Here is a 72,089-nt window from a genome sequence, read left to right as displayed (position 1 = left end):
GTGAAAGGTGGAAATAGCACCAAGTTTGGAGAAAGCAGCGCAAGGAGTTAAATTTGGAGAACTGCGCAAGGAGTTTAGCATAGGAGAACGGCGCAAGGAGTTTAGCATAGGAGAACGGCGCAAGGAGTTTAGCATAGGAGGACGGCGCAAGGAGTTTAGTATAGGAGAATTGCGCAAGGAGTTGTAAACGTGTTTGGAGAACACCATTTTCGTGTAAGGATTTTATACGCAAGGAGTTATCAATGCAAGTGTACAAAGGACTTCGCTGATTGTCGCAGGACACGTGAATAGGGATATATTGCATCAGTCGTCCAGAACATTACAAGAACTTTATGATCACCAAGAAGAAGAATGCTGGCTAAGTACAAAATAGATAAAGAGTGATTATATTTGATTAATGTATATGTGCAGTTGTAGTCGTTATATTGTACCAAAGGAAACTTGCTTTCAATTAAAGACTTAGATTTTGTTAGCTTAAACGAACAGTGTATTTGTGTTGTGCATTCGTGTGAGTTCGGGTAAAAGGTGATTTTGGCCTTCAGTCAAGTACAACTCGTAACAAAATTGGGGGCTTGTCGTCCGGGAAATACACTGTAAAAAAGTTAACATTAATTTACTGAGTCTTGAAAGTGAAAGTACAGTATGGAGTTCAAAGCAGAAGAGTTTCTTGAAACTATAGATTGGGAGAAGTTTGATAAGTTGAAGAAACCTGATTTATTAGCATTTGCAAAATACTATGAATTGGATGTAAAGCAAGCCAACAGAAAACAAATAATCAAAAATGCCTTAATTGATGTTTTGGTTGATGAAGAGTATTTTGAAGAATCCATTTTGGAGAAGAGAAAAGAGGTCAAAACTGAAATCGGGGATGCAGTAAAGTTGAAAGAACTAGAAGTTCAGGTGGAAATGGAAAAAATGAAAATGCAATTGCAGTTGGACATGCAAAAGCTAGATATGCAAAATAAAGAAAAACAAGAAAGATTAGACATGGAAAACAAGAAATTAGAAATGGAAGAAAAAGCACGCCAAGAAAAGATGGCGCTTGAGCACCACAAATTAGAAACAGAAGAAAAGGAAAAGGTAGCAAAATTGGAACTTGAAAAACAAAAGTTGGAAATGGAAGAAAATTTGAAACAAAAAGAAATTGAAGAAAAGTACAAGTTTGAACAAGAGAAGTTGGCAAAGCTAGGTGACAAATACTCATCAAGTTTCTCCTCAAAGTTAGGGTTTGATGTTACAAAGTATGTAAAGCTGGTGCCTAAATTCAAAGAGAAAGATGTTGACGAGTATTTCCAACATTTTGAAAAGGTAGCTACAAATTTGAAATGGCCTCCAGAGCATTGGACCCTACTGTTACAAAGTAGTTGTGTGGGGAAGGCCAGGGAAACTTACTCAGCTCTACCAATAGAGAAGTGTAACAGTTATGAAGAAGTCAAACAGGCAGTCCTTAAGGCCTATGAGCTGGTGCCTGAAGCATACAGACAAAAGTTCAGAGATTCAAGAAAGCAAGCAGATCAAACCCATGTAGAATTTGCTAGAGTAAAAGAACACATGTTTGACAGGTGGCTTGGTTCAAAAGAAGTCAAAGATGATTTCGGCCAACTTAAGCAATTGGTTCTTATAGAAGAGTTCAAAAAATGTGTCCACGCTGACATTAAAACCCACTTGGATGAAAGCGCTAGCAAAATTAAAACGCTAAGTGACGCGGCGACAATGGCGGACGACTATGGCTTAACTCACAAATTGAATGCGAGTAGATTTAGTCATAACAGAAGTTATTCAAACAGGTTCAGCCATAACCAACCTAGAGCAAATCAGGGTGGTACACAAGAAGGGAGATCTCAGTCCAATCACAGATCCTGGTCTAATTCACAGCATAGTGCTGGTGGTAGAGGGACCCCATGGAGTTCAGGTACCAGACCAACAGGTGGGACTGAATTTAAATCCCAATTAGTTTGCAATTTCTGTAAGAAACCAGGACATACAGTGACCATGTGTCGGAGCTTAAAAGCCAAACAAGATGCACAAAAACAGCAGCAAACTGCTAGTAATACTGTAGGATGTGCAGTGTCACTTGAGTCGAAGAAACAAGTCAGTCAAATCAAAAAACAAGAATTCCCACAAAAGGGAGGTGAAACAGACAAGGTGTGTGAAGAATTTGAACCATTTGTGTTAGAGAGAGTAGTATCACTTGGTGATAATGGTAGTCCAAAGCCCATTAAGATTGTGCAAGATACGTGTTGTGCACGGTCTATGATTCTGGAAGGAACTTTGCCCTTTAATGAGGATAGTTCAGCTGGTAATGCTTTGATCCAGGGTATTGGGATGGAAATACTTAATGTACCTCTCCACAAAATTAACTTGACATCTGACTTGGTTTCTGGTCCTGTAACCATAGGAGTTAGACATGAATTGCCAGTCAAGGGAGTGTCCATGTTGCTAGGAAATGATTTGGCAGGGGGGGAGGTTTTTCCTGACCCAATAGTTACAGATAAGCCCTGTTTACAGGATGATAGTAGTGAGGAAAAGGAGATATTTCCTGCATGTGCAGTGACACGGGCAATGAGTAAGAGAGCCTCATTAGAAACAATTGAGGACAACCAAATTGATGACTTAGGCTACAATTTGGAAGACACATTTGTGTCAAAGTTGAATGAGAAAGAAGATAAACTTCCTTCTCCAGGGGATAAAAGACCCCTACAAATGACACAGCCTCTGAGCATGAACAAATTGGGGAAACATTGAGAGACCCATTAAGTCATGACAAGCTAATTCTGGAGCAACAAAATGACCCAGAACTCAAAGAGATCAATCAAAGGGCATTGACCCTAGAAGAAGCAGAACAAAATTCTGTCTGTTTTTACAAACAAGATGATGTGCTAATGAGAAAGTGGCGCCCGCCTGATGCACCTGCCGATGAAGAGTGGAAGGTAGTGCACCAAATTGTGGTACCAACAGTCTACCACACTGAAGTTATTAACATAGCACATGATAGTCCCATGACAGGGCATTTGGGTGTTAAGAAAACTCATGAAAGAATTCTGAGACATTTCTGGTGGCCCACTCTCAGAAAAGATGTTTCTGAATATTGCAAAACATGTCACATATGCCAAGTAGTAGGGAAGCCAAATCAGAAAATACCTCCTGCTCCATTAAAGCCAATTCCAGCCTTTGATGAACCATTTAGTAGGGTTATTATTGATTGTGTAGGCCCCCTACCAAAGACTAAGTCAGGTAATCAGTACCTCCTGACAATTATGTGCGCGTCAACACGCTTTCCTGAAGCCATACGCTTTGAGAAATATTAAAGCAGTGACTATAGTGAAAGCTTTAACCAAGTTCTTCACATTTGTGGGGCTCCCCAAGTCCATACAGTCAGACCAAGGATCAAACTTTACTTCTGGAGTATTTCAGCAGGTCATGTATCAATTAGGTATAGAACAGTATACCTCAAGTGCTTACCATCCAGAATCACAAGGTGCACTAGAAAGGTTTCACCAAACATTGAAAAACATGATCAGGACATACTGTTTGGAATTTCAGCGGGACTGGGATGAGGGAGTACACTTGTTGTTGTTTGCTGCAAGGGAAGCTGTTCAGGAAACTTTAAGATTTAGTCCTTTTGAGTTAGTGTTTGGACACACAGTGCGCGGGCCCTTAAAGTTGTTGAAAGAAAAGTGGCTCAATGAGAAATCAGATATCAATTTATTGGATTATGTCTCCAATTTTAAGCATAGGCTTAACAGAGCAACTGATATCGCCAAAGAAAACTTGAAACAGGGTCAGGCCAAAATGAAACAATGGTATGATCAACATGCCAGAGGAAGAGTGTTCAAACCAGGTGACAAAGTTCTAGTACTGTTTCCAATTCCAGGACACCCATTGCAAGCCAGATATCATGGCCCATGTGAGGTAGAGTCAAAAGTGGGTGAAGTAGATTATATTATCAAGACTCCTGGTAGACGCAAGAGCAGGCAGTTATGCCACATAAATATGCTCAAAGAGTATGTTGAAAGAAGTGACAGTGGCATTCCAAAACCTGTGTGTACAGTAAAACATGCTGATAATGTAGACAAACATGCCGATGTAGACAAAATTGCCAATGTAGACAAGAGTAAAGATGACAATCCTGATGTCACATTTGACCAGGATAAAGAGCTGGAGCACAAAGAGTATAATGTAAAATTGAACAATTCTGATGTGCTCACTAATTTGGACTCAAAGTTAGGTCATCTTTCTCAAGATCAACAAAGTCAAATTGCAAATTTGATTCACAAATTTGACAATATATTTCCTGATACGCCAAGTAGAACAAATGCTGCATTTCATGATGTAGATGTTGGTGATACAAAACCAATCAAGCAGCATCCTTACAGAGTCAATCCATTGAAAATGGAACATCTCAAAAATGAGATTAATTATATGCTAGACAATGATATCATAGAACCAAGTAGTAGTGAGTGGAGTTCACCATGTATTCTTGTTCCCAAGTCTGATGGTTCATACCGATTGGTCGCAGACATGAGAGCTGCAAATGTTCATTCAAAGACAGACTCGTACCCAATTCCAAGAATTGATGATTGCATAGACAAAATTGGGAATGCAAAATTTGTTAGCAAATTTGATCTATTGAAAGGGTACTGGCAGGTTCCACTCACAGACCGTGCCAAAGAGATTTCTGCTTTTTGTACACCATTTGGTCTTTACCAATACAAAGTTATGCCATTCGGGTTGAAAAACGCGCCAGCGACATTTCAGAGAATGGTGAACCAAATTGTGGCAGACATAGAGGGATGTGAAGCGTATGTAGATGATTTGATTGTTTACAGTCAAACTTGGGAACAACACATGGAACAACTCCATCAATTGTTTAAGAAGCTGTCTGAAGTACAGTTAACAGTCAATCTGGTAAAAAGTGAGTTTTGCCATGCCACAGTCACATACTTAGGATATGTTGTAGGTCAAGGTCAGGTGAAACCTATCAAAGCCAAAGTTGAAGCAATTGAGCAATACCCACACCTGTAAACAAGAAGGCACTCATGAGATTTCTAGGAATGGTTGGCTATTATAGAAAGTTCTGTCCAAACTTTTCAGAGATAGCAAGTCCTTTGACTGATTTGTTGAAGAAAGATGCAAAATTCATTTGGTCAGAACAGTGTGAAAATGCTTTTCACAAAGTCAAATCAATACTCATGAGTTCACCAGTACTTACTGCACCTGATTTTCAGAAGCAGTTCAAGTTGACTGTTGATGCCAGTGACATAGGCTGTGGAGGTGTTGTGATGCAAGAGGGTGAAGATCGAATTTCCATTTGGAAATTCAACAAGCACCAGAGAAATTACTCCACAATTGAGAAGGAGTGTCTAGCATTGCTATTAGCATTGCTACATTTTGATGTGTATTTGGGTACCACAGTATACCCTGTGCTTGTTTTCACAGATCACAATCCCCTCACCTTCATCAACAGAATGAAGAACAAAAATCAGAGACTGGTGAGGTGGAGTTTGACGTTGCAAGAGTACAATCTGGACATCAAACATATTAAGGGAAAAGACAATGTAATGGCTGATGCCTTGTCCAGAATTGCATAAAAACTGACAAACAAAAATTCCTTTTAAAAAGGAACTTGTGTGACAAGTAGTCACTGTGTATGTTGAGTTAAGCACTCGAAGTTAACATTAAGTTGAAGTTGATGTAAAAGAAGAAAACAATTAAGAAAGTTTTCATTACATTCAAACTTTCTTCTTTTAAGGGGAGGTGTGATGTGCCCTGAGTAATTTAATTTGATGATTTATCTTTGTTTACAAAGTTACATGAGTGATGACATTTTGGGGAATTCCCCTCTCAAATTGAGCAAAACAAGCTGAATCATATCTAATTTGGAATATTTGGAAACCCCCCGAAAATGATGTAATGGGATTTCCCCTCAGGAAGTGATGTAATGGGATTTCCCCTCAGGAAGTGATGTCATGTGAAAGGTTAATGTTATAATTAAGACTTTGGAATTCCCCAGATCTGCAGATTGAGCATAATGTGAAGGCAGTAGATGGCCCAGAATAGAATGGGGTTTTTCCCATGCTTGATATATAAAAAATGTAAACACAATTATTGTCACAGTTGATAGTGTTGATCTGGGCTATGCTTACAGTCCAATTCCTTGAAAGAAAGGAAATTACAAACCAGAAATATTTTATGTAGTCAAAGTACTACTATTTACCAGTGTTGTCGGAGAAGATCTAGAATACGTCGAAGAACGTTATTCTTCCAAGAAAGGAAATATATTCTTCTGTCGACTTGCTGAAGTCTGGTATTTTGATTCAACGCAACTGTCAAAATAAGTGGGGACACCTGCATCGCAGTCCTGCTTCCTGAAGATATTGTGTGAAAGGTGGAAATAGCACCAAGTTTGGAGAAAGCAGCGCAAGGAGTTAAATTTGGAGAACTGCGCAAGGAGTTTAGCATAGGAGAACGGCGCAAGGAGTTTAGCATAGGAGAACGGCGCAAGGAGTTTAGCATAGGAGGACGGCGCAAGGAGTTTAGTATAGGAGAATTGCGCAAGGAGTTGTAAACGTGTTTGGAGAACACCATTTTCGTGTAAGGATTTTATACGCAAGGAGTTATCAATGCAAGTGTACAAAGGACTTCGCTGATTGTCGCAGGACACGTGAATAGGGATATATTGCATCAGTCGTCCAGAACATTACAAGAACTTTATGATCACCAAGAAGAAGAATGCTGGCTAAGTACAAAATAGATAAAGAGTGATTATATTTGATTAATGTATATGTGCAGTTGTAGTCGTTATATTGTACCAAAGGAAACTTGCTTTCAATTAAAGACTTAGATTTTGTTAGCTTAAACGAACAGTGTATTTGTGTTGTGCATTCGTGTGAGTTCGGGTAAAAGGTGATTTTGGCCTTGAGTCAAGTACAACTCGTAACACTTGTCACTTACCACATTTATACGTGAGCACTTACCACGAATATAAAATAAATAAACCATAGCAAGTTTAATTAATACACAATGCATAAAATAAAACAATAAACACATCACAATCTATGGTATACTTTCACCAATGCATAAATAAAATCACATGACAATTTAAAGTATCTTTCTCCAAAGCAGAAATAAAATAATAGTGGCTTACATGACAATTAGAATATCTGGTATGGGTGTGACCGATAATAATAATCCTAAATTTATTGCTATTACATGTTTTAGAGAGCGTCAAATAATTTCTTTTGTTTAAACCATGACACAAATTGCAATATTTTAAAAGATTCACGATGCAGGACGTTAAAACATGACTGAAACCGTCTATTTATAATCTCAAAAGTTTACATAAATATCTGAGAAAAACCAGGGCAAGGCGACACGACATAAATAATTACAGCGCATATATTGCAATTAACAAGATAGCGAAAGGGAAGGATCACCTGAAGAAATTAATCTCAGCCATTAAATATCGATATAAACATAGGTATCATCACGCTCCAATAATATAGAAACATAAACATCCACAGGTTAATTAGACTGTACATGCACCACGTACACTCATGCACTCAGAGCGTTGTGATTTGAACTCAAAACATGGCGACTAATTTTACAATGATATAAAACTAGTCAGGAACATTTGCTGATCCGTAAGGTTTGACAATATTCCGTGCACGGGATGACTTTAAAGAGAGAAATGGAAGGCGAAATATTTAGATTTTTGAGAAAACCACGACCTCACACACAGGAACCATGTACGAACTGCACAGAGCAATTCTGACAAAATCTAAACAAAAGATATTCATCAAATTACACATTTTGCAACTAGACCACATCCAAAATAACTCATCTGAAGGATCTATAACATATTCCTGACAGTCTAATATCACTTAAATTCATCCAAAACGCGATTTACGTGAAATATCTGAATTTTTAACAGCGAATCTCAAAAACTTGCCTATGAATTCGAATCCGATGAGTAAAAGAAAGACTTCTACGAGGCGGTACGACAAGGCCCCGGCTAGCTCGAGATACTCTAGCTAAAATACAGGTTTACATTTACTATCTTACATTATCTTGCTGTATTTCAGCTAGAGCTCCAAACGACAAGCTTCCGGGTTTTTTTTGGAGAACAATATTTTAACGTAAGATGAAGAAGAAACCCGCCTCGGAGCCCGCCCTACTCATTATTTCATGGTACTTATTGCAATTTGCCTCTTCACATTACGTAATCAACACAAAGCTTTTGTGAGGATTAGTGAGTGGATAAGAAATTGACAGTGGAGGATACGAAGGACACGCCGATTGTTAGTTGTCAATCATGAATTGCCGCAACGTATTAATATTTTACTGCATGGCATTCCGCAAACACCAAGACAAATTATGCCGTATTTCCAAAGATCATCTTATATGAAGTAAGCTGAATGCGATCTTTACTTTTGTAACATTCCGATCGCTTTTGATCACCTATTATCGGCGAATTTGCTTGAAAACACGTGAGTTCATGTTGTGTAAACATAATTAGCATAGACACAAATGAAATTACGATGCAATACAATGCAATTTGAATGCGCAGCAGATCTATAGAAATAACGTTGCCCGGTTTTATGCAGAATTAGACCCTGTCTGGCCCCGGCCGTCTTGCGCTCTGATTGGCTGACGGTGATAATTAATTGACTATGATCGAATATGCGCAGAGTGACCATAAATGACGTAATGCAGAAATGAAATTTAAAGGAGTACTACGCGATTTGGGTAGAAAAATGACAAGGCGATTACCCAAATATAATAGTATGTGTTGGCTTGATTTACCAATACCGTTTCACAAGACCTACTAAGTATGTTACAGATAAATTTATTCGGCCCAGTTTGATTCCCCATTTGTCCAAATCGATGCAGAATTGATGACACAATGACTTTTTGAATGCAATCACCTCAATTATAAAAGATGCAGTAATTCCTATTGATTTGGTCCTGCTGCTCAATATTCATTTTGTTTCACTGAGGGCGTGCGCCGCAGATGTCTGGCAGTTACTGATGCAGCAGGAGGACATACCAGATATTGACTGTGAAGAGTGAAGGGTAAAACCAGATCAATAAGAATTACTGCAACTTAAGGCCTCGTATCCATAGGCTGTTCCCTTGTGGCGTGTGCCCTTGTTCCGTGTTTACTTTTCCCCATGTGACCTGCCACACAGACAACGAACCGTAGCGGCCACTAAGCAAAACAAAGGTTCGTTGTCTGTGTGGCAGGTCACATGGGAAAAAAGTAAACACGGAACAAGGGCACACGCCACAAGGGAACAGCCTATGGATACAGGGCCTTAAAATCCTGGGTAGGTGCATTCAAAAGGTCATTGTGTCATAAATTCTGCATCGATTTGGACAAATGAGGTATCAAAATGTATGAAATAAGTTTATCTGTAACATGCTTTTGGTAGGTCGTAATTTAAGATCCCATCTTTGACTTATGGACCAAAATCACACTGGATAATTTCTTTTTGAGATGGGTTTATTTTTTTATTCTCATGTGTGCACTCTTAGAAAATAAGGGTTCTTGGAACTCTCAAGAGAAAAGGGTTCTTGAAAATTTAAAGAATCCAAAATGGTTCTTTCTGGCCTGCCCAGAACCCTTTATAGGCCTATAATGGAACCTTTCAAGAACCCTTTTCTATTCTTTGTCGAACCATTTAAGGTTCCACATACAGGACAGCTCAAGAACCATTTTAGGTTCTACTTAGATCCGTTTCTTCTCAAAGTATGCAGTGGTCGTAAAGAATCAAGCACAGTCATTTCCTTGTATAAAGATTTTAACCCTGTTATTACCTGCACCCCTGTATTTAGTCAATTGAATATATGAATACAAAAGCCACCTAAGTCCATACTTAAACCAAATTGAGTTAAGCATGGGAAAGTGTTCCTTTACATAGGCCTGTCATATGTATGAAAGAACAACTCAAATTCATCCTCTGTGTCTATTGAACATGTGAAAAATAGCATGTATGAAAGAATCACCCAATTCCATGATTTGAGTCTTGTAACACATTGATTAAAATCCAGTATGTATAAAAGTCCACTTGTAACACATTCATTGCTAGAGAGTGACTTTTGAAAAAAAAAAATGGGTTTAATAAAGGAAAGTGTGTGGTTTATATTACATGGCAGAATGCTTATCAACATTATACATACCTGTGCGCTTTATTTTGTATTATCTTACTAGTGGTAATCTCATTCTAACATTGTTGTCTTTGTATATGATTCAAAAAACCACCTAAGTCCAAAATTTAAAATGAACCCCACGAAGTCCCTGAAATGCTAATCGTCATACCTAATACAGGTTAATCCACTCATTTGCACGTAAAACTTACCATATTGACCAGGTAAATCTAACTGAAGGAATTAAAATGATACACAGGTTTTTCTCTCAAAATCACTTCCCATGGACTTTTGTGGTGGCTTTTGTATTCATGTATTCAATTTATAATGTAAAGGATACTAAAATCTAAATTGTTCATATCTGACGTAATATACTCAATTTATAAATTTAAAGTGTATAATTATAGTCGATATCTGAATAATTTTGCGTTATAACTTCACTATATAAAAATACAGATTTCTGTCATAAGAAATTACAATAATGTTCATGATCAACAATTCTGAGACTTAGGTAATCAATATGTTCATGAAGATTGATCATGTCTCAAGCACAGCTTTAATAGTACAGGGCGCTATTGGCTGATTTTTGAGATATCTAGTTTTCCTACATTAGTGGAACCATCAATGTTGATTTTGCATCCTTACACCTCAAAGGATAAAACTAAAATTGGTTCCATTTTGTCTGTGCCCCTATACTTCCCACGAGGGGTCGAAGGTCATATATATAATAGCTTATAATGGGGCCAAAAGTTAATATTATGTTCTATCTGTGAGACCAAAACCCGTTGCTTTCTTTGTCACATAACAATACCTCAAACTTGTGAGGTAATTCAATCTTCAAGGTATGAATATCTGATGGATGGTGTTTCAGAGCTGTAAATCAGACGTCAAATAAACTAATCCTTGTAGAGGTATAAGGATATGCCAAAAAAATTTGATCCACTAATTTCCACGTCTCGGACTAGTGTAAGCATATCTCGAAATTAAGTTAATCACATCACAAATTAAAGGAAATTTGAACATAAAACGACATTAATGTAATTTATTATCATTAGATTGAGATGCCTGGCAAATTTACTTCCATTATAATACTCAATAGCATACAAGTACTAGTATCAGATTAAGTTTGACATAATGACGGTCACTACATTACGTGTAACGTAACTGCAGCATCCTCTTTTTAGGGTATGGTTCAAATATGGTCTCAGGCTCTGAAGTTTTCCTTTAAGTATTACATGCATAAAATGGAACACGTACATAAACATTGTAATGTCAAAATATACATTTCATGATAAAAGTCAGAAGTCAAGAGACAAGAGAAAAACTACACTTTCAAGAAATATTTTCCCTGTTATAAAGTAACAAGCCGGAACACGTCTCGCAGTAAACGAGCTCATGAATACAACGAGGAGAAGGAAAAAACATTGAATTTTCGGAGAGCAGAGGAAAATATATTGAGGGTCGCTAACATCTGATAAGTATTTGAACTGTCTGCAGGATTCTGGGACATGTGGTTGGAAGTATTGACGGTATTGTGATGTACCCTGTATAATCATGATAATCCTGTAACATGGAATAGGGGAATTTACCTTATTTTCATACAAGAGTTTGTGTATTATGACATCATGGGGAAAACCCAGATGAATGCAATAACAATGTCATTAATCAAGACTATTTATGTCAAGGGGAAATCCCCTGATATCAGTATGTTGTAATAATGAACAGTGATGGCAATGCCTATTATTAGAACATTGGGAAAATCCCAGATGGGATGCTGTGAAACATAATGTTCATAATAATTCTAGGCAGATCGGTATCGATGTGATTGTAACGTGATGTGTAGTTGATGTAGTTTACTCTCAAAAATGAGAACATAATAACTAAGCTGGATACTCTGGGAGTATTACCATTTAAATGGTCTATGGTATTACAAAGTGTGAGCGATGAATATGTAGATGGATCTCGTCAAGTGCGGATACCGTTGTTAGCCCACAGGGCTATTGTTTTGTCTTCAACGATATACTGAAATTATGGTTATTATTTCGGAGCTACGAAAATGGACCAAAGTAAGACATGAGTTTACTGCGGATTGATTTGGACTTTATGGACAATCAACTGGATACAGATCTGTCAGGCTGCAATAGCCTTTATTATTGACACAGTTGAATGTTGTACTGGGCTAGCTAATGTCCTTCAAAGAAAGGAAATCGCGAACCAGAAATATTTTATGTAGTCAATGTACTACTGCCTGCCAGTGTTATCGGAGAAGATCTAGTTTACGTCAAAGGGCGTACCTCTTCCAAGAAAGGAAATTATATTCTTCTGTCGACTTGCTGAAGTCTGGTTTATGAAACAACACATCTGTCAATATAAGTGGAAACAGGGGCACAACTGCAACGCAGTCCTATTTCCCAAAGAAATTGTGTGAATGGTGAAAGTAGCACCATTTTCGAGATAGAGAACGGCGCAAGGAGTTAAGTGTGGAGAAAGCAGCAACATTTTTGAGCGAGGATTTCATACGCAAAGGATTTTACGCAGAGGATTATAACTGCAAGTCTCAGTGGACTTCGCTGAACAGTGATCTTCGCAGGACAAGTGAATCAGGATATACATCAAGAACATTGAGAACAAACACCTTACAATCAACTACAAGATGAAGGCTGCCGGATAAGTAACTTTGCTAAATGAGTGTATCTGTATGATTGATTGTATGTGCATTTGTTGTCATATATTGTACCAATCATGTTTTACTTTCAATTAAAGACTTAGATATTGTTAATTTAATTAATCAGTGTGTTTTGTTGTGCATAATTTCTGAAGTGAATTTTGGAAAAAGGTGTTTGGCCTTGAGTCATATTTACGACCCGTAACAGTATTGTGTAGAAAGGGTAAAGGCTATATAGCTTATTTATAAATATGATATCTGTATTTTTAATAATTGGCATTGGGTAAGATCTTACTTACATTATTGTTTTTGAAAATGTGGTTTAAACAATGGATTTTTAATTCAAACTGGATTAGTCAGTAGACTCGATTCCAAGACCAACATCCAATCGATGATGCGGTCAATTACATTCTGCCAGAATGTGTTTTTTTAATGTTTAATGTTTGTGCCTCTGATTTCATTCACCTTTTTATGTTAATTTTTTTATTTGAATGAAATAATTTTTGTTCTGAATAGGAAGTTTTATACTATTTTGCAATTTTCAATTTATAATAATGAAAAAAACAAAAGGAAAAATAATTCTCAATTTTTAGTGTGCATCACATCCCCTCTGTGCTGAGAGCCGTTTGCTCAGTAGTCTTTCACACAATTTCAAATTTTAAACCTCGCTAACTCCTGGATCATGTATTTGATGCTAGACGTTGGAGTAGTCCATTTGTAATGTACGAGGGTCATTCAAAAAGTTCTACCAACATCATTACATCTCTGTAATCTTATGTGCTAGGATATTGAAATTACCCATGATTATACTTTTAAATCCTGGCTACAAAATAAAAGTTATTTGATTAAAATGTGATTTTTGGTTGTTAAGATGTGATGGTTAAAGTGAATACAGATTTGGTACGTCGGAAACGTTCTGAAGAGAAAGGTTAATTTTGATTTAAAAGGTTGCCAACATCTATGTGGAAATTCATTTCTGATTTATTTCTGAAAACAATGCACCCATTGCATAAAAATAGGACGTACTTACGAATTAGCCATAAACGTGGTCTTGTCGAAATCTGGCAATCGATGTTTTTTTCTCATATAAAACCTGTTTCATTTTGTTTTGAAGTCCCAAGGCATGTCAGGGAGCTCAAATAGGACAAAATATTTATCCTGTGTAAGTAGTGGGGCAGCAACATCTTGAAAATATTTTTATGGACATTATCCAAAGCTACAATATGATGCTTACTAAACTTTTGGCTTCAGTTTTTAAATGGAGTCTCCGTTAATCATAACATTATGCCTTATATGTTAGAAAAATAATTATCAAGCACGAATTACATGGTTTTATATAAAATAACTCATATTGACCATAAAAACGAATAAAAACAGTCGGCTCTCAACACGCGATATTCAAACGTCCCGCGCCGAAATTGTCTGAGTACAATGACGTAATGGTTATTTGTGCTCAATTGTCGTCAGCTGTCATTTTATTACTGGGACGTCATTGCACTCGACAATTTTGAATTTTGAATATCGCGTGTTGAGGTATTTTTATTCGTTTTATGGTCACTATGAGTTTGATTTAAATAAAACAACGTGGTTCGTGCTTGATAATTATTTTTCTTACATATAAGGCATAATGTTGTGATTGCCGGAGACTTCCTTTAACCGTTTCCGATGTACCAAATCTGTATTTGCTTTATCCAACATTTCTTAACAACCAAAAAAAAAATCACATTTTCATCAAATAATTTTTATTTTATAGCATAGATTTAAGAGTATAATCATGGGTAATTTCAATTACCTGGCACGTATTTTTGAATGACCCTCGTCTCGTAGGACGCATATCGCAGAGGAAACACCTTGAATAATATATTCCCGTCTAGCATCTTAAGAACCTGCTTATACAGTGTCTGTGTTCCTACCCGGGGTTCCTACGCACAGATTTGAACTTCGTCGGTCTTTATATGTTATTTTATGAGAGAGTAGCTTGTAATTTTGTACACAATGACAGAAAAGGGTGAGTTTGAATTTTAGGAAAGCATGCTTTACATAATAGCTATAAGCTGCTATACATGTTTTCTTGATGTCGGTGCAGCAGCATTCGAAGAGCGTGTACATTATGTATTGCTCACAATGCACAGAATAGCAGGTATACTTAAGACATCAGCTTGATGCATTATATGTTTTATACAATATTATTACTAAAAAATAGTGTCTTCTGTCAGTCTGTAACTATTATTTAGCCCGAGATTATTATTTATGATCTTAACATTTTAATACTTGTGTTACCATCTGCATCCTGGAGCAGGCTCTCACATTTCCAACCTATTACATTTAAATAGGAATCTATTTTTATGCAAATCACACATTATTGCTTTAATCTCACAGATGTTACTAGAAAAGGGTAGCTAATTTCTACTCTGCACCAATATTTAATAGTTGAAATGAAGGTAAAATTATGGGTGAAATTGTACTCAAAACCTCCTCAAAACATGTGCTTTTTCATTGGTTTTTCTTCAGGCCTCTTGACTGATCGCTACCGACAGTTTTATATGTGTTCATTGTGACTCCTAAGGAAACAACTGTGTATATAGTACTTACTTTGGGTCCACTTTACACTAATGAAAAATACTTGCTTTGGGTAAGTCATTGTTACGTGGTGGTGATGTCAGGGCCGGATTTACCATAGGGCCAGATGGGCCCGGGCCCAGGGCCCCCAAATTTTTTGGGCCCCCAAAATTGTCCTGTTCAGTGTGTATTTTCTATTTTAGCCGAAAACACTATGTTTTGGGCCAAAATAGGGTACAAAATTGTAAAATTTTGCGCTTCGCGCGCACTCACCTGTTATATACTAAATTTCAGCTTCAATTTGGGCTAAAATAGTCGCGCTGGGGCCTCCAAATTTTGGCCTGGCCCAGGGCCCCCCAAAAGGTAAATCCGGCCCTGGGTGATGTACAACTTAAAATACAAGTGCCCCACCTCGGAGTCTGTGTATGAAATTCGGTTTGAATTGAAATACCTACCCTCAATGCTGATTTGACAAAGAGCATGACAGGGTGGAGACCGTTGGGTATGTGGGCACTGGCCCTCATTCAGGGTGCACCAGCCATGTTGCCGCCCGTTTCGGACATACCACTGTAAGTTTTACTAATTCGATGAGGGCCTTCTCCCGCCCCTGTTACACTAAGCCCCTGATCAAGCTTTTAACAATTGTATTGCGGTGTACAATGCAGATTCAAACATATTTCCAGAAAGTATCAAATAATATTTGTTTCATGTGTTGTTTTATCATCTAGATCCTGGATACCCCCCACAAGACCACCCCAACCCACCACAGCAAGGCTACCCAGGTCCTCAGCAAGGGTACCTTCCACAAGAAGGATATCCTCCACAACAGGGGTACCCTCCACAACAAGGTGACCCTCCACAGCAAGATTACTCTCCACAAGAGGATTACCCTACTAAAGAGGGTTATTCTCCACAAGGATACCCTCCACAGCAAGGTTACTCCCCACCAGAGAATTACCCTACTAAAGAGGGTTCTCCACAGCAACAAGCTCCACCAGCATACACTGACAGTGGAGGAGGTACAGCTGTTCAGTATCAACCAGTAAGTACAGGATATCCCAAAATCGATGTAGATTTTTTAAAATTATAATACGCAGATTTAGGGTTTCTCTACCGGATGTCAATTTGTGCCGAAATTCCTTCCCACAGTGCAATATGCGTATTGCATAACAAAGAATATTGATTAACCTCCGAACTGTATCTATTGTTATCATGGTTATGCAAAACGCTTATTGCATCGTGGGAAGTAATTTCCGCACAAATTTCCGCACAAATAGAGAAACCCTAAATCCGCGTATTGCCCTTGTAATCACAACAATATTTCGCAGTCGCGCATTCTGGACTCACATTTTCACACCAATTTGCTTTAGCTGTCTGAGCCACTAGACTTTTTTGAGTGAAATAGCGATTTAAAAAAAAGGGTAATAATATTAAAAGTTTTATTTTCAAATTTTTTGTTTTAAGTTTCAAGTGTAGAAATACATCATAATATATCGTAACATCTTATATTGTATTGTGCTCTAAACTTTCATCATTCTTTTGTCTACGTGTAACGCGGGTGATGGAATGTCTCCCCTTACATGCCTTACCCTGTCCTAAACATTGCCCGCTAATGTATTGTTTGTTTTTGGACCCCACACATGTGTGGGGCTTATGTTATCATCCAGATGGTTGCCAGTTTCTTTGTTTGGCTGCCTGTTTGTTTGGCTGTCCCGGCGGAAGCAATTTCTTTAATCCACTGTGCAGCTCAAACGCAATAACCGATCAACTTCAAACTTGGTATGGTGATAGGATATAGTGCGCTGATGTGCTGTATAGTTTTGTGTCATATTACCTGCATATTTATGAATATTAATGAGCTGATTTGCATATTTTACCTACATTTTCATTCATATGGAAAGGTTTCTATACAAAAATGATTCTCTTATAAACCACCATGCGCACAATTTCCACCTCGATACACCTTTTCACACATTTTCGTCCCAAGAGCTTCCAAGCAAAGAACAACAAGCAGTGAATGTCTCCACCACAGTCTTTGATTACACTACACGGTTGAGTGCATAGCAATGTATGAGCTGTGAAACTTCTAGCTAAAAAATTGGCCTCTTTAATTGTTTTTTGTCAAAACCTCAAGTGTTCCCTTCATCCAATCAGATTATTTTTTATATCAAATGAAAGCTAACACTTCACCCTAAAAATACTTTTCGTCACTAGGTCAACAAATAACACAATGAAATTTTATAGCAAGGCAAATGTGGAAAATCTGTTGAAAACTACCTATCCAAGCACATGTTTTGACCAAAATGTAGGTTTTAATAGTCAAAACCTCAAGTGTTCCTTACAATATTTTTCAAATATTATGTCATTAAATGAAAAACCACATTTATATTGTCCATATACTAGAGTCACTAGAATGACCAATAGTCAGTTCTCTTTAAATTGCAAATCTTGTGCAAAGAGTTTCTATATATTTTCGCCTGTTTTGTCATACGGTTGTAAATTCAATGAACTATGACTTAAAAGAGCGCTTAAACAAATTGATATGAATCCATTCTAACCCTTAAACGCAAAAACCGATTAACTTCATTCATTTCATTTCATTTCATATTTATTTAGTCTTATCAACAACAACAATTGACATTTTAAAAGGCACATATAGAAAATACTTAAATACATTTTATAAAAACAGAATAAGAATATAAACAGCACATATTTATAGAGAGCACGTTGATAAGACCAAGGATAGCCCAAAAAGCCATGGAGGCTTATTTCCATTGGGGTCCTTTAAAAGGGGACAACATCAATGACAAAAGAAGGAAACAAACGAAACAGTCAAGTACTAGAACTACCCCCTTCTTGTGATCTTGCTTTTGTAGCAAGATGAGCTTTTACTTCTTTTTGAAGTTGGCATAGCCATTGATGGATTTAATATTGCTTGGGAGACAGTTCCAGGCCTTGACTGTAGTGTATTGGAAGGTGGTACTACCAATTTGCCCATGAAACTTTGGAACAACAAAATTGAGGTGGCTATCCCTGGTATTATACCGGTGTCTTTCAGTTACTTTTATAAAATGGTCACTCAGATAATCTGGAGACATGTTATTAAAATTTTTAAAAGCATGGTTAAGCTTCAATTGTTTAACTCTATTAACAGTATTTAAAAACTCAAGCCTATCAAGTTCAGTTTGGCCAACATGTGTCCGTGAGTCCAGACCAAGAATGAACCTAACAATTTTATTTTGCATGACTTGAAGTTTATTTTGGAGTTTTTTAGAAAGACCAGAGAACCAAGAAGAACAAGAATAATCAAAATAGCACTGAATCAAAGCAGACACTTAAGTTTTGCGAGTTTTTTGATCAAGAAACTGAGCTTGTCTGAATAAAAAAAAGAATTCATTATTATGTTTTCAGGGTTATTAGGAGTTAAGAAAACCTAATAATGATAATATTGGATGGTTTATTTCGCATGATACCATAACATATCGGATTCGTCATACAAATATCGAACTCGCCGTTGACTCGTCCGATATTTTTATGACTCACCCGATATGTTATGGTATCAAGCTCAGCCATCCAATATTATATCAAACTTGGGTTGGTGATTGGATATGCTGGCTTGATGTGCTGTATGCTTTTGTGTCCTCTTATTTGTGTATTAATTAGCTGATTTGCATATTTTGCCTACATTTTCATTTATCCACTCTGCAACTTAAACGCAATGACCGATCAACTTCAAAGTTGGTTTAGTGATTGAATATGGTAGCCCGATGTGCTGTATACTTTTGTGTCATGTTATTTGTGTATTTATGACTATGAGCTGATTTGCATATTTTGCTTACATTTTCATTAATCTACTGTGCAACTTAAACGCAATGACCGATCAAATTCATTATTATGTTTTCAGGGTTATTAGGAGTTAAGAAAACCTAATAATGATAATATTGGATGGCTTATTTCGCATGATACCATAACATATCGGATTCGCCGTTGGCTCGTCCGATATTTTTATGAATCATCCGATATGTTATGGTATCATGCTCAGCCATCCAATATTATATCAAACTTGGTATGGGGATTGGATATGGTAGTCTGATGTACTGTATTGTTTTGTGAATATTAATGAGCTGTAAATTTGTAATTACAAGCCTTGTTTACACACCTATGTGTGGGGCCATCTTAATTACGAACCGCATAATTCTAGTTAAAATAATAACAGAAATCATAGGAAACTTCAAAATGTTCAAACCGATATTTACTAAGAACAAAAGAACTGTTGCATTATTTAGTGTCACAAAACATGAAGCTCCAACAATTCTTTTCCCCCTAGAATGCACCACACCAAACAGTTATTAGAAGAACAGATCATCAAGGTGAGGCACCAAAAAACTACCTTACTTTGGCCATATTTGTAACAATATTCTGCTGTTGTCCACTTGGACTTGTTGGTATTGTACAAGCAGCAGAGGTAAGTACTGTCGTTATTATTACCATAAACAATTAGGAAAAAAACACAAATTAAGAGCATAGTTTCACCCATTTTTTGGTGAAAAATTACCAAAATGGGGGCGGGGGCGGCAGTGTTCAAATTAAGATTTTTTTCTGGTTGTCCTTCAGACAACCAAGTAAACCAAAAATATTGTCCGAAAGGTTGTCCGAAAATTTTGTCCCCCTCAGATCTTCCTTGCCGAATCATTTAAATTACCTGTTTCGCCATGTTGTCAAATGTCCCGGGGTAAGTAAGTCATACTACAGTTACTGTCCATTTTGCTATACATAAAACACAGTACTCTCACCATTGACGCGTGACCTCTACAAACAGTACATGTTATAGCCTATGGGCATTGCCTAGTTGACGTCACTGTGTGAAAAATAACCGGCCAATATTTAAAGTACTCTCTGAAATTCTAGAAAATATAGTTTTGTAACATGTCCTAAATTTTTAGCTAATTTAGGTGTTTGGAAATATTCGCACTTTGGTGTTTTAGTGTGTGTTATAGGTAATAGGACATTGCCTAGTTAACGTCACTGTGTGAAAAATAACCGGCCAATATTTAAAGTTCTCTCTAAAATTCTAGAAAATATAGTTTTGTAACATGTCCTAAATTTTTAGCTAATTTAGGTGTTTGGAAATATTCGCACTTTGGTGTTTTAGGAAGGATATGTAAACGACAGATAACACCAAAAAATATGAAGAAATTATTTCCAAACCGTGTTAAGTCTGCAACCATTATGTTTCTCATTTTCAAGAATGCTGGTTAACAATATGCAGACTATTGTCTCATTTCGTAAACAAAGGCCCGCCCAGTTACCTTGCGTTTGCTTTATAATCGTTCACCCAACTGAAACTTTAATACCAGCTCATTGCTCATTGCACAGGTAAAACAGAAACATGTGTAGTGTGGATTTAACCAGAGAAGATCTGATTTAACATAGTTGAGCTGTCTTCAATGAGTGTTATCTTGGTTTAATAGCTTTTAATGGGGATTAAGTCCTGCAAAGGTCGAGGTGAATTCTACTGTAGACATGACAGCATCATGTAAGTAAGTAAGTACCAAACATACACTCATAGGCTGATACCATGTTAGCATATAGTTAGTGCCCTCCACTGATGCTTGCATCAAAATGTTCTTGATATAAATCTCACTGTTTTATTTTATCAGGTAGAGAGCAAATGGGCTGCTGGGAACGTAGCCGGTGCGGAGAAATCAGCAGCATCAGCCAAATGTTCGGTAATGGCGGGTATTGTCTTTGGGATTATCCAGGACATAATTATTGGTATTGTTATTATAGTGATTAAACAAGTATAACATTTGCTATTGAAATACATGTATAGGGTGTTAGCTAGCCATCATAGTCGAGGAAAATTGCCGTATGGGTATGAAGTTGCGTACTATAATGTAATTTTTTTCTTTTATGTAACAACTAGGAGTGTGCAGATTCAGAATCCGCCTGGTGCCTAGACTATGCCATAGTCGATTTTTGATAAATAAAAATACGTTATTAATCATGATGAACGCATTCAGTTGAACTCGAAATTATACTGATATTTGTTACATCAAAATACTAGTATAAAATGGTTATGAAAAAGTTTATATAATTATATTTGTGACAGTAAAAATAAAGTATACGTAGGCTTATATTATTGAATGCAACATATCATAATGGCATAATTACTACAGCCTGTCTCAAAAAAAATTGTGCAAGTAAAAAGCGCCCTCCTTGGCAATTAGAAAATACCGTTGTGACATGATGCTTACATCAACGTCAAGGGCGTAGATTTAGCTCTCTGTTCGATTTGCTTCTTTTAATCTTGAGATATGTCTAGTTAACGACGAAAGGGCAAAATCACACTTGTGCCACCTTTACTAGGAAAGAGGGCTTTACATGTAAATCAGTGATAGCATCAAGTTTATCAAGAGTTCCTTCGTGAAATCAAAAGAATGCATCAATTTCACAACAATTACATTTTTTTAATGTTTTTACTGTTTTATCATGATACAGGAATAATGATTCTCTTTTTCCACCTAAAACAGATTAAAAGATAAATAAATATTTCACATTCTACTGTAAAATTAACTACATGTGCATGTCAATGATTTTATCATGGTAAATACTGTTCTCTTTGTTACTCAAGACATACGGTACTAAAAGACAAAGAAATATTGCACACTAATAGATTAATGAACGCGTATTACTTGTTCGCAGAGAAATAAGATAATATAATGCACGTGCGCTGATGTTGATGCGTCTAATGCACGAGCTGTGAAGGGGGAGAGAGTATTAGACGCATCAACATCAGCTATAATTGATTTACATGTACAACTCTCTTCCCTAGTAAAAGTGGCACAATTGTGATTTTACACTTTCGTAGTTAAATAAACATATCTCGAGATTGAAACAAGCAAATTGAACAGAACAAACGGTATTTGAGAGCTAAGACTGCGCTCTTGATGCTGATGTATGCATCATGTCACAATGGTTTTTCTAATTGCCAAAGAGGGCGCTTTTCACTTGCACATTTTTTTTTTTTTTTAGACAGGCTGTATAATGGCACTTCAATACTGAACAATTCTAATTTTAGAATCTGCCAGTTTATTACGAGTTAAAAATCAAGCTAACATACAGAGGGAGTACGGTGACTGAAAAGATGATCAGTTGTGAAAATCTATCAATTGTGCACAAATTAATTAAATCGGAGTTTTAAGCTTAAATGCAATATCCAGAGTATGCACAATCATGACAATGGGCAAGTGTACTACGGAGTAGTCTACCTGGTGCCAAAAAGTCACTCTTGAGCAAATTGAGTTATTAAGGTCAAAGGTTGCACAAGGGGAGTAAATTTTAAAATGCTTTAATCAAGTTATGAAATATCACAAGTATCCCCTTTAGTCACAAGGAGTAAAAATGTCAATGATCATTTATCTCTAGAATGCCTAATTTATGAGTTATAGGTCAAAATAGGTCAAAGGGTAAAATCAAAATTGTACAGGGGGAAATGTTTCGAAATTATCCAATTGCAATTAAAATGGTCTCAAATTATTCGTCTTGACAAAAGCAAACAAAAAAGTCTAGTTTGCTATGTGTACGGAGTCTAGATTTAATGTTATGACCTTTAAACTGTCACGGTTACATATACTCTATAGGGTTGTTGACTTGGGGTCTTGATTTTAGAATAAAGAAGACTTATCATATAGCAAATTATTCATTTTTTGTATTCATCATAATCATTCGGACAGACGAATAATTTGACACTATTTTCATTCAATTTGGAGCATTTTGAAAATTTGACCTGTACCTCATTAATTATGCATCCTGGAGATACATGACTATTGATTTTTTTTTATTCCTTGGGACCAGACGAACAACTTGTGATATTTTATAACTTGATCAGAGCATTTTCAACTTTTATCACCCATGTGACCTTTGACCTCAATAACTCAATTTGCTCAAATGGGGCCTTTTGGCACCCGGCAGATTCTGAATCTGCATTACCTTCCCTTATACTTGAAGTAAAAAAATGCCATTAGTACGCAACTTCATTGTTATATTGGGTCTTCAATGGTCTCTGTCCTCGACTATCACTTTGGACAGGCAGTTTGCTCAGGGGATAGACAAAATTAATGCCTGTGACATAGGCCTATATGCTCAATTCTGAAATTGATGCTTGAATTAGTTATCTGAACTCAAAACAAGACCAGACAAATAAATCAAGGTCATAGCAATAGCTATTTGGACCAACGCACTGCAGGGTTTATTGTTCTATTGTGTCCGATTTGAACGCTGACATATTGGAAAATGTAGCCAATCAATCTTCATGATAGTGGGGCACAAAGGATGAATGATAGCTCCATGCCTATAACCATAAGAGTAAGACAAAAATACAATAGAACAATAAACCCTGCAGTACGTTGTATATAACCATGATAACAACATAAAGTTATAGAAAGTGACACAGATAGACCTAGACCTATATACCTGGCAGCAATGACACGTTGTTACGGGTAATCGATCGCGATCAGCAACTCTATTGAATTTATTTAAATGAGGCGTCTAAATTAAGATGGGTGGTTGATAATTGTACATCGACGGTTAAGTGTGCTTTTGTGTGCATGAGTAGTAATATAGCCTTTAGAGACATCTACTTCCTGTTCCGGGTCACAAGGTCAAAGGTCAACTTAGGTCAAAGGTCACGAGGTCACTTCCGGTTCCAGATCAAAGGTCAAACGGAAGTGTTCAAAGGTCAACCGGAAGTGGCTACTACTTGCATGCGACAACTCAAGCACACCTTTTGGTTTGTATTAGAACAAAATGTACCTCTCGCTCGTGTAGGCGCTTCCACGTGACTTCCGTTTGACCACTTATTGACAGTAGCCTACCTATTATAGCGTTAATACGCTGTCAGGTCAGTTACCAATTTAATGATGGAAGCCCTTTGTCCCGAACAAAAGGTACCTCTCGATGAATAGCGTGTCGGTAAATCAAATCGGCACAAAGCTCTTTGATTTGGACTGACTGAACCACAAGAAGGGATAGAGGTCTGGTTTCTGTTTTAAACATGTTCAAGCTCAAATTTTGGACAGGCAGTTTTGGTGAAAATGATGGGCACTTATCAAAACCTAGCTAAGACCTTGTACATATATGTACATGTACATTCATCTAAATTTTCACATAACATCCTAAAATAGTATAATACAAGCAATATAGTGGAAATTTCCAAGCACTTTGCCATGCACTTTGTCCAAATTTTTGGAACTAAATCTACAGCGACATTGCACTTCCAGACATGGAAAGTCAGTAAGTGTTAACTTTTGTGCGGAACAAATTAAAAATATAATTCTTAGAAAGAGTGAATGCAGTGTTCCATATTGAATACTTTTAGCTCTTTCCAGGTCTCGACTATGACCTTTATTTAGTAAGGTGTTCTTTTGCACAAAAAAAATGGAAAATAAGCACAATTATTTTCAGCCTTTACCAAATGACCAAAATGGACAAAGTAATGTATATTATAAAGTAAGTTATATCTAAGGTGCTATGTGATGTACATAAGAATCACAAAGAAAATAATATTTAAAAAAAGAGTTATGGTTGGGCCTGATTTTAGGGTAGGTCGGGTTACGCCAATCAAACAATTTTTTAGGCCAAACATGAAAACTCTTAAAATTGGGTTAAGGGTTTGCATAACTTCAGAATGGTAATATTAAAAGGTTGCCTTATTCAACCACCATTCAGTGGTGTAAGCCAGGACATTTTCGGGGGAGGGGGCGGACTTCTCAGAGGGGGGACGCTTCCCCCTTGCAGGCCTTGCCGTCTAGAGTAAGGGTTTGCATAACTTCAGATTGGAAACATTTTTAAAAGGTTGCCTTATTCGACCACCATTCATTCAGTGGTGTAACCAGCACTTCTTTTTTTTTTTTTGAGGGGGAGGGGGCTTCTCACAGGGCATCTTCCCCTTGGCTACACCACTGCATTCATTCAATAAGGCCAAAAAAATAAAATGTTGTGTTGTCCTCAAGTGGGAAAAATGGGAAGTATGCTACTTTCTTTGGCCTAACACTATTCCTGGTCTTGAGATAGATTTAACCAGCCTTCTTTTCTGTTATTATTTAAGCTGCATAATAAACGTACGCACTTTCTTCCAAAACAGACACAGTTTTTAATTTGAGATGCGAGCTGTTATTAGTGTCTTACATGATATATTTGTGAATTGTTTGTTTAATAAATCATGCTAATTGTTTGTTTAATAAACTATGCAAAACATCAATTTAAAGAATTCTTGTCAGAAATTAATTATTGTATACATCATTGTTATGGCATGTATTCCCTGCCCCCATTAGGTTTTCAACCTTCAGATGTATTAAGATATTATTTAAACAATGTTAACTTTTTTATTTTGCGAAAGATTACATTTCTAGCTGATTTGCTGTCAAGTTATACAAGTTTGATATTATTGCGCGTGCAGGCTTGTAGTGGTGCACGTGTGTGTATGGGTGCATTTTGGGGTAAACACGTGTGTGTAGGAGGTTGAATATTACACAACTAATGAAAATAGTGTATTGAGTTTGCACATATATTTTGTGAGGAGGTTCAAGGAAAGTCTGCAGTACGGTACCCCGTACGGTACATCTAGTACTTTGTTGCATAACTGCAACACTCCTTAGACAGATCTTTTATATACAATGTACATGAGTTTTAGTACATTTTTTTATTCGACCACCATTCATTCAGTGTGGGGGGGACTTCTCACAGGTGGGGCAGCCCCCCCTCTTGGCTATGCCACTGCATTCATTCAATAAGGCCAAAAAAATAAAACGTTGTGTTACCCTCAAGTGGGAAAAATGGAAAGTTGGGTAGGTCGGTTGATTATCTTTAAAAAAAAAAATTACCCACAAATATTAACTAATGCCTTTTCCATTGGCATATTAGGGACATTTGTCAATTCTAACTACTTGATACTTGTTAGATAATCAATTTAAGACTAGTCTTTCAATAAAATATTTTTTTAAGTGAAAAACATTGATTTTTGAACATACTGTAAAAATCGTCATTAAAAAAATGCGACCCTGATTTTTCAGAATTTAGGGTCTGTCGCTAAGGGCAACACAACTACTTTTTTGGCCTAAACACTCATCCTGGTCTTAAGATAGATTTAGCCAGCCTTCTTTCCTGTTATTATCTATGCTGCATAATAAAAGTACACATTTTAATTTGAGATGCGAGCTGTTATTACATATATATATAGTGTCTTTTTTTAATTTTACATGATATATTTGTGAATTGTTTGTTTAATGAATTATGCAAATTGTTTGTTTAATAAACTATGCAAAACATCAATTTCAAGAATTCTTGTCAGAAATTAATTATTGTATACATCATTGTTATGGCATATATTCTCTGCCCCATTAGTTGTCAACCTTCAGATGTATTAAGATATTATTTAAACAATGTTAACTTTTTATTTTGCGAAAGATTATATTTCTAGCTGATTTGCTGTCAAGTTATACAAGTTTGATAAAAAAATTATTGCGCGTGTAGGCTTGTAGGTGGTGCACGTGTGTGTATGGGTGCATTTTGGGGTAAACACGTGTGTGTAGGAGGTTGATTCATTGCGCAACTAATGAAGATAGTTTATTGAGTTTGCACAGATATTTTGTGAGAAGGTTCAGAGCAAGGAAAGTCTACAGTACATACATCTAGTACTTACATCTAGTACTTAGATCCACAAGATGACTTGGGAAACCCATCGTTTTCATAGTTTCCCACATCTGAGGGTGGCTAACACAGTCAAAAGCTTTACTGTAATCTATGAAGCACATGTAAAGAGCAAGTCTATGCTCTGCATTTCGCAATCACATTCCTGATATTGACAATTTGGTCCCTAGTCCCCCTTCCTTCACGAAATCCTGCCTGCTCATCATATATTTCTTGCTCCATTTTGTTCTTCATTCTCTTGATTATGATCTTCAGAAGCACTTTACTTGCATGACAAATCAGGCAGATGGTCCGGTGATTGGTACATACTGCAGTTACTGTCCGTTTTCCTATACACAATACACAGTGCTCTTTCCCATTGACGCGTGACCTCTACAAATAGCCCTACGTTAAAAGTATGGGGATATGACTAGTTAACGTCGCTGTGTGAAAAATAACCGGCCAATATTAAAAGTACTCTTCTAAAGTTCTAGAAAATATAGTTTTTAACATGTCCTAAATTTTAGCTAATTTAGATGTTTGGAAATATTCGTACTTTGGTGTTTTAGTTAATGTTATAGGTAATAGTACATTGCCTAGTCAACGTCGCTGTGTGAAAAATAACCGGCCAATATTAAAAGTACTCTTCTAAAATTCTAGACAATATAGTTTTGAAACATGTCCTAAATTTTTAGCTAATTTAGGTGTTTGGAGAGGGTCGTACTTTTGTGTTTTAGGAAGGATATGTAAACGACAGATAACACCAAAAATATGAAGAAATTATTTCCAAACCGTGTTAAGTCAACAATCATTATGTTGCTCATTTTCAAGAATGCTGGTTTACAAAAAGCACGCCATTGTCTCATGTCGTGAACAATGGTACACATACCATTGTTTCCTTTTGTTTCCTTTATAATCGGTTACCCAACTGAAGCTATAATACAAACTTTATTGCGATATCGCACATGAAAACAGTCACATGTGCACAGCCAGAGAAGATCCGATTTAATCAGTTCAGCTGTTTCAATGAGTGTTATCTTGGTTTAATAGCTTTTAATGGGGTTAAGTCCTGCAAAGGTCGAGATGAATTCTACTGTAGACATGACTGCATCATGAATGGCACACTCTTTCAAATTTCCCTTCTTTGGCAGTGAAATAAATACTGCCCTGCACCACACCTTTGTTCCATAACCATTAGGGTATAGGACATTTTTTGTTTTTGATATAGCCCCCGAATGAAATATATATAATTATGTTTGTACTCACTCAGGTAGCATTGTGTGTGAATTTTACATCCGAACTAGAGGCTATTCTTTTTTTTTATGTGCATTTTAGTATCTAAAATGGCCAAAAATGAGGGTTTTTCAATATTGCCGTCCATTTCTAATCGTCACCCCCATAGGCTTTACATGTAAAATAAAAATGCTCGTAAAAATTTAATAGCCTCTAGTTCGGATGTAAAATTCACACCAAATGCTTTTTGAGTGACTACAAAGATAATTAAATACTTTTCATTCGGGGGCTATATGGAATTTTTTTGTATGTATTCTTTGTACAATGACATTTCACAATAAAATGTCCATTGGAAACAAAGGTGACCAGTCTCTCGTCCATTTCTTCTTTTTCCAGATGATACCACATAGACGCCACATCTTAGGGACCGTTCACAAATACTTATAAGGGGAGGGGCTGATGCAAAAAGAAAAATTCACATATTTTTTCAAGCCCCACCCCCCCCCATCCCTTCCGGACCTATAATTATTTTCAGGGCCCCCCTTTTGGCCATGAAAAATGTACGTCAACCCCATAGAAAATAGTGTAAACTCATGTTCTACGATAAAAAATTAAGGTGATCCCTTCAGGGATACAAATAAGCCCAATCGGCATTGGAAGTTTGCAATGCATTGTAGGACAGTTTTTGCAGTTTTGGGACACTTTGTCCTTTGACCTTTCAGAAAATTCAGAAATATTGGGTTTTTGTATGTACAAAATATAATCTAAAATGTTTTACAATAGTTAAAACAAATATGAAAAATATTAGTATTTTATAAATTAATTATTTGGTATTTTTAATGATCAAAATTATTACAATAATAAGAAAATTAATAATAATTACGTCAATTTTCCCGATATGTCAGAGGTCAAAGTGTCCCAAAACTGCTCTCAAAAACCGGAAGTTAGAATGGCGATTGGGCTTATTTATCACGACCCCTTTCTTACATCAGCCCCCCCGTTAGAAGGGCTTGTGAACGGTCCCTTAGGTCTCATTTTTTACAAATAAAACACAGGTAAAAATATCTTGTTTTCACGATAGACCAACACTCAGACAATTCTGATTAAAAAGACGAGTGTTGTGTACAATTTTCATTAATTTGTTGACAACCCCGTGAAGTCAAAATTCTATTGTGATCCGCCCATCTATGTGAATAAAGGTTGCAATCAAAAGGGAACAAAATACTAATTTCTTTTGACACTTATTTTTGGCACTAATCAGTGGTTGCAAACAAATGATAAAAAGCAAGCTACGTGGCTACATCCGTCAAAAGTCGTGCATATTTTTCAATGTAATAGTACGGATTACGTATGTACGTATTATATATAACGTATTTTCAAAGTAATTGTATCATTTTGTATAATATCGTAATCAGGATGCTATAGCCTTTGGGACTTATTTCGGGGGCTAAAGATTCAAGGTTATGTTACTAATCACACTGATTGTGTCTTTGTGCGCTAATTCAATCATGGAGACTGCTCCCACATCCTTGATCCAACACGATACACGCAGGGCCCCGGTTAGAACAGCTTTAAGGCTACATGCTCTTTTTGGTTGAAATTTTTGGCGGGAAATAATCCCGCACAAATATAAAGTAATCTTTTCCCACAACTAAATATCATAGTCGGGAAATTAATGATGCATCTGGTAGCTTAGATCATAACTTTCATATACTTTAGTTGCAATTATCCCAGAAAATTCTTGATTTGTTTTTACAGAGTCTTGAATTGACGAGGTTTATGATCAAAAAACGTCACTCGGTGTATTTTGAAATTCGAGGCCATAACTCTTCTCAAATTAGCCCCATAACATAATTTATTATATATATGTGTAGCAAACCCCATTGGGAATAATTGGACGTTGTTTGCGGAGCCTAAATTTGATTTGATTTTATTTCACAATATTTCTAGCATCCGAATTCATTAAAATGTGATATATTGAATTAATAATGAGTAGGGTAAATTGGGGTAAATGGAACGCTTAAGCAATAAATCACTTTCTGTGGTCAGGAGGGTATCCACATATGATTTTTGTTTGTTTCAATAAGTAGATAATATGTTTTTACAACTTGTTTTAACAGATAAACTCCCATTTTATGGCTTTGTTTCTTGTATCGGTCCAAATACATGCATGGTCATGGTGTTCCAGTTACCCCAACAAATTGGGGTAAATGGAACAGTGGGTTGGGTAATTGGAACAAGGGGCATTACTTGCAAGGAGCCTAAATTCATAGCTATATTTACATTGAAAAGACATCAGAATATTTTATTTAACATATATTTTGTGACTAAACAAAAGGTTAACAAAAATAATTTTGTTTTCATGTTTTTTTTATAAACATGGTCAAATACCACGTAAAAAAACACTTTTTCTCGGTACATAACAGAAAAAAAATGATTTTCAGATTTTAAAAAATCAATAGGAGGCCTAATCTACCATGAATTGATTATTTGTAGTATATAATTTCATAATAATTAAACCAATTAGTAAAAAAATATTAACATGTTATATATAATTGAAGTCAGTCAACCGTGTTCCATTTACCCCAAGTGGATCTGTTGTGGGGTAAATGGAACACCAAACTAATTAATTAGCTAATTAGCATATTAATTTGCATAATTTCATCATTAAAATCTGCTATTTTATTGTTTAAAACATTTATGTTATTGTAGAAAACAAACATATTGCCAATATTGTAAGACAACTCTCAGCACAACATTCAAATATTTAGGAATCAATACCCTTAAATTAGTAATGTTCACTGAACCGTAGCACCACTTCAAGGTCAGTGACAACATTTGAGATTTTTTTCCACTCAAATACCGAGTAAACCCACGCTTGGGGTATGAAACGAAAGCAGAACGTATGGCGTTGGGGTAAATGGAACAGTCGGTATGATGTTGCCCAATTTTTTTCTTGATTGAGGGAATTGTATTCTCAGCGTTCCATTTACCCCACCGTTCCATTTACCCCAATTTACCCTACGCTTACCTTTCTGCAACACTTCCCGGTACCATTGCGCATCTGGTGACAGCCAATATTTTGGCTTAAAACAGTCCCTTCCTATCATTTTTGAACAAAATATTCCTCGAAATTACGTACGTGACACGTATATATTGGGACAGCGAGGAAATAAAGAGAGCCATTTACGGTGGGGTAGGCTATTGGAAGCTATTATGGTACCAGGCATGTCAAGCAGATGCATACATAAGCGCGGTATATTCAAATGCTATTGTCTGGATCATTGAGACAGTATCGATCGCGCAAGTAGGCTTATACACGTAGAGGTGTGTTGTCGCTCCCCTGGATTTGACATAAATTACAAGGACGTCTTGAATGACCCAGCGTTTTTATTATATTTATTAGAAAATTAATCGTCGTTTATTACGAGTCCTAAGAGTCATACCAGTTCAAATCATCAAAATTAATTTATATTAAATGAAAAACAAACAAACAAGTAGAGTCCAATGTCTTACTATGACTGTATTACTACCAAAATCTGCTTTTAATACACTAGAAATGTGTTGATATGTATATCTTTGAAAATCGTCAGACATTAACCACAGGTACCGCCGTGGCACAGTGGCGTCGTTCACTGTTCAGCATAGTGTATCGGCAGTGGTTCGAACCCTGGTGTAAATTTTAGTATTTTTTATTCTTTTTACTAATACGCTGTGCCGTTTTTCAAACGCGCCCCTGAATGAAATTCATGGGCAAGTACCCTTAAGCTGATTCGGGCATACACTGGGTAAAGATAATACGCTGGCGAAGTTACGTAATAATCGGATTAACTACCATAGCAATAGGTGAAAACAATTTTTGAATATACCGCGCTGCACTGTACGTTCACGCGGTACCTCTGCATTGAACCATATCATGCCGATCACTTGCACCTGTAAAATTAGCATCTTTGAAAAGACCAGACTATTGTATTCAATCTATGATTGCAGACTACAGGTGATGAGTGTAACCTGTTTGTAGTGCAGCGCGATATGTTCAAAATTGTTTTCACCTATTGCTATAGTAATTAATTCGATTAATTACGTAACTTCGCCAGCGAATAAATAATAATAATATTAAAGCTCCTGGTGCAAGTCCCAGGGCGCAAGTGTAAAAAATTAAAATGCTTTATAAATTGCTTAAAAGTGAAGGATAAGTCATTCAAATTGTCATTTGGTATTTTTGAAATAAAAAAAGGCAAACAAAACGAAGAAAACATGCCCTCCCCCCGTGCCCCTTATGACGCTACGCCACTGGGATGAGGTGTATGTGCGGCGTACATTGTAAGTGTGTTGGGGGAGCCGGGGTGGGTATGTGGGTATTTTACAGCTTTTTATGTGGGTAAGCGCATAAATACACATGTGTCTGTCTGCCTATCTGCTATAGTAATGGTAAGATTATTCATATGTAGCATTATAAGGACAGGTAAATCAACAGAACAGTAAACTTTCTAGACATGATGATTATAATTTTCTTTATACTGTCTCGAACATGTCGAAAATAATGTCAATGTATGTCAATTTGTATGTCTCATCTAGTCTGTATATTTTGAGAGACGAATATTCATTTATGGAACACATACAACAGGTAAAACAGCATTACTTTAAAACACACCTGTAGCCATACGCCTGCATACATGTATCGAATATCAACCCTTAAATTAAACGCATATTCAGTGATTTGCTTATCCGGAAAATCGTATAAATCATCAAAATTCAGGGTTTTTTTAACCTTTGTTAAGTAGCATTTGATGTGCTGACATGCCTTCTAAAGGTTAAGCCGAAAGCTGTGTATTAAAGTCAAAATTGGACAGTTTACATGAAACTGCATGTATATAACAATATTTAGCTGCATGTATTTGAATGCGGCTTCAACTTCGTCAATACTGCTCTTTTCCTCGTTTTGTTTTGGTTTTTTGGTTTTGTTTTTTTTGGCCAAATTTGTTACGTAAAACATACCTAATGATTTCACTTTTAACCAAATTATACACAATTTAAATTTTTCACTTTCGCTGGGATCACTGAATTGAATATGTCTGTCTGCCTAACTCATTCTATATACTAGTAGGTCCCACACGTATGTTTATTGTATTTGAGTATTTCTTCATGGAGCACTAAGCACTGTTAAATCAACATTGCTTCTATAGACATGATGTAGGCCTATTATCATAATTACTGTCTCAATCTCAAAGCGGTTTTGTAGTTTTGTGTATTGCGTTGTTCCTTGCAGGGTTAACTCTGTGAGATGATCCAAAGGACAGGCCACAAACCCGTTGCTTTCTTTGTCACATAACAATACCTCAAACTTGTGAAGTAATTCAATCTTCAAGGTATGAATATCTGATGGAAGGTGTTTCAGAGCTGTCATCAGACGTCAAATAAACTAATCCTTGTAGAGGTATAAGGATATGCCAAAAAAGATTGGTTCCACTATAATCTATAGCAATAATACCCCAAACACAAAACGCCATACTAGCATGAGCATATCTGAAATTAAGTTTATCACGTACATCACAAATAAAATCTAAAAGAAAATTGGAAATACGTTGAAAAAACGATATTAATATAATTTATTATAAATAGATTGAGATGCCTGACAAATTTCTTTCCATTACAAAACTCAATAGCATACAATTATCAGATAAGTTTGACATATGAGGTTGTTTTTACATTGCCCATGACGGTAACTATATCAAAGGAGTATACGTGTAACGTGACTGCAGCATCCCCCTTTTTAGGGTATGGTTCAAATAATATCCATAAAAAACAGCTTATATTCACAATGTCAGTTGAATCGCACTTTAAATTTACACATAATTACATGTATTACAGGCGCCCCATAGGCTACTGTTGTAATTTTGGGCTGATGATAGTATGAAATACATATTGCACGATATCTTTGGCAAATGACCGAATCTCCAAGAAAGCTGATATGTGACCGTACACCACGAATCAGCCGTAAAGTCGGCCCGGTCAATTTTGTTTTATTTCGTGTTTAGAAAATATATATCATAAGCTTTAAAATGGTATATAATTTGACTTCAAACGATATCCAGAAGCGAGGTTATGGTTTGTTGAACTCTGCTCCTTCAAAAAAATGATACCTTTTTTCGGTTCTACGTGTGTCTCTTTTTCACATTGCTTGTAATAAATATCAAACAGTCATAATTGGCGGTCATTTCAAATCATTCCCAAGTCAACGAGGTTCAGGAATGTCCTCTCATTGTTAATTGTTGGTTATACATACCTAGACAAAATACAATGCTTTGTAACCAAACACCAGGATTTAGGCAAGGCAAACAAAGACTAGAGCTATTTAAGGATTCTATAGAAATAGGTAGAAGCTTAATATCCTCTTCAGCAATAGGATTATTGATTGATTAAAATGTGTTTGACTGGCGCTATCAAATGAGATGTATGTCGCACCAAATTGAGGTACCTATGAATACGACCTTCACGCACATATTACACTGTAACTCAGAATACGATTTGCCGACTTTACGGCTCATTCGTGATGTACGGCCACATATACGCACACAATCATCATGTAGTCCCAGGTTTCTGATGATAAAAAAATGTTTTTTGGAGTAAGGTGATGGACGAGGCTGTGGATCACGAGATGTCCCTTTATTCATTTTGTAATAAATTGTTTAAGGGGGAAAGAAACCCTTATAATCTGTTCTTTAAGATAATGCATGTTTTTGTCTCATGTTCTTAAGTGTTCCTTTAAGTATTACATGCATAAAATGGAACACGTACATAAACACTATAATGTCAAAATAAACATTTCATGATAAAAGTCAGAAGTCAAGAGACAAGAGAAAAACTAAACTTTCAAGAAATATTTTCCATGTTATAAAGTAACAAGCCAGAACACGTCTCGCAGTAAACGAGCTCATGAATACAACAAAGGAGAAGGAAAAAACATTGAATTTTCGGAGAGCAGAGGAAAACATATTGAGGGTCGCTAACATCTGATAGGTATTTGAAGGCAGTTTGCAGTTGGTGTATATTGCTCCTATAATGCGTGCAATGCAGTGAAGTCGTCATAATGGTCGTAAAGAACTAAACATAATCCCGGGACACAATCATGTCCTTGTATAGATTTTAACGCCTTTATGATGAAAATGATACCTGACACATTTTGACAGTGCAAAATATCCTGTCAAAACCATCAAATTATTTTCCCTATAAAAACTAACTGTAATTCGTCGCATCCATCGTGAAATGTAAATTGGATATTAAAATCACTCCCATTATCATTGACTCTCATTAAAGGGGCATTTCGTATTCTAGCACCCTCTTTTTAGGGTGTATGGTTAGATATAATAGGTATAATTCTGGTTTACCCTGCGTACCCGCTGTTTAGATACAATTCTAGTTTACCATGCGCACCCTGTATTTTAGGGTTAGGGTTAGGGATAGCTTTGGGGTTATGGTTAAAATTAGGGCTAGGGTTACACTCTTGCGCAGGGTATACCAGAATTATTACAGTCCACAAAAAAGGTTAATTCCAAAATGACAATTGATTCAGATTCTGAATTTGCGAGTAAAATACACGTAATTGCTTATAATTACATTCCCAAATATGCCACTGCGTTGTAATTGCTGTTTGTCGAGCACATAAAATACAATTTGTACAATGTCTTTGTCAAACAACCGAATCTGAAAGAAAGAATAATTATGTTGTTCTAAGTTTCTGATGGTATAAAGAATCTTAGTTTTTTTTGGAGTAGGTGGGAGGATGAAGCTGAGAATCACAATGTAAATGCCACTTACAAAAATCAAGTTGAATTACCGTTTGATGTAACGTAACTTGAGGAAATGGAGGAATGATTATATTTCATTAATTTAATGATCTTCTATAGGATTCTATAGAAATAGGTAGAAGCTTAATATCCTCTTTAGCAATAGCATTATTGATTGATTAAAAGGTGTTTGACTGGCGCTATCAAATGAGATGTATGTCGCACCAAATTGAGGTACCTATGAATACGACCTTCACGCACATATTACACTGTAACTCAGAATACGATTTGCCGACTTTACGGCTCATTCGTGATGTACGGCCACATATACGCACACAATCATCATGTAGTCCCAGGTTTCTGATAATAAAAAAATCTTTTTTGGAGTAAGGTGATGGACGAGGCTGTGGATCACGAGATGTCCCTTTATTCATTTTGTAATAAATTGTTCAAGGGGGAAAGAAACCCTTATAATCTGTTCTTTAAGATAATGCATGTTTTTGTCTCATGTTCTTAAGTGTTCCTTTAAGTATTACATGCATAAAATGGAACACGTACATAAACACTATAATGTCAAAATATACATTTCATGATAAAAGTCAGAAGTCAAGAGACAAGAGAAAAACTAAACTTTCAAGAAATATTTTCCATGTTATAAAGTAACAAGCCAGAACACGTCTCGCAGTAAACGAGCTCATGAATACAACAAAGGAGAAGGAAAAAACATTGAATTTTCGGAGAGCAGAGGAAAACATATTGAGGGTCGCTAACATCTGATAGGTATTTGAAGGCAGTTTGCAGTTGGTGTATATTGCTCCTATAATGCGTGCAATGCAGTGAAGTCGTCATAATGGTCGTAAAGAACTAAACATAATCCCGGGACACAATCATGTCCTTGTATAGATTTTAACGCCTTTATAATGAAAATGATACCTGACACATTTTGACAGTGCAAAATATCCTGTCAAAACCATCAAATTATTTTCCCTATAAAAACTAACTGTAATTCGTCGCATCCATCGTGAAATGTAAATTGGATATTAAAATCACTCCCATTATCATTGACTCTCATTAAAGGGGCATTTCGTATTCTAGCACCCTCTTTTTAGGGTGTATGGTTAGATATAATAGGTATAATTCTGGTTTACCCTGCGTACCCGCTGTTTAGATACAATTCTAGTTTACCATGCGCACCCTGTATTTTAGGGTTAGGGTTAGGGATAGCTTTGGGGTTATGGTTAAAATTAGGGCTAGGGTTACACTCTTGCGCAGGGTATACCAGAATTATTACAGTCCACAAAAAAGGTTAATTCCAAAATGACAATTGATTCAGATTCTGAATTTGCGAGTAAAATACACGTAATTGCTTATAATTACATTCCCAAATATGCCACTGCGTTGTAATTGCTGTTTGTCGAGCACATAAAATACAATTTGTACAATGTCTTTGTCAAACAACCGAATCTGAAAGAGAGAATAATTATGTTGTTCTAGGTTTCTGATGGTATAAAGAATCTTAGTTTTTTTTGGAGTAGGTGGGAGGATGAAGCTGTGAATCACAATGTAAATGCCACTTACAAAAATCAAGTTGAATTACCGTTTGATGTAACGTAACTTGAGGAAATGGAGGAATGATTATATTTCATTAATTTAATGATCTTCTATAGGATTCTATAGAAATAGGTAGAAGCTTAATATCCTCTTTAGCAATAGCATTATTGATTGATTAAAAGGTGTTTGACTGGCGCTATCAAATGAGATGTATGTCGCACCAAATTGAGGTACCTATGAATACGACCTTCACGCACATATTACACTGTAACTCAGAATACAATTTGCCGACTTTACGGCTCATTCGTGGTGTACGGCCACATATACGCAGACACTCATCATGTAGTCCCAGGTTTGTGATGGTATAAAAATCTTTTTTGGAGTAAGGTGATGGACGAGGCTGTGAATCACAAAGTGTCCCTTTATTCATTTTGTAATAAATTGTTTAAGGGGGAAAGAAACCCTTATAATCTGTTCTTTAAAATAATGCATATTTTTGTCCCAGGCTCTTAAGTGTTCCTTTAAGTATTACATGCATAAAATGGAACACGTACATAAACACTATAATGTCAAAATATACATTCTATGATAAACGTCAGAAGTCAAGAGACAAGAGAAAAACTAAACTTCAAGAAATATTTCCATGTTATAAAGTAACAAGCCAGAACACGTCTCGCAGTAAACGAGCTCATGAATACAGCAAAGGAGAAGGAAAAAACATTGAATTTTAGAAGAGCAGAGGAAAACATATTGAGGGTCGCTAACATCTGATAGGTATTTGAAGGCAGTTTACAGTTGATGCATATTGCTCCTATTTATTTGCGTGCAATGCAGTGAAGTCGTCATACGTAAAGAACCAAACATAATCCCAGGACACAATCATGTCCTTGTATAGATTTTAACGCCTTTATAATGAAAATGATACTGACACATTTTGACATTAAAATCACTTCCATTATCATTGATTCTCATTAAAGGGGCATGTCGTATTCTAACACCCTCTATTTATGGTGTATGGTTCAATAGATATAATAGGTATAATTCTGGTTCACCCTGCGCTCCCGCTGTTTAGGTATAATTCTGGTTTACAACCAAACATAATCCCAGGACACAATCATGTCCTTGTATAGATTTTAACGCCTTTATAATGAAAATGATACTGACACATTTTGACATTAAAATCACTTCCATTATCATTGATTCTCATTAAAGGGGCATGTCGTATTCTAACACCCTCTATTTATGGTGTATGGTTCAATAGATATAATAGGTATAATTCTGGTTCACCCTGCGCACCCGCTGTTTAGGTATAATTCTGGTTTACCCTGCGCACCCTGTATTTTACGGTTAGGGTTGGGGATAGGTTTGGGGTTAGGGTTAAAATTAGGGTTAGGGTTACACTCTTGCGTAGAGTATACCAGAATTATTCCCGTCCACAAAAAAAGATTAATTCCAAGATGAGTTGATTAAGATACTGAATTTGTGAGTACAATACACACAATTGCTTGTATTACATTCCCAAATATGCCACTGCGTTGTAATTGCTGTTGGCACAGAAAATACAAATTGTACAATGTCTCTGTCAAACAACCGAATCTGAAAGAATATGTTGTTCTAGATTTCTGATGGTATAAAAAATCTTAAATTTTGTTGGGTAAGTGGTAGGATGAGGCTGTGAATCACAATGTAAATGCCACTTCCAAAAATCAAGTTGAATTACCGCTTGATGCATGTAACCATGTAACTTAAGGGAATGGAGGAAGGAAAATATATATATTTCATGAATTTTAATTTTATGTGAGCACAAAATTGAGAAACATTACTCTGCCTCCTACTCAAGGGAGATTTTATATTTTAATATTTTATCTTTTAATTGTAATATTTTTGTGATACACTCTGTATATTAAGACACAGACGTGCAAAATGAATAACACACCATGCTTCGTTGTCTCTTGATATGAAACGTTAAGTGTGAATACTCTAAATTATTCAGTTTATGAATGCGTCGTGTTTTATTCACTCATGTTCGTAAAGCAACCAAGGTCAATTGTGAAGCAGACTATGCCGGATATTTGAAATTAATATCTTTGAAAAACGAGATCTTATAGCTTAACAAAATCGGCTGGTTTTTATTTAATTTATAGTGGTGTTCATATCTTACAAATTTATATATACTCAATTTGTCAATTTAAAGCGAATAATCATAGTCGATATCTGAATCATTTTGCGTGATTACATCACTTGTAGCGTTATCAAATCACAAGTATAAAAAATATCATTTACGAGCACAATGGCAAAATACTAGTTCCGTCATAAGATATTACAATAATGTTCATGAAACAGTTGAGTTCTGACACTTAAGTAATCATTATGTTCACGCAAATTGGTCCTATCTCAAGCACAATTGCAGCTTTAATGTATGATCCAAATCCGAAGGTTCTTGCACCTTTTATAGAAACAAGTTTAATTCTATGTTTTCAAAGTATATTTGGGTTTCTTTGTTTTTCAATAACTCACGAAACCCCTTCATTGTGAACATACTTGTCCAATAATCGTACCCACTGACAGTAACTATGACAGATTAAAATCCGAGGATTCTTGATTCTCAGATCTTTGAGCTGCTCATGTTGAGTCGTACAAAGCAATGTCATACTAGGCAAGGTGCGAATGATCTCACAGAGCTCGTGACATGATAGCCGCGTACTCTGGTACACCCTGATGGCTTGAAGACACGGATGATTCTGGAAACAATGCAACCAGCTATCACTAAATCTTCCCTTGCAAAGATCAATCACTTTGAGTTTGCTTAAATTCTTGGCGATGGTAAGAAGCATGCATCCGAGTAGGTTATCTCCCTTTATAATGTAAGTGACACCAACAACATGCATGCAAGAAGAATCACGCATCACACACTAGCACAATATTAAACATTAAATTACAAATGGAAACACAACATGTATAATCAGATGAAACAGAGAAAAAACTCCGGACAAACCTGCCTGTGCGGGGACTTGAATCCCAGAACTCTTGCTTGCAAGTAACTTGCAAGGCGAGCGCTCTAACCACTGAGCTACACAGATTGTCCCTGAACTGACTCGAGTCTGGTACTTATGGATATGAGCAGTCAGAATAAACAGTATAAACAACACATAGCACACCAGTGTACGAGATGAATTAATGATGCTTACCCGCCACCTTAATATAATCAAAGAATAAGCCACAATCCCGTTGCTTTCTTTGACACTAAAACGTACAAAAGTGTTTATACATGTATCTTACAAATTTTATGTACTCAATTTGTAAATTTAAAGGGTGTAATTATTATAGTCGATATCTGAATAATTTTGCGTGATTACATCACTTGGAACGTTATCAAACAACAGGTATAAAAATATCATTTACGAGCACAATGGCAAAATACTAGTTCCGTCATAAGAAATTACAATAATGTTCATGAAACAGTTCTGACACTTAGGTTAATCATTATGTTCACGCAAATTGGTCCTTTCTCAAACACAATTGCAGCTTTAATGTATGATCGGAATCCGAAGGTTCTTGCACCTTTTATAGAAACCAGTTTAATTCTGTGTTTGGGTTTCTTTGTTTTTCAATAACTTATGAAACCCCTTCATTGTGAACATACTTGTCCAATAACCGTACCCACTGACAGTAACTATGACAGATTAAAATCCGAGGATTCTTGGTTCTCAGATCTTTGAGCTGCTCATGTTGAGTCGTACAAAGCAATGTCATGCTAGGCAAGGTGCGAATGATCTCACAGAGCTCGTGACATGATAGCCGCGTACTCTGGTACACCCTGATGGCTTGAAGACACGGGTGATTCTGAAAGCAATGTAACCAGCTATCACTGAATCTTCCCTTGCAAAGATCAATCACTTTGAGTTTGCGTAAATTCTTGGCGATGGTAAGAAGCATGCATCCGAGTAGGTTATCTCCAAGGGAGAGTCCTTCAATAGAATCAAACCGTTGTGTTAACGTGTCCAAGGCTGGTCCAGATAAAGTGAAGTTCCCACGAAAATACAGGTTTCGTAGTTTGACCGCTGACTTTGTCTGACATAATTCGTATATAAACGGATCGATATCTATAGAAGATAAGTACAACATGTGGCGGTAACGGGATTTGATCTTGCCTAAATCCACCTTTAACAGGTTGTTTTCAGCGTTAGGCATCTGGAAGTGAAAGGTGATCAAATTGGTGCCGTACTGCGCAATCTCCACAAGGAATATCAATAATCGATTGAACGACACAAACAAGCAACAGCATATCTCAAGACATTTGATCATATTCAGAAACTGACAATTACGTAGAGTGAGATGTTTGGACATAGTGCACCATAACAAGCGAAGTCGGCCTAGTCGAGGCAGTTGAGCGATGTTGTTACAGAATGACACATCTATAGCTGCTCCTTGTAGGGTTAACTCTGTGAGATGATCCAAAGGACAGGCCACAAACCCGTTGCTTTCTTTGTCACATAACAACACGTCAAACTTGCGAGGGAATTCAATCTTCAAGGTATGAATATCAGATGGAAGGTGTTTTAAAGCTGTCATCAGACGTCTTGTGGAAGGCGCGTATTCCCGGACGTGAAAATCCTTGATATTTCGACAATTATCATGTACATATGATAGCACCGATCTACTAGCTGTTGTTAGGCATAATCTTTCTGCATTTTTAGCATATGCATTCAGGAACCACAAAAGACAGTACTTCATTTGCAGAGGATGATATCGATCAAACATGAGCATTAGTGGATCTGCAATCATTCGCTCAAAGTGTCGTTCGATCACTTGTACTACGTCAATGGTGTGCCACAAGGCACGATCCCGTACCAGTGCGTTGAAGCGACGACAAACTCTGAAGATTAATGTCAAAAGATATAAATATTAAAATCAGTTTAGTTTGAATGAAGGTTCAATTTAACATGAAAAATATCAAACTACTATCAGATGAGGTTGGTACGATTATATTACACCTGTTACTGAACTGAAAGATCTTGATCCAAACGCTGTAGTTTTCAATAATGTTTTAATGCAATTGTTGAACAACAATCCAATACCGTAAAACCTCGTCTACAAGCATATATAGTGTTTCTGATGAAAGCTAAATTAATACGAAACAGGCGTAAGTGTGCCAATACAATAGATTGGTCTTACAATAATACTTGTTTGTATATGCGTGGATTTGTATTTTTCAATGGATATCAACTAATAAACACAGGTGGTAAACATATCTTGTTTTCGTAAGTCCAAAATTAGGAAAACTGAAATCAAAAAGATGAGTGTTGTACACCATTCCCAATAATTTGTTGACAACCCCGTGAAATCAAAATTCTATTGTGATCCGCCCATCTATGGGAATAAAGGTTGCATTGAAAAGGAAACAAAATACTAAAAAAATGATACTTATTTTCGGCACTAATCAGTACTTGCAAACACATGATGAAAACAATTTACGTGGCTAGTCCGTCAAGACGTGTATAATTATCAATGTAATGAATATGGATTACGTATGTACGTATTTGTATAGCCTATATAACGTATTTTCAAGGTAATTGTATCATTTTGTATAATATCGTAATCAGGATGCTATAGCCTTTGGGACTTATTTCGGAGGCTAAAGATTCAAGGCTATGTCACTAATCACACTGATTGTGTCTTTGTGCGCCAATTCAATGATGGATACTGCTCCCACATCCCTGATTCAACACAATACACGCATTGAAATTAATTTTACCTTGAAAACAGTATCTGCAAATGTAAATATATAGAGATACTTCATTTTGTTCTTTGAGAGGAGGAATCATTATCAAATGAAATAAGTGTTACAGACCGCTTGTTGATTATTTATGTTGATTATTTTGTAGTTTAAAGTGAACATGAATACTACAGATTTGATACAAAAAGGACAGTTAAAGGGACATTTTGTGATCCACAACCTCCTCTCAAGAAAGAAAGAAAGAAAGAAAGCAAGAAAGAAAGAAGAAAGAAAGAATCACTCAGGTAAACTACATGGAAAAATACATACTTTAAAGGGAAAAGGGTAAAAAAACATGATAAGTATATATATATGTATCGAATTTCAGCACGGTTACTATTATAAATTTAGTATGCCTATGTCATGGAGGGTTGTATGCGTGGTGGCGGAGGGTGGGTGGATATTTTATATTTTCTTGACATGATTGTATTATCATTATATTGTCTCGGAAGAAAGGATGTATGTCAATCTGTATGTCTTTCTGAGCTTTTCTGCATATCTGGATGGAGAGACAAATATTCATTTATGGAGCACGTACAACCGGTAAAACAACATTGCTTTCGAGACATCTCTTGCAGCTATACGGTATGCACACATTATGTATATCGAATATAGCTGACACTGTTACTATAAAGTATAATAGCGGCATGTAGATGTGGGGTATGCTGGGGGCCTTGGGTGTGTAGGGTTTGTCTGCCTTACTGTATAGCTCTGTATCGAAAGGTCTTCACACTTGCCTGGTTATTGCAGTATAGAGTATAGAGCACTGAACTATACGGGACGGGCAAATCAACATTACTTTCCAGACATGATTTCATTATCATTATAATTGTCTTGAAAGCAAGCTATAATGTCAATATATGTCAATCTGGGTGTCTCTGTATATTTGGAGAGACGAATATTCATTAATGGAGCATATACAACAGGTAAAATAGCATTACTTTAAAAACAAACATGTAGCTTTACGCCTGCAAATATAATCGACTTGAATAAAGGCTTAAAGGCTTATTCAGTGCTCATTCGGAAAATCAGAAATATCATCAAAATTCAGTTTTTTGTGCCTTTGTTAGCAGCATAATTTGCTAACTTATTTGTAGTGAGAATTTATATTTTTGGAGTGCTGATTTTCACTCTTTTTGGAGTGTGATTTTGATTCACTCAATTATAGGAGTGCAGATTATTTATTTATACTTGATGAGCATAGAATCGGTAAATTAACATTGCCATAAGGCTATAATAACATTATAGATGAAATTATGCGTATATATAGCATTTTCTACTCATGCACATTATTTTTTGTTTGTTTGTGTGATTGTATATATTCTTTAAGGAGTGGGTGTGTTGGGTGGCGGAGAGGTGTTTACTGTGTGCACTAGTCTACTGTAGTAGACCAGTTTAATTTATCATTCCCTAATCTCTCTGACCTGACCATGGAAAACTCATCATTCCTGTTGTGATTCAACAGCTCAGCTATCCGTGAGAAAACTTTTTTCTCTGCGCAGGTCAGTCACTGGAGATGTGATGTGTTTCGTCATAGGTTTTAAATGGTTTCATGCATGGAAACGTATGAATTGTTTATCAAAAAAAAAGGAATGCAGCGCAGTCTATGTGTGCACTCGCCAACAAAAACTGTAAACTGGATTTATACTCCATCGCTGAGCGACGAGATTGATTGGTAACCAATGAGATAGTGCGCTTCTTGTTGCGTATGGAAAGCGCACTACCTCATTGGTTATACCAATTGCTCGTCGCTCAGCGATATACCATAATTGCATTAAGATTACCTTGCCATGTTACATCTTTCTTCCATTGGTAGAAACGATAATATATTAAGAAGTATTTCATCAGGAAGTGAGTAAAGAAGAGAGTAGCTGAGAGAATTCGGCTTCCACGTTTTACTTTTAGTGTGCCCCATTCTACACCACGCAGATTGCAGTTAACATTAGTTTACAAGCTGTAACAGTAAGCAAAAAGAAGAAAATCTAAAAAATAAATTACTATTTCTAACACAAAAAGCGTTTACAAAATTAAACATGTAAGTAATATAAATGTGTGTATACTATATAATATTAGTGTTATTATAAACAAAAACTGCAGTAGCACTGACCGGCAATAATAGTTTCTTACTATCTGAACACATATACATACATCATATGTACATTTGAAGCTATACATTTAAGGGGTGTATAGAGCGGTAACCTGGTTTGAATTCCAGAGGGAGTGTACCTGTAAGAAACACAGCCATCAGAATAGGACTCAGATTGCGCGCCATAGCAATTCAGAACCCGTGACAACCCGGTTGTGAAACTCAATGCATTACCACTAAGCCAACTAACTATTAGCTGTGCGAATTTGATAGTAATCCTTGATATTGCTGAATAGAATAAATCAATACTGATATTTATCTAATGTACGATACTATTCAAATACACGTCCCATATAAATTTACGAATATGTGAAATGGCTATCAATCGATCAATCAATCACGTTTTCAAGTTAATTCAACAATCAATAATAAACCGATGAATCATGGACTATTACTAATTACTTTAATCTACCAAATAAATAGATAAGTCAGTAAATAAATAAATAAATAGGCATAAATAAATAAATACATACATAATGGAGAATGCAATTAGTATTTTAGTTACAAAATTCCAAACATTCTATCATTTATAATTTTCTGCTATACACGCAACGGGCTGTGCTTTTAATATCCGCGCCTAATCAATCATGGGTCCCCGGGTATGGGTCTTTCAATCCATAGTCAAACTACTGTTTTCCCTGTAGGAATATGTATTGACCAGGTCCCAAACAAGTCAGTAGTAAACTGGATGCTTTATAACAGATGACAGTATCCAATCACGCGTATATCAAGGTCAGTCATTGGCCGACTTGTTGAATAGCAGGGCATTATGCAAAGAGATACCTCATGTATGTGCCAATCACAGCATAGATTTGATAACAGTTTGGTAAAATCAAAATAACGATCAACCAACGTATCTAAAGCAGTATAGTATAGACGTAGACACAAGCTTTCATGCGGGAAATATAAAAACATACCCGCCAGTCGTGTCCTTTTTATGAGATTTGATATGGCGCCTTTTTTGGAAATATCACCAAAAATATCAAATTTTGGAAAAACGTCCCAAAATTTCAAACAAACATGAACCTTCCAAAATAAATACATATTTGCACTTGGCAGCCCAGTCACTACCTGCCGTTGTGATTTGGGGTAACTCGTCGCTTCCCCTCTCCAGTTACCTGTACTTAAAGTTTGCCCATACCCCACCCCTTAACGCGCATTTTGTACTAAAGCTACTCAGTTTTCAATACTAATGCAGGGGTGTTTTTGTTTGTTTGTGTGCATAAAAAAAAAGTACCTGCAGATCATCAGTCTACGATAATTAGCTTTTAATATGTACTGAATATCGACGGGCACATTGTAAGCTACACCATTTGAGCGGTTACTATAAATCAGTATCATATTTTAAAATCACCAAAAATATATCACCATGTATATGTGGCCTTTTCGACACCCGAAACAGTGATGTATAAATATTGTAATATCAAAAAGTAAAACACAAAAGACATACAATATAAAGATGAGCATCCACGGGTTAATAGCGTATTATACGATACACTTAATACATGCTAGTAAAATAAGGATAATAAAAATGGCGCCGTCAGGAAATAACCGAGGAGATTGTCTTCCTCAAGCCGAACACTTGTTGATGTTTGAACTTAATACACCAAGCAACAAAATCAATTCACAAACATAGAAATCACCAATATTGTTAACAAACTGAAGCTATTTACCTGATTCAAATGTGATGTCAAAAATTGTCCATGCAGGTAACGTCAAAACATTAGTTTGTGCAGTTAACGATTCACTAAGGCAAGAGATTTGTTGTTGACGATGCCACAGTTGTTCGACAGTGCACTGGTTGCACGAGACGTACGATCTCCACGTTAATGACGATGTTCTGATAACCTTTACTCCGCTTTAAGTGCATAAACCTTCAAATTTAATTACCAACGTTGTTAAAAAGATTTCAAAATTACATATTTTTATTGATATATTCGGAACAAATCTAAGTATCGATTTAGATTCTAGTAAAAACAAATTAAATATTGGTCTAGATGTTCTTGAAATAAGCTTTGTTAATTTACAATCCACTCATGTTGTATTTTAGCAGACTACCAGCGGCGGTCGGTTGCTCTGTGTCGTGACTGCGTGGGATGTACAACGTATAACATGAGGATAAGGCTATTACGCGGAACTCGTCAAAATATTCTAATGAGCGTGGTAATGCTTACAGATGAATTTATTATTCTACACTGGCTGGTTATGCTCACGGTGATTTTGACTAAATTTGTATTATAATTGTAAGAAGAGGACTAATTGTGATGCGCAGTGGGTGTTTAGCAGAAAGAACTATGATATAATGTGATTATGACACTGATTTATGCATATCACTATTGTGAAGATTGAACATTATTGCTTGTGAAAGTCTAAACCACTGCGTATTTAGTGGAGCAATAGACACATATTTTTCTTAATTCAAACACAAACAATTGTTTCTAATGCACAAACATACAAATTCACTAAAACATGCATATAGTTGACTACACATTACATAACTAACAAATATATAAAAATGTGAATAACAAAATAGGCCAAGTAATTAGAAAGGCTTTTTAATTGACAGAACAAATTCTTTGTAAATAATGCTGAGGGCTTTAGTTTTCAAGAACGAAGCAATATGCTATTGTACATAAGCACTGTATTTGCGACCAACTAAGACATTTTAAAATGGGTAAAAACATGTAAATCTCGAGAGATTGCAAACAGATACTGGCTCAGACAAGTACATATTTTATTTGAATAGGGGCCGTGCAAATTGCATGACTATGGTACTCAAATCCCCAGAGTATAATGATGAAGATGCGTGCTTGGAATATGGGCATATGTTATATAACTGTTCATCCAAATAGCCTAAGGCATAATATAGCTTTCTGTCAAAACAGTATATGCTTTATGTGGGTGTGTGTTGTAGGTGTGTGTCTGCAGGAAATTTGCTTGTGTGTGCAAATATTGTACGGTGCAGAGCTCTGGAGTACCAGACAGTGTTTGTTTACCATGTTTACACCGGGTGCTTACTATAAGCTAATACTGCTAATATACGAGTATATCCACATCTCCACCTTTAAACAAACACACAAACTTCCCCCATATACATTATTCCCATTCCTTCTTTCCCCAATACACACACTATAAAACACACACATCACATATACTTAACTGAATTTCTTAGTCTGTCTATACAATGTCAAAGCTAATGTTGTTTTACCATCTCCTGGTGCTCCACGGATAAACAATCTTCTCATCTCATATTAGTGTGCATAGTGCATATAGTGCATACTACTATACTTTTACTATTATTATTATTATTATTATTATTATTATTATTATTATTATTATTATTATTATTATTATTATTATTATTATTATTATTATTATAGAGCCTTAAAGGAAGGTGACCTGATATATTTGGAAAATCAAATTCTTTAAAACTTACGTATAACATAAAATGTCATCCCTTTCAAGCACTCATGCAAAAAGAAAATGTAAATGTTTTTTGTAAATGTGACTAATTCCTAATGGAATTACCGACATTTATACAGTGTGATATTGGTAGTCTACAGTGTTTTTATTAATGATAATCATCATGATCATGTAATATATTGATTTCATGTAAAAGGCCCTATTTTTCTCATAAACATATTGAAATTAGAAGTTCCAACTCAGTGTATTTCCCAAGATATCATCAAAAAACTGCCGAATTAGTCAAAACTATGGTATACCATATTTTTGACTAATTCGGCAGTTTTTTGATGATTTCTTCAGAAATACACCGATTTGGAACGCCAAATTGCAATATGTTTATGAGAAAAATATGAGCTTTCTTCTGATACCAAAATAAGCATTTTGATTAGGTAAAGTGGGGGATGAGATTTTCAATCAGGTTACCCACCTTTAAATAGCTCTACAGAGAACTAAAAAGGCTCTGGAAATGCCAGTAAGAATAATTCTAGACATGGAAAGGGTTCTGTAAAGGCCCAAAAGAACCATTTAGGGGTTATTACAAGAACCCTAGCTTTCCTGTATGTAGAACCCCTAGAACACTTTTTTAAAGTGTGATGATGTACGTTTACGTACTGTATACTCTCTCACTAAATTCCAGCTGCTCAAATGGGGATGGCTGATGATAGCGATTAATAACTACTGAATTGTTCGATATGATATATACACAGGGTGTCCAAATAGTCATGCTTCATCATTATTCTAGAGTTGTCATAATCCTCGTTCATATTTATTCCATCAAGAGACAGTTTATGTTGAAACAATCCTAGATTGAACTAGGCTGATTATTTTACTAATATTTAACCCTCGTCCTACGAGGGGGGGGGTTTATTATTGAAGACCGAATTAAAAAGACTAGTTTGCGTATGACGTCCTATCAACCAGACCAAAAATGCCGTACTGCGCAGGTCAGCAACCAATCACGTCGCGCCTTTGCCAGACGCAAACTAGTCTTTTCAATTATACCCCTACGGGTTTTTTCATCCGGCATAAAAAAAAAACGCGCGTATGTATACGCCCAAACGACTTCAGCTAATCGTAGATCCATATTCTTTGCACGTATGTTACGCCCAAACGGCTTAAGCTAATCGTAGATCCATCCTTTGCGCGCATGTTTACGCCCAAACGGCTTATGCTAATCGTAGATCCATCCTTTGCCCGTATGTTTACGCCCAAACGGCTTAAGCTAATCTTAGAACCATCCTTTTCCCGTATATTTACGCCAAACGACTTAAGCTAATCGTAGATCCATCCTTGCGCGCATGTTTACGCCCAAACGACTTAAGCTAATCGTAGATCCATCCTTTGCGCGCATGTTTACGCCCAAACGACTTAAGCTAATCGTAGATCCATCCTTTGCCCGTATATTTACGCCCAACGACTTTTAAGCTAATGGTAGATCCATCCTGTGCCCGCATGTTTACGCCCAAACGACTTCAGCTAATCGTAGATCCATCCTTGCGCGCATGTTTACGCCCAAAAGGACTTAAGTTAATCGTAGATCCATCCTTTTCCCGTATGTTTAGGCCCAAATTGTATACGCTAATCGTAGATCCATCCTTTGCCCGTATATTTACACCAAACGACTTAAGCTAATCGTAGATCCATCCGAAGCCCGTATGTTTACGCCAAACGACTTAAGCTAATCGTAGATCCATCCTTTGCCCGTATATTTACGCCAAACGACTTAAGCTAATCGTAGATCCATCCTATGCCCGTATATTTACGCCAAACGAATTAAGCTAATCGTAGATCCATCCTATGCCCGTATGTTTACGCCCAAGCGACTTACGCTAATCGTAGATCCATCCTTTGCCCGTATGTTTACGCCCAACGACTTAAGCTAATCGTAGATCCATCCTTTACCCGTATGTTTACGCCCAAATGACTTCAGCTAATCGTATATCCATCCTTTGCCCGTATGTTTACGCCAAACGACTTCAGCTAATCGTATATCCATCCTTTGCCCGTATGTTTACGCCCAAACGACTTCAGCTAATCGTAGATCCATCCTTTACCCGTATGTTTACGCCCAAACGACTTCAGCTAATCGTAGATCCATCCTTTGCCCGTATGTTTACGCCAAACGACTTAAGCTAATCGTAGATCCATCCTTTGCGCGCATGTTTACGCCCAAATGACTTCAGCTAATCGTATATCCATCCTTTGCCCGTATGTTTACGCCCAAACGGTTTAAGCTAATCGTAGATCCATCCTTTGCCCGTATGTTTACGCCAAACGACTTAAGCTAATCGTAGATCCATCCTTTGCGCGCATGTTTACGCCCAAATGACTTCAGCTAATCGTATATCCATCCTTTCCCCGTATATTTACGCCAAACGACTTAAGCTAATCGTAGATCCATCCTTTGCCCGTATATTTACGCCAAACGACTTAAGCTAATCGTAGGTCCATCCTATGGCCGTATATTTACGCCAAACGACTTAAGCTAATCGTAGATCCATCCTATGCCCGTATATTTACGCCAAACGAATTAAGCTAATCGTAGATCCATCCTATGCCCGTATGTTTACGCCAAACGACTTAAGCTAATCGTAGATCCATCCTTTGCCCGTATGTTTACGCCCAAATGACTTCAGCTAATCGTATATCCATCCTTTGCCCGTATGTTTACGCCAAACGACTTAAGCTAATCGTAGATCCATCCTTTGCCCGTATATTTACGCCAAACGAATTAAGCTAATCGTAGATCCATCCTTTTCCCGTATGTTTACGCCAAAACGACGTAAGCTAATCGTAGATCCATCCTTTGCGCTCATGTTTACGCCCAAACGACTTCAGCTAATCGTACATCCATCCTTTGCCCGTATGTTTACGCCCAAACGACGTAAGCTAATCGTAGATCCATCCTTTGCGCTCATGTTTACGCCCAAACGACTTAAGCTAATCGTAGATCCATCCTTTACCCGTATGTTTACGCCCAAACGACTTCAGCTAATCGTTGATCCATCCTTTGCCCGTATGTTTACGCCCAAACGGCTTAAGCTAATCGTAGATCCATCCATTGCCCGTATGTTTACGCCCAAACGACGTAAGCTAATCGTAGATCCATCCTTTGCTCGCATGTTTACGCCCAGGCGACTAATAAGCTAATCGTAGATCCATCATTTGCCCGTATGTTTACGGCCAAACGACGTAAGCTAATCGTAGATACATCCTTTGCGCTCATGTTTACGCCCAAACGGCTTAAGCTAATCGTAGATCCATCCTTTGCCCGTATGTTTACACCAAACGACTTAAGCTAATCGTAGATCCATCCTTTTCCCGTATGTTTACGCCAAACGACTTAAGCTAATCGTAGATCCATCCTTTGCGCTCATGTTTACGCCCAAGCGACTTAAGCTAATCGTAGATAATAATAATAATATAATAATACACAGATTTAGAGAGCGCTTTTTAAATGAAGAAACAAAGCGCTATGGAAAAGGAAAAATGCAAGAGGGAGGAAACATTAGGTGAAAAGGTGAGTTTTTAGGTTCTTTTTGAAAGTTTGGACATTGGGAGAGTCACGAATGTGGGAAAGCAAGCCATTCCATAGAACAGGGGCAATGATGGAAAATGCTCTGTCACCAGCCAACTTGTGGGATCTTGGAATGGAAAGACAAGTGGCAGCAGTAGAGCGCAAAGAGTACCCAGAATGACGGGTGTGAAGGATGGAGGACAGGTATTCAGGTGTAGATGAAGCAAGAACCTTATAAACATGGACGAGAGTGCGGAACTGGACACGTTTAGCAACTGTAAGCCAGTGCAGACTATGAAGCAAAGGAGAAGTATGCGTATATTTTGGTTCTCTGAAAATGAGTCTGGCGCACTTGTTCTGGAGAAGCTGTAGGCGGGTGAGGTTTTTCTGGGAGATGCCATTAAGCAAGGAGGAGCAGTAATCAATCTTGGACAGGACAAGAGTCCTAACCGCATTGGTACACGCATCAAAACTTAGGAATCGCCTAATCCTCCAAATATTACCAATCTGCCAGTTCAAAGTTTTGGACAAATGTGCAACATAACTGGACATCTTCATGTCATGGTCAAAAATGACCCTAAATTCTTTATGGATGAAGATACAGAGATCTCCAACCCATCCAAATAAAGGGTGAGATGCTTGAGATTAATGTAGTGATAATCAGAACAGGCAGTAAAACACTCAGTCTTCGCCATATTGAGCTTGAGCTTGTTACTGGTGAGCCAAGTTTGTAGCTCATGGATGCAGTTGGAAAGTTTGAACAAGGCACAAGCTGCATCACCCGGGATGGCAGGATTAAAGGTGATAATCAGCTGAACATCATCAGCATAGAGGTGATATTGGAGGCCATGATTACGAATAATGTTCCCGATGGCATGAGTGTAATAGGTGAACAATATCGGGCCAATGACCGATCCCTGGGGGACACCATAAGGCAGATGAACCTTATCAGAATAGCATCCCTTCACAAAGACCTGACTACTGCGATTTTCAAGGTAGGACTGGAACACTCTATGGGCATCACCAATGATGCCAAATTCTTGGCTCAACCGCTGCAACAGAATACGGTGATCCACCGTATCAAATGCGGCAGTCAAGTCCAGTAACACCACAAAGACAGCCCTGTTGTCATCAATAGCTCTGAGGATGGTATTATGAACAGCCAAGAGTGCTGTCTCGGTGCTGTGAGCAGCCCGATACGCTGACTGCAAAGGCTCAGCCAGTTTATTGCACTCAACATACTCGGTGAGCTGAACACTGACAACCTTCTCAATCAGTTTACCAACAAAGGCCAGATTGGAGACAGGCCGGTAGTTCGAGAGCTGCTGTTTGTCAAGGGACACCTTTTTTAGCACAGGCGTGATGGTAGCCCTACGTAGTTCAGCAGGAAAGCATCCTTTGCCCGTATGTTTACACCCAAACGACGTAAGCTAATCGTAGATCCATCCTTTGCGCTCATGTTTACGCCCAAGCGACTTAAGCTAATCGTAGATCCATCCTTTGCGCTCACACGCAAAGCGACTTAAGCTAATCGTAGATCCATCCTTTGCCCGTATGTTTACACCCAAACGACGTAAGCTAATCGTAGATCCATCCTTTGCGCTCATGTTTACGCCCAAGCGACTTAAGCTAATCGTAGATACATCCCTAGCCCGTATGTTTACGCCAAACGACTTCAGCTAATCATAGATCCATCCTTTGCCCGTATGTTTACACCCAAACGACGTAAGCTAATCGTAGATCCATCCTTTGCGCTCATGTTTACGCCAAGCGACTTAAGCTAATCGTAGATACATCCCTAGCCCGTATGTTTACGCCAAACGACTTCAGCTAATCGTAGATCCATCCTTTGCCCGTATGTTTACACCCAAACGACGTAAGCTAATCGTAGATCCATCCTTTGCCCGTATGTTTACACCCAAACGACGTAAGCTAATCGTAGATCCATCCTTTGCGCTCATGTTTACGCCCAAGCGACTTAAGCTAATCGTAGATCCATCCTTTGCCCGTATGTTTACGCCAAACGACTTAAGCTAATCGTAGATTCATCCTTTGCCCGTATGTTTACGCCAAACGACTTAAGCTAATCGTAGATCCATCCTTTGCCCGTATGTTTACGCCAAACGACTTAAGCTAATCGTAGATCCATCCTTTACCCGTATGTTTACGCCAAACGACTTCAGCTAATCGTAGATCCATCCCTAGCCCGTATGTTTACGCCAAACGACTTAAGCTAATCGTAGATCCATCCTTTGCCCGTATGTTTACGCCAAACGACTTAAGCTAATCGTAGATCCATCCTTTACCCGTATGTTTACGCCAAACGACTTAAGCTAATCGTAGATCCATCCTTTGCCCGTATGTTTACGCCAAACGACTTAAGCTAATCGTAGATCCATCCTTTGCCCGTATGTTTACGCCCAAACGACTTCAGCTAATCGTAGATCCATCCTTTGCGCTCATGTTTACGCCAAACGGCTTAAGCTAATCGTAGATACATCCTTTACCCGTATGTTTACGCCAAACGACTTAAGCTAATCGTAGATCCATCCTTTACCCGTATGTTTACGCCAAACGACTTAAGCTAATCGTAGATCCATCCTTTGCCCGTATGTTTACGCCAAACGACTTCAGCTAATCGTAGATCCATCCTTTGCCCGTATGTTTACGCCCAAACGACTTCAGCTAATCGTAGATCCATCCTTTACCCGTATATTTACGCCAAACGACTTAAGCTAATCGTTGATCCATCCTTTGCCCGTATGTTTACGCCCAAACGGTTTAAGCTAATCGTAGATCCATCCTTTGCCCGTATGTTTACGCCAAACGACTTAAGCTAATCGTTGATCCATCCTTTGCCCGTATGTTTACGCCAAACGGCTTAAGCTAATCGTACATCCATCCTTTGCCCGTATGTTTACGCCAAACGACTTCAGCTAATCGTTGATCCATCCTTTGCCCGTATGTTTACGCCCAAACGGTTTAAGCTAATCGTAGATCCATCCTTTGCCCGTATGTTTACGCCAAACGACTTAAGCTAATCGTTGATCCATCCTTTACCCGTATGTTTACGCCAAACGACTTCAGCTAATCGTTGATCCATCCTTTGCCCGTATGTTTACGCCCAAACGGTTTAAGCTAATCGTAGATACATCCTTTACCCGTATGTTTACGCCAAACGACTTAAGCTAATCGTAGATCCATCCTTTACCCGTATGTTTACGCCAAACGACTTAAGCTAATCGTAGATCCATCCTTTGCCCGTATGTTTACGCCAAACGGCTTAAGCTAATCGTACATCCATCCTTTGCCCGTATGTTTACGCCCAAACGACTTCAGCTAATCGTAGATCCATCCTTTACCCGTATATTTACGCCAAACGACTTAAGCTAATCGTTGATCCATCCTTTGCCCGTATGTTTACGCCCAAACGGTTTAAGCTAATCGTAGATCCATCCTTTGCCCGTATGTTTACGCCAAACGACTTAAGCTAATCGTTGATCCATCCTTTGCCCGTATGTTTACGCCAAACGGCTTAAGCTAATCGTAGATCCATCCTTTGCCCGTATGTTTACGCCAAACGACTTCAGCTAATCGTTGATCCATCCTTTGCCCGTATGTTTACGCCAAACGACTTAAGCTAATCGTACATCCATCCTTTGCCCGTATGTTTACGCCAAACGACTTCAGCTAATCGTTGATCCATCCTTTGCCCGTATGTTTACGCCAAACGACTTAAGCTAATCGTAGATCCATCCTTTACCCGTATATTTACGCCAAACGACTTAAGCTAATCGTTGATCCATCCTTTGCCCGTATGTTTACGCCCAAACGACTTAAGCCCGTATGTTTACGCCAAACGACTCGTAGATCCATCCTTTGCCCGTATGTTTACGCCCAAAAGACGTAAGCTAATCGTAGATCCATCCTTTGCGCGCATGTTTACGCCCAAGCGACTTCAGCTAATCGTAGATCCATCCTTTTCCCGTATGTTTACGCCAAACGACGTAAGCTAATCGTAGATCCATCCCTAGCCCGTATGTTTACACCCAAACGACGTAAGCTAATCGTAGATCCATCCTTTGCGCTCATGTTTACGCCCAAGCGACTTAAGCTAATCGTAGATCCATCCTTTGCCCGTATGTTTACGCCCAAACGGCTTAAGCTAATCGTAGATCCATCCTTTGCGAGCATGTTTACGCCCAAATGACTTAAGCTAATTGTTGGTCCACCCTTTGTGTTCATTTTAGTGATAATATTTTTCTTCCATCCTTTCTCTCCTTGTTCAGCGCTTTGATAAATTTTAAAGGCGCTTTATAAATATCTTTATGTATGTATTTTTACCCCAGCACAATACCCGCGGGTAGGACAGACCATCAAAAATGATTTTCATTTTGCTTTTGTAAAAATTATTGCAAGAGATGTCGACTTTTGCTTGGTAGATCCTTTTATTTTCATATTTAGGATTTGTTGTCTGGGTTAGTATGGTTGGTGTCATATTATAAAACAATCTACAATAACATTGCATGTTGTTCATGTTGTTGTTGTTGTTGTTGTTGTTTTTCATAGTTTTTTATTTATGCTAAAAAAAGGTATATTTTCATATCGTACAGATTTTTATCTCTGAAATATATTTTTCACATAATTCAAACGTTGGTATATTGTTGAGTAAATAATAAATTCATACCTACTCGTGTCAGTATACGAGATTATCTTGGAGGTGAATCAGGCGATGAATATCTAATTAATTATGCATGTGAAATCAAAATAATTAGCTTCATTAATAAGGCTAATACGTGACATCAGCACAGCAAGGCCAGACTTCCGTACAACTTTAGGTATCGAAATAATTTATGAATATATATTATTTATACTCTATGTACTATCTTCCCTACGTAGATGCACTATTGCATACTATACTCTTAGGAATGCGGGCAAGTTTCAAAAGCGTTGCAACTTATTAGTAATACGCAATAAATTTAAATGTCAATGACATGCATGGAATAGTGGATTGCGGGATCGAACATAAGGCTTCTTAGGCTTCAACATAAGAAGTCCCAGGTTTTGAGATATTTTCTCAAAATATCAAGAGCTATCTCAAGAACCACTGAACTAATACTAGGCTTATTTGTACTCATTTTAATGCATTTTTCATGCTGATTCCAAATATGGTCATGAAAATTCACATTTCTGAAATTTTTGACTTTAAATTTTTTTATTGAAACTTGTCGTCTGCAGTCGACACCCGCGTGAAGAGAGTTAAGGGGGAAAATCTGGTATAAGCAGATGATGATCTATGGCTAATCAGCTACTTTTAGTATTATTTTTTAATTTTCTGAGAAAACTATTAATACAATGAAAGTTAATGAGAGCTTGGAGGCCGAATTACTAAAATGATTGCTCGCCAGAGAAAATAAATCATCTTGGATTTCAAATTCGGACCGCTGAGCTGAAAGCTATGTCATTGAAATGCTAGCAAATCAATTCGAGCAAAAGTGATGATGTAAGGTCGTGTGTATATCTTTCTCTGAACAAGATGATGTAATGTTTCGCCAACTAAAAAGCAAACTACGGTTTCCATGGAAACCGTAATCTATAGGATGACTTGCGACTTGAATATTGAGTAATTAGAAATGATAGTTCTTATATTACATGTTATATTGTATCATCAGTATGAAGCATAATTAATTATGTTGTATACGGGGTATTTTGTGGATCTTAGACTGCATATCGTGCGAATGTACACAACAGACTGTGATTAATGAACAGTAGTCATGTTGTACAAAATACAGACTTCTAATTTGTAATTCTTACGATACCGGATAAAGTATGCCCTGTTTGAATGATTCAACACGATTTTTTCTCAGAAAACGGGATGAGCTAAGTTATTTACACATAACAATCTAAGTAAGGCTCTTGTTTCTAAGGTAGGTATGTTTTGTACGGTGTTCCATGAGCGCCATTATTATTCACAGGAAAATGTTTTTGTTTTCTGGGAAAAGTATTCTTTCTGGGATAAATACAAAAACTGGGAAGAATATAATTTTTTTTCTAGGAAAAAGAATGGTCCTCATGAACATAGTAGTTTGGAAGTAAGTTGTTGCATCATGTTGTAAAAATAATAATATTAAATTAGATCAAGAAAACATTTTCCAGGTTCCATTTAATAACTCGAGTTTGTGGGGTATTCACCGTCATTGTCATCGTTATCATTATCGTCATCATTATCATCATCATTATCGTCATCATCATCATCGTCATCATCATCGTCACCGTTATTGTCATCGTCATAGTCATCATCATCGTGATCTTCATCGTCATCGTTATTATCATCAACAGCAGCATCAGTATAATCACTTGATTTTTTTTTAAAGATCTGACATTGAAAAGCCATTTATTTGTATTAATAAGGGATCTTTTCCTACACAGATTAGAAGCATTAAACGTCCAAAATGACGAGAACCCATAACAAATATTTGATCGAATCATTACGCGTTTTTATACTGTGTATATACAATAGATTGATTACAAGAAGAAATTTTGCATTTTCCTCAAAATCATCTGTAATTATGCGCATCTATTAAGCTTAGTAATAAAGGAACTATCGCTAAATCATTGTGGCTTTAATGTCTGATAGAAGGCAAAGAACGGGGCAAAGAATAATTTCTTGTTTCAGGAACTAAAAAAGCCTAGACCAATCATTGTTTCGTCTAAGTAGGCAGCCAATTATGCGGGTGATTATCCTACTAAGACGTTAATTTTGCTTATTTGACTGGTTTCCAGCTTGACGAACTAGTGATTTGTCTATGCCGAGATTTCCATTGGGAAGAATCAGAAAGCAAAACAAGAAAATGAAATAAAACATACAAATAATAAGAAAATCTAAAATACAAAATTATAAAACATCAGTTTGCATTTTATTTAAAGGTATGGTGATATACTCTGACAAAATATTGTATGTATAAGAGCGAGCAGCTTAAGGGATCGGATATTAATGTTTGCACAGTATTTTTGTGGGACATGAGAGCACACCAGACATATCGAATTGCATTCGGAATACGAGGAATACTTTCGCATTGAAGACACACATTTTTTCCCCAAAAGACAACATTTTCAAATGATCAACGGCTTTTCCTCCCAGCTGCATACATTTAAATAAATATTATTAGTGAATAGATTCATCAGGTTTGTAAATCAAATCAAGTAGTAATTTTTGTTTGGCAAAACCAGTAAGTTTTTACTTACTAATATTTCGTCCATCTCGTCGGAGGACTTCATCAGATGTGAGCATCTGATCCACTTTCCCGGGAAACTGGCTTCCGGTTTTGAGTAGTCTTACTTCCAGTCCTGGTTGAGGACAAAGACCTTAAGCTGCGTACCAAACTTGAAGTTGATGATATCATCGAACTCCTCGAATTTATTCTAACCACCACGTATTTTGAATTTAGAGGTGACATATTTAGGCAACGGTTTGGTGCAGCGATGGGCAGCCCAGTCAGCCCCATCATAGCAAATTTCTTTATGGAATTTCTGGAGCAGCAAGCAATCGCGACTGCCCCGATTGATTGTAAGCCACGGTATTGGCGTCGCTATGTGGATGATGTACTAGAAATAATCAAAGCAGGCCAAGTTCAAAACTTAACCGATCACCTCAACACAATCGACAAAACAGACAGTATAAAATTCACCTATGAAGAAGAGAAAGAAGGAAAAATTCCATTTCTCGACACGCTAATTGTCCGGAAACCTGATGGTTCGGTAAAGCTCCTGGTATACAGGAAACCTACCCACACTGACCAATATCTCAGTTTCAAGTCAGAACACCCTCTCCATCAGAAAATGGGTGTAGTCCGTACCTTGTTTGATCGCATGTACAGCGTGGTCACGGACGAAACGGACAGAGCAAATGAAGAGAAACATGTGCGAGGAGCCCTAAAAAACTGTGGCTATCCAAAATGGGCAGTAGACCAAGTGAAATCAAAATGCAACTTAAAACAAAACCAGCTGTGAAACCTACCGCAAAGAAAGACCAAAAGAATGAGGACAAAAGCAAGGGTATGGTAGTGCTCCCTTATGTCAATGGAATTTCCGAGCGTGTTCAAAGAATTTTCAAGAAGCATAAAGTCGACACCGCTATGAAACCTCATCAAACCCTCAAAAAAATCCTGGTCCACCTCAAAGACAAAAGAGACAAGCTAAAAACAGGCAATTGTATTTATGAGATTGGCTGCCAAAATTGCGATCTCACTTATGTTGGCGAAACCTCGCGTCTGTTTGGGATAAGACTTGCGGAGCTCAAAGCGGAAGTAAAGAAAGCCAACGAGAAAAAGTTTACTCGGTCAGAACGTAGGGCATCCGAGCAAGAACAAACAAAGTCAGCCATATCGGATCATGTCGCAAGGGCAAATCATGTAGTCAATTGGGATGACTCCAAGATACTGGGCAAGGAGCATGTCAGAAAGTCAAGAGAAGTACGAGAAGCGATGGAGATCAGAAAGAGGGGACCAAGACCATGAATAGAGAGGAAGGCACTTATTTCCTAAGTCACGTATTTGACCCACTTTTGAAGACTGGAAGTAAGACTACTCAAAACCGGAAGCCAGTTTCCCGGAAAGTGGATCAGATGCTCACATCTGATGAAGTCCTCCGACGAGATGGACGAAATATTAGTAAGTAAAAACTTACTGGTTTTGCCAAACAAAAATTACTACTTGAAATATTATTAGATTTATAAATTTTACTTCGACATTTTACATTTCGTGCACCGTAACAAAAAAATTCTTGGGCCAAATTTTTAAAAACTAGATCAAAATATCTAGGACCCGTTTTTTCATTTTTTTTTCTCTGCCGGGCCAACGTCACCTGTGTGGCTACAAGCTGGGGATCTTCTGGGTGGCATGCGAGGGTCTGAGGTTCGAATCCCGGGGGTGCCACGTGACTTCTTCTCCTCATCTTCTCTCCTTTTTCGTTTCTTCTTTCCTTCCGATAGCAAAAAAACCACGGGTAGGGTTAGGGTTAAGTAGCTCTCAATTTGCTTTCGGGACCGTTCAATATTTACGCCAGGGGCGTGGGCGTTTTGACAAAATTCAGATTCCCCCTCAATACCCCCAAATAATCGGATTACCCCTTAAAACTCTCACACCCCCGTAACTTAAATATTGAGCGGTCCCTTAATTGAGCTATACAGTTTGAGTTATTTTCTTCCATATTATATGTACAAATTTTTAATTTATAAACGCATTCTCCATTTTTATATTAGAACTTTATAAATGTATTCTCCGCTTTTAAGCACAATAAATATTTTTACAATTTTGTAATTTTGATTTTTCAGGATCATTCCCCTCATGGAAGGAATTTTGGTCGTCAAAATTTGGTAGGTTTAGAAATGTCAATATTTTAATCATTATAATTGACAAGCCAAACCAAAAGAAAGTATATAAATGAAATGTTGATAAAGATGCGTCTCTCTCTCTGACATCAATTGAGTTATCCCATTAGCTTTACGGTTTTCAGCAAGTATATATATATATATATCTAACTCAAAGATATATATACAAATGTTATTGTTACCCCGTATAATAATGGACTCAGGCGGTTTTTGTCAGAAATCCATTTGCAGAAAATTACTCGCGACGAAGTCACTTTGACTTATTTTATTTCGTATTTCGTGAAGGGTGTGGCTCGATTGCAGTTTTGATATACGAAGGGAGAGATACCAGAAAAATTACACGAAGGAAATAAGGTAAGTTATAATATTATGCTGCATTTTATTTAAAAGGGCATTTCGTAATCCACAGCCTCATCCCCCCACTTTTCTCTGGCTACATAATGTTTATGTACCAAATATTTCTTGCAGATTAATTCATTTAGCAAAAATATCGCCAAATTTGAATTTCGTTCTGGTATACCAGAACGAAATTACAACAGTGGCCTATGGAGCAGTGTAAAACACATAATCATGCATAACTCGCAAACGCAAAATCGGAATCAACTGAAATTTTGGGAATAAGCTTTTTTCGCGGATATCTACTGAAAAATGTAATAAAAAGACGATGCTAGGATCACGAAATCCTCCTCTAAGTAATTATTGATAATATCCGAACTATTATAAGAAAAGTGTAAACAATTGTATTAATAAATGTGCTTTGAGAATCGGTTAGAACACATCCAAACATGTCAAAATCAAACCATTATTGTTCATCAAATATATATATACGGCTGCCATAATGTTGCATCATCTTGTTGCATGTACTTGTACTTGTTGCTTGGTATGTAAGGGATTTTCAATGGCAAAAAGTTCCAGTCGTCGGTGCACTGGTGTGAGTCTTTATTCAAAACAAAACTGCTTCAGAAAAAAATGCTTTTAATCATAGAAATCATTTGCACTTGTCGAACAAATCAGATTTTTGTTGCGTGATTATAGCTTTTGTTAAAAGTAAACTGGACACTGTTCAAAGGAAACTGGACACAAATTAATAGTAATTTCTCTACCTTACGTAAATCATTTATGTACTTAAAGGAGGATTTCGTGATCCTATCATCCTCTTTTTATGGCATTTTCAGTAGATATCCACCAAAAAAAGCTTATTCTCAAAATATCGGTTGATTCCGATTTTGCGTTTGAGTTATGCATGATTATGTGTATTACACTGTTCCATATATAGGCTAGTGTTGTGGTACCAGAACGTAATTCAAATTTGGCGATATTTTTGCAAAACGAATTCGTCTGCAAGAAATTTTTGATACATAAACATTATGCAGTCAGAGGTATCCAGTGATATAAAAATCTCAACTTTTTTGAGAAAAGTGGCGGATGAGGCTAGTATGGATCACGAAATACCCTTCTAATGTGATAGGATAAGAGTCATAGTACCTAATTTAGCCTAATTATTCTGCTCTGTACTGACATGAGTCGGGTAAACAAAAGAGAACTTATATTTTATTAGTTTTCTTATTTTTTAGTTACTCGCTATCATGTTCTTCTTTTCTGTGTGCTTGTTTATATCCGCGAGCATTGAAAAGTATAACAGTTATTACAGTCGGTTACCCTGCTATCACAACAGCGTTGTATATAAAACGTTGTAGCAACTTGAACGACGTTGTTGCCAACTTTGTTGCGTAATACTAGGGTTAGAATGTGGTCTAGTTTAATTTAATGATATCGGTGAGGTGTATTTTAGGTAGGAGTATTTATCCGTAAAGAGAATAACAAGAAAATTACACAGGAAGAGAGCTAACTGGAGCGGTAAAAGCACTGTTGCGGCTTCTTTGTAATGAAACTGTATCTTGAATTTGTATTACTGAGACATCTTAAGGACATGATTGGTCTAATTCGATCTGCTCTATTTCACGTTTGTTTTTTACCGGTTAGATTGACCGCCGGCCTACTGAAATATGTTTTTGTAACACGAACTACAAAAGGGGGTTGCAAGCCCTATATTTTTTCTATATTTAACATAATCCAGTGCTACCAGAATAAGTACAAGCATAACCCACGTAACAGTTTGATCAGCTCTTAATCGGCGGGCCTTATAACATCGCGGATTAATATCAATATATTTTCTTTCGAAAATTGTCTTGTGACAACTCGTCAGAAGTATCACAAATTATTTATTAAAGTCCTATACTTTGCCTATTTTATTAAGCACACACAATATAGACCAGAGAGGTCAACTATATCACTCTTAATGTGGATCTATTTTTCGGCGTAGTGGTAAAAGCCTAACATTTCCCGCCGATTGCGAGCTGATCAAATAATTATGTCACTATGATGATGTCATCGCAAAATTTGACGTACAGAATTCTAAGTACAAAAGTATAGGCAACATTTAATTTTCGGCTAAAAATCACCCGAATGTCTCATTTTCACAGGAATATATATCTGCTAAATAATCAAAGGACATGTCTCTTTTGATTTAACTACTAAGTTTAAAAGCTTTTAAAATCTATATCCCTTGGAACAATGTCGCAAGAACAACAAAACAATCATGGATTTTACTGAAGAACCTATATAATTATGGTGGACATCACGGTAGGGTGGTGGGTTAGCTTTTTTTATCATTAAAACTGAGCGCAAAAGGCAGATCTACGATTAGCTCAAGTCATTTGGGTCTAAACCCAATCGTTTATTTAACAGTCGGTCTTACTTTTAAGGTGGTAAGTACACGATTTTGTCACAGAAATGAAGCCAAAGGATGGATCTAGGTCTATGATTAGCTATGATTAACGATTATAGTGCTGAATAATGAAACTAACGAAACAATTTTTATCATTGACTCAAATTTCCAAAAGGAAATAAGGATTCAAGTTAATTAAGCGTATATAGCAGAAAGGTAGAAACATCGGCTACGGTGTCATGCACAGATTTGGTTTAAAATGATACAGGATGTGTAGTTGGGTGAGAAAAACTTGCCTGCCAAAGTTTAATTTTTGCCAACAAAGCGTTTTTGAGTTATGCCATTTTTTATCATTAGGAAAACCCATTGACTTTGTACAGAAAGTGGTTTTGACACTAAGCCTCGTTCACTAAAATTGCTAAAAGTTTGAAAATGGATACTATGTTTAAATATTATTTTTTCTCCTTTCTATCCCCTTTATAGAACTGCTTTTTGGATCTTTTATTAGTGACTTTTTTCCTATATATTGGCTAGTAATAAAGGGAATATTTGAAGGTAATGTTAGTACGTGCTCAAATTTTCTTGGTTTGATCTAAAAACACTGAATGGCCCAATTTCATAATTATTGTCTGAGCCAACCATAGGGCCAATTTTAACAAACAAGGTGTCATATGAAAGGTTATTAAATTTAGAAACTTTCCTCGCCAGCTTTTTTTTAATAAAGTGTTTCTATTTTAAGTTATGAGTGTTTCTAGATTTCCCTAATTTAAAAATAGAAAAAATGATTTTTCTCAAAAAATAAACACTTTATCAAACAAATCTGGCGAGAGAATTTAGATATTAGGCTTATTAACCATCCCACAAACTATGGAAACCATATCACATTCCCTCTAGGCTAGCAATAATTATTTGTAGAAATAATTAGAGAATTTTCAAACAATAAAGAAAAACATAAATGTTTAAATTTTCATGAAACTTTAAAATTTAGTGGAGTAAAGACTTATCTTAAATTGGTTATATATTTGATATGGATACATAATTCTGATTTGATATAGTGGCTATTTTCCTGCATGGGCCTATTATCCGGTTGTCACTCTAAGTGTTAAATTTTATACATTGTTATGATAAATACATAAAAGTTTACATTTTCAGAAAGGAAATGATGCAACGTATTCAACTAGTACAGCACATTTCTAATAAAATGAGCAGTTTTTGAGAAATGCGCGAAATATTATTTTCCATTCCAATTTTATTCCGTCCACCATAACTTACCTGAAATTTCCAAATCGATGAAAACTTCATAATTCATGTTCTAAAGACACAAACTAGATACCGGTTTCTCTAATTTTAGAATTGTTTCTTCTTTGTAAAAATATTGATAAAAAAGGATCAAAATTTTGACTTTTTCTTCAATTAGGACCCAATTTTAGAGGATATTTTAAAGTATATAAAATTAATAGAATAAGGTCCTAATTCAAAAATCTGAGAAAATATATCTAATTTTTTGTCTTTAGAATATAAATACACAGTTTACACAGTTTTCATCGACTTGGAAATTTAAAATAAGGAGTTATGGTGGAAGAAAAAAATGGCATTGAATATCTAATTTAGCGTTTTTATCAAAACCGCCCATTGTTTAACTGAGAAATCTGCTGTGCTTTAGACTCCTTGCATCATTTCCTTTCTGAAATGTATACTTTTATGTACTTATCATCGTTACTTTAAAAAAAATACAATATAAAACAGTCTAAAATTTTCCACTTAGAGTAACATACCTGCCCCCTTAAATGAAATTGAATTTCATAAGTCAAGTTTCTGTTTAAGAGTTAATGTCACAAGGTGTCTTTGCACTAGATTTATGTATCTGCTTACATACGTGTTAATCATTCCGAAGCGTGTTATGAGCATCTAAGGTTTTATAATAGCTTTGACATTTTTACAGAATAAAATCAGAATAAATGCAGTTTACTTCGCCGTGTAGAAGAATATCTATTTAAAACCAACTCTACTGTGAAAACAATGTATAAACAATAAATGGACGAGTATGGCACCGGGTACCGGTAATGGCACTGGAATTACATGTTATTTTCAACTGACTTAGTTTTTAAACTGGCTATATATTTTGATTTTTCTTTCTCATTGACTCCCATGCCCGCATTACGCAGCAGGTTCATAGAAAACCAATTTACAACAGCTCATAACCGAATAAAGAGAGACAATTTGGCTTGTTTTTATTCGTGTTTTATATTAGGTTGTTTTGAAACACAGAAGACGTTTGAGCAATTGGTTATAAATCTCACCACAAGGGCACATTAAGTTAAAGACCCATTCAGTGATCCCAGCACAAGTGTAAAAAATTAAAATTGTTTATAAATTGCTTAAAAGTGAAGGATAGGTCATTCAAATTATCATTTGGTATTTTTTAAATTAAAAATTTGGCAAAAAAACCAAAAAAAAACCCAGCAATATTGACGAAGTTGAAGCCCCATTCAAATACATGTAGCTAATTTATATACTGTCAGTATATGAATTACAGATTCATGTAAAATGCCTTATTTTGTCTTAAATACACGCCTTCCGGCTGAACCACTAGGCTATGTTAGCACATCTATGACAATGACAAAGGTACCAAAAGCTGAATTTTGATGATTTTTAGAATCGTCCGGATGACATGGATGAGCAAATCACGGAATGGGCCTTTAATATGACATAGTTAACAAAATCGACAGCATCGAAAACGGATGATCTATACATACAACACATCAGCATGAATCTATATAGCGATACAACTGTGCAGTACAATCCAATCATTTGTTTTTGATTTCTCACAATCTTTTCTTCTTCATCTACTTCTTGTTGTTGATTTTTCATTCGTTAATGCTGCAGTGAGTCTTACAGATCTTATTAGCAATATTTATCAACTACAAAGTTAAAAATAAATTAATTTTTTAATCATTTACTCAACAGGTTGTCATTTAATTATGATGTTTTCCAAACTTGTGCTCAGCGTCTTACTGCCAGTTATCTTCATGGCATCTATTAGTCTAGCCCAGGACTCCGTTACTTGTAAGTGTTAATTATTATTATTATTATTATTATTATTATTATTATTATTATTATTATTATTATTGTTATTACTATTATCCAATCCTCCTCAATCCTTAATTCCAGACATGAGTCAAAATTGCATATCGTCAGCCTGCTACGCTAATTGCCTAAGTCATTGTTTGTAATTTTTAGAACAAAGAACAAAATGTGGCTCAAACATGCATCAGTTGCGTGGTTACCCTAATTATTTTGGATTATTCTCTTTCATTTGCGTCATTATCATTTGTTCTTGTGCAAAGATCGGTGAATAAATATGTTTAAATGCATGCTGGAACCATATTTGTACTTTCTTCTCAAAATTACAAGTAATGACTTAGGCAATTAGCGTAGCAGGCTGACGATATCCAAGAAGCCATTTATTCTTCATTGTTTTCTGTATTTTACTGTTGTAATTACGTTTTCTCTTGTCTGAGATCGGTTTGGATCTCGGTTGATCTTTGGGTTGGATGATAATTGGTTAATAAAAAAGATAATTAAATAAAAAAAAATGTATACATCACATGGTTGTTTGATGTGATAATTTATTAATTTTTCTAACAAAACACTAAATAATGGCCAATTCAAAACCTGGACAATACCAATTCTTATTGGTAGAGATTAAACCTAGGCCTATACACACAACTAAAATTGTTCACTTACGTGAGCTTTCGACACGACGACTCTGTGTCTTTTTCAAACTGATGGTGATTGGGTTATTGATCTGGGATGTCACATGATGAGCTGACAATGTCATGTGACAGAACAGGTTCATAGACCGGAGGTAGCTGCTGGCGGCCTTTGTCCTTGTTAAGTGAACTGGGGTGGCGTCTGATGTTGATGGCTTCCCTTACACCACGGTAAAACCAGTCCTGATCAAGCACTTTAACATCCTTCCACGCGATGATGTGTTTCGCGGCTTGAGCGTGTTGAGCGACTGGCGAGGAGGCATTGCTTATGGGCGGCCGTGAGGGCCAAAAGGGTCTCAAAACTACACAAGGGTCTCAAAAGTACAATAAGGTCTCAAAAACACATGAAGGTCTCAGAAATAAACACACAGTAATGTCTCAATAGCACAATACGGTGTCAAAAACAGAGAAAGGTCTCAGAAACAAACACACAACAATGTCTCAATAGTATAATAAGGTCTCAGAAACAGGGAAAGGTCTCAAATACAGAGAAAGGTCTCAAAAACAGAGAAAGGTCTCAAAAACAGAGAGGTCTCAAATACAGAGAAAGGTCTCAAATACAGAGAAAGGTCTCAAATACAGAGAAAGGTCTCAATTACAGAGAAAGGTCTCAAATACAGAGAAAGGTATCAAAAACATAGAAAGGTCTCAAAAACAGAGAAAGGTCTCAAAAACAGAGAAAGGTCTCAAACACAGAGAAAGGTCTCAAAAAAGAGAAAGGTCTCAAAAACAGAGAAAGGTCTCAAATACAGAGAAAGGTCTCAAACACAGAGAAATGTCAAAAAAGAGAAAGGTCTCAAAAACAGAGAAAGGTCTCAAATACAGAGAAAGGTCTCAAAAACAGAGAAAGGTCTCAAAAACAGAGAAAGGTCTCAAGCACAGAGAAAGGTCTCAAAAAGAGAAAGGTCTCAAAAACAGAGAAAGGTCTCAAATACAGAGAAAGGTCTCAAAAACAGAAAGATCTCAAAAACAGAAAAAGGTCTCAAAAACACGTTAAGGTCTCAAAACACGTTATGGTCTCAAAAACACGTTATGGTCTCAAAAACACGTTATGGTCTCAAAAACACGTTATGGTCTCAAAACACGTTATGGTCTCAAAAACACGTTATGGTCTCAAAAACACGTTATGGTCTCAAAAACACATTATGGTCTCAAAAATACGTCAAGGTCTCAAACCAGGTATTACAACCGACCGTTATATGTGCAGTACCGCATGCAGTACTATACTGCACACATCAGCAGGCGAAACTACACATTCCGTCACGCACTTCCGCATGAGGAACTACATATCCCAGTTTGCATTTCCGCATGCGGCGATGCAGGTCGGGATGTGCAGTTCCGCATGGGGAACTGCAATATTTTTGGTGTATTTCCGCATGGGGAATTTCGGTATATAGGCCTATGGATGGGTCATTTTGTTCTCAAAATTTTCTTAATTTCTTTTGGAAAATAGACCAACTTTGCATCACTGCAGCCAAAATGTTTCTCAAATTGCTTGCGGTTGTAAGTTGTAAAAACTAAGACAATTTGTGTTAGATTTGGCCAAAACTTTTGTCCAAATTTCTTACAAAATTACAAGTTGGACTTAAAAAGTCTTATCATCATATAATGCGATTGAAAAGAAATTTTGCATATTTGAACACGTTCCTAACGTTTTCCTACACCTTTTAGGGTGTAATATAGAAACGTTGCCCAAAATATATGTGCCAAAAATTGCTTGCTCCCCCCTCCCCACACTTTCGACCTGCCAAAATTACTTGACCCGCCCTTTCGACCTGCCAAAAATGCTCCCCCTTTGACATGCCAAAAATCTTTGCGCCCCCCCTATAATTCTGACAAGTTCAGGCGCCTAGAGGTGTAAATGAATTGAATAGAAATTTAGTATGAAATGGGTCTATTGAGAAGATTTATCAATTTTGTCCAGGTATTTGGAACATGGGATCACTCAGGGTCCACCCCATATCCATGTTGGTATATCACTGTGGAGGATGAATCTTATTCAAAAATTGAGTTTTATTGGAATTCAGCAGCAGGCATTGCATTCACTAATTTGGACATTTTCAAAACAACTTGCACCTCCCTCATCAAAACAAAACTTCACTGAAACCCTCAGTTTTTGGCAAAAATCAATGCCTGTTTTACACCACAGAAAAAAAAAGTCTTCTTTGTGCAAGGGGTAAATGTGAAAGATAAAAAGCATCACAAAGAGAATATTTTGAGGCAATTTATGAATTGTTTTCAGCTCATATTTTGCTTAAAATTGGTTTCCTTATAAATTTGTTTTTTTTCTTGTTTCACCCCTTGCCATTAAAAAAGCTCAACAATTAACTTGTCTAATATTGATCAGCCCTTACACCAGTCACCATGAAAACAAACACATAGATACATGTTAAATTGTATTCTTATTTATAGTCACTTTATTTTTCTAAACACACACAAGTATTCCAACATGTGGTCAGTATACATGTATGATTCAAACAAAAATACACAAAGTTGTAAAACCTAAAGCATGTGTTACATTTTTAGAATTATTAATACATTTGTTGTTTAAAATTATCAAATTTTACTAGCAGTGCCCGTATTATTTTGAATATGCATAATTAACATTAAAAGTTGGGTTGTTTGTCTGTCACTTTTTAATTGATTTAAGGAATATCAACAAGGAATTACAAGAATCATAACAAAGCAGCCATGAAAGTGAAAATTTTAGCTCTTTTGACCTTGGGAACTCAGGCCTGTACATGGGGAGTGGGGAGGGTGCGACCACACCTTCACCCCCAAATTTGCACAAGTATACACAAAGTACCAAAATATCACATTTTTGTGAGCAAAGCAAGCAAAAAAAATCAGGGTTTTTTACGCTTAATAAGTAAAAAAGGTGAAAATTCCACTTTTCACAATATCACCCCCCCCTGAAAAAAGTGCACTTTCTCAAAATCAGCACCTCCAAAAAAATTTGGCGTACTACGGGCCTGAGGGAACTGTGACAAGCCCTGTAAACTTACAGCTAAAGAGCATTACTTCTTGTCATTTATATAAAGCACTTATGATTTAGAGCTAATAATTCTGTTTGTACTGAATTTATTCCTAAAAATCATAGATTCTGAATCAGCACCCCAAAATTGACTAAGAACACTTCTCAAACCTTGTATAGCTCTCTGCGAAACCCCGTCAGTCCGACACCAGCGCCTTAGACCGCTCGGCTATCAAGGCTTGATGGTGTCATGATGAAAATTAAAAAATATAATCGCAACTTCATTGCTTCAACATACCACGTGACAAGCAAATACAGAAAACGTACCATATTTTGGAATTTTATTTGTTTAAAAACATTAATGTGTATTAATAGCGCTCAATTGTTGATAACTGCGTGTTTTATATACAGAAATAGGAATGAGGCTATACACGCACAATAGTATAATCGATTTTGATTCACACGTGCGCTACGAACTCGCCGTATACTAAAAGCGTAGATTATCAATGTGGCGTGGCCTACCATTTTTCTTGTAGCTTCTTTTATACACGTCGATGTTTTCATCAATTACACAATTAATCCACATTAGACCCCTAATTTTATTTCAGGAAATAAAAGATTAGATTACCATAAAAACGAAACAGTTATCATTGGTTGTGTCTAATGTAATTTATACATGGAATTTTCAAC

General features: G+C 36.7%; 3 protein-coding genes across 3 annotated transcripts; 2 read left to right on the top strand and 1 right to left on the bottom strand.

Moving 5' to 3' along the window:
* Window positions 1-14,653: 14,653 nt before the first annotated feature.
* Window positions 14,654-18,596, top strand: LOC140156527 (uncharacterized). The gene is made up of 3 exons (XM_072179468.1): window positions 14,654-14,822; window positions 16,102-16,415; window positions 18,528-18,596. The coding sequence occupies exons 1-3, from the start codon at window positions 14,810-14,812 to the stop codon at window positions 18,594-18,596; spliced, it is 396 nt and encodes a 131-aa protein (XP_072035569.1). The 5' UTR covers window positions 14,654-14,809.
* Window positions 18,597-40,921: 22,325 nt separating this feature from the next.
* LOC140156593 (uncharacterized) lies at window positions 40,922-47,650 on the bottom strand. Its single transcript, XM_072179528.1, has 3 exons — window positions 47,228-47,650; window positions 45,193-45,362; window positions 40,922-42,508 (listed from the first exon to the last, which is right to left on the bottom strand). Exons 2-3 carry the CDS (start codon window positions 45,321-45,323, stop codon window positions 41,248-41,250), a joined length of 1,392 nt encoding a protein of 463 aa, XP_072035629.1. The 5' UTR covers window positions 45,324-45,362; window positions 47,228-47,650; the 3' UTR covers window positions 40,922-41,247.
* A 12,368-nt stretch (window positions 47,651-60,018) lies between these two features.
* LOC140156526 (uncharacterized) lies at window positions 60,019-60,546 on the top strand. Its single transcript, XM_072179467.1, has one exon. The coding sequence runs from the start codon at window positions 60,019-60,021 to the stop codon at window positions 60,544-60,546; it is 528 nt and encodes a 175-aa protein (XP_072035568.1).
* The last annotated feature ends 11,543 nt before the right edge of the window (window positions 60,547-72,089 follow it).

This window comes from Amphiura filiformis, chromosome 7 (genome assembly GCF_039555335.1).
Source record: "Amphiura filiformis chromosome 7, Afil_fr2py, whole genome shotgun sequence".
Taxonomy (NCBI): domain Eukaryota; kingdom Metazoa; phylum Echinodermata; class Ophiuroidea; order Amphilepidida; family Amphiuridae; genus Amphiura; species Amphiura filiformis.
Note: the sequence above shows the minus strand (reverse complement) of the source record. Positions and strands in the feature narration are given on the sequence as shown.

What these genes read in the sequence shown, in the direction of transcription:
- LOC140156527 (XM_072179468.1), top strand. An exon ending in CAGCTGTTCAGTATCAACCA is followed by an intron (nt 16,416 to 18,527) that starts GTAAGTACAGGA and finishes CTCTATTAACAG; the next exon opens with TATTTAAAAACTCAAGCCTA.
- LOC140156526 (XM_072179467.1), top strand. Translation starts at nt 60,019, where the DNA reads ATGGGCAGCCCAGTCAGCCCCATCATAGCAAATTTCTTTATGGAATTT.
- LOC140156593 (XM_072179528.1), bottom strand. Translation starts at nt 45,323, where the DNA reads ATGGGGCACACTAAAAGTAAAACGTGGAAGCCGAATTCTCTCAGCTAC. An exon ending in GAAAGATGTAACATGGCAAG is followed by an intron (nt 42,509 to 45,192) that starts GTAATCTTAATG and finishes ATTAATCTTCAG; the next exon opens with AGTTTGTCGTCGCTTCAACG.